This window comes from Adiantum capillus-veneris, chromosome 13 (genome assembly GCF_014529385.1).
Source record: "Adiantum capillus-veneris isolate H3 chromosome 13, ASM1452938v2, whole genome shotgun sequence".
Lineage (NCBI taxonomy): Eukaryota > Viridiplantae > Streptophyta > Polypodiopsida > Polypodiales > Pteridaceae > Adiantum > Adiantum capillus-veneris.
Window position 1 is genome coordinate 77,401,734 of NC_140943.1, and position 72,089 is coordinate 77,473,822.

General features: G+C 41.3%; 1 protein-coding gene and 1 pseudogene across 5 annotated transcripts; both read right to left on the bottom strand.

Annotated features, from left to right (window-relative positions):
* Window positions 1-3,619: 3,619 nt before the first annotated feature.
* On the bottom strand, window positions 3,620-6,842 carry LOC147444296 (mitochondrial adenine nucleotide transporter ADNT1-like; annotated as a pseudogene).
* A 30,598-nt stretch (window positions 6,843-37,440) lies between these two features.
* Window positions 37,441-44,724, bottom strand: LOC147444297 (uncharacterized). 5 transcript variants are annotated; one of them, XR_015190037.1, is made up of 3 exons: window positions 43,583-44,697; window positions 42,892-42,995; window positions 42,319-42,784 (listed from the first exon to the last, which is right to left on the bottom strand). XR_015190037.1 is itself a non-coding variant. In XM_086526968.1 (2 exons), exons 1-2 carry the CDS (start codon window positions 44,418-44,420, stop codon window positions 37,516-37,518), a joined length of 900 nt encoding a protein of 299 aa, XP_086383094.1. In that variant the 5' UTR covers window positions 44,421-44,698; the 3' UTR covers window positions 37,441-37,515. The 5 variants fall into 5 exon arrangements, 4 of the variants coding, with proteins under 4 accessions (XP_086383094.1, XP_086383095.1, XP_086383093.1 ...); XM_086526968.1 differs by lacking the exons at window positions 42,319-42,784; window positions 42,892-42,995 and adding an exon at window positions 37,441-37,577 and having other exon boundaries at window positions 43,583-44,698; XM_086526969.1 differs by having other exon boundaries at window positions 42,319-42,995.
* Between the last annotated feature and the right edge of the window lie 27,365 nt (window positions 44,725-72,089).

Below are 72,089 nucleotides of genomic sequence, written 5' to 3' on the forward strand. Positions count from 1 at the left end.
ATGGATTCTTTGTTCCTTTGATCACAAGGAAAATGCAATGCCATGGAGAATCTAAAGCTCAAGATCATTATGAAACCATGGTTATGTGTAGCCCAACTACAACTAAAAGCGTGTGTGGTTTTTCATGTACATGATATTGACATGTTTTCTTGTGGTTTTGTGTGATTTTATTAGATGCGATTTTTAGTTGTAAGTCATCTCTTGAGTCTTGTAACCATGTTCTTGTTGTCATACACTACAAGAATTTTGAGTGTCTCTAAACTCCAAATCATCCCAAATATATGAATATCTTAGACCCAAAGTATGTAATCTTAGCTCAAACAGAGCAATGCTATTGGGTGTTCCTTACAATCTACTAGAGATTTCATGAACATTGTTGTTTGTTTCTTAGTTGAGTGAACTTTAGGTGTGGTGTGTGTGAACTTAATTATGAGTGTGCACACATCTATATACTACCAATTATGTGGGAATATACAAAACCAAGCACACACTAATTGAGAACAATGATCTCTAACAATTTCTAACCTCTCGAGTCTCCTATTTAACTTGACACCCAATTATTGTCACAATAATAAGATCTCTCACAATGCAATGTCTATTCTAGAATTGACACCCAATTTTTGATAAAAATGAAACCTATCACAATGCAATATTTGCTCTAAACTTGACACCCAACATTGACAACAATGCAACCTCACACAATGCAGCCTCTCCTCTAGAAATTGACACCTAATTGTGTGAGGTTGCATTGACAACAATGCAACCTCTCCTCTAGAAATTGACACCTAATTGTTGACAACAATGCAACCTACCAGATTGTAACCTAGTACAATTTTGACAACGATACAACCTAGCACAATGCAACCACCACTCAAGCACCGATGTCACAAAGAATTGTCCCAAAATAATGCATTTTTCCCAAAATTCCTAAACACATCTTTTTTCTAATTTGCTAACAATAAACAAAGCTAACATCACTAAGTTCAAACTCGAGAAAACAGCCAAGCATTGGGGGAGATGTAAAGAATGAGGATGCAAGAGAGCTACACAAGACAAGCACAAAGCACACAAAGATGGAAAGCTTCTTCTTCTTCTTCACAGAAAAGAGAGTACAAAATGACTAAGTGCTAAAGCTGAAAAGTAGCACATATGTACATGTGGTCACTAAGTGTGAACTCGCTAGAAGCGTACTAGGCTAGCACTATAAGTGTAGTCCAGTTGTAGAATCACTGGCAGAGATCCTCCATGTCGGTCACCTAACGCGCCAGTGAGTAAATGCCGTAAGCGGCCAAGACCCGTAGTGGATGCCAGCTCAAGGTGTAGAGCTCGACATCTCAACAGGAGAGACCATTTCAAAGAAAACAATGTTGATTCTAATGCTGCAACTTGGGATTATCTTAAAACCCAACTCAAGAAGAACTATCAGAACAAAGTATATCATTCAAACCGTATAAATGAGTTTCTTGGTTGTACTCAAGGAACCAAAGATCTGGAATCATACTATCAACATTTCTTAACTCTTATCAAGTATGCTCCAGCAAGGATGACTCAAGAGGCCAAGGTAGCTCGATTTGTGTCAGTGTTACATAATCCTATGAAGACTAGACTCCAGAGTCTTCATTTTACCAATTTTATAGATGTCCTTGATACAAGCAAACCCATTGAAATAGAGTTATCCACTACCGAAAAGAGGAAACCAGAATCTGCTCCTGTTCGTGAAATCAAAAGGCCTCGTTTTGAGGAGGAACAAAGGTTTGGAAATCCACATCAAAGAAGAGAGAACTTATTACGTATGAAGGTCAAACATGATCATTTGTGCTACACTTGTCTTGATCATTGTCATCAGTCCAGGGGTTGTCCATTTAACAATTCAAGCTTCACAAGATTGGTGAACAATTATGAACGTAGAAACTTCTATCAGAATCAAAATTTTGGAGATTTTAGACCTAGACCATCTACAATTCAGAGGAACTTCAATCAGAAGAACTTTAACCAAATTCAGAGAAAACCTCAAAACCAAGGGAGCTTTAGACCATGCAATCCACCTTTTGTTCAAAATGGACCACCCAATAACAACAATGGAAATGTTAACTGTCAACCTCGTCCAGGAGGAGGAGGAAATCAAAGACCTCAAGAAAGACCTCAAGTTAACAAAGCTCAAGGGACTAGAGGTGAAGGAATCAGGCAAACATCTATGTTCATGTTGCAATTGAACATCAGGGAGTGAATGAATAATTTTTAGTAATTCAAATCCCAGTGGAGTATCAAGGTAACCATTTTACCTTATTGATTGATTTAGAGAGTACAGATTCTTTCATATCTCCTAAGTGCATCAAAAATCTCATTTTGACTGAACACCCTAATACAGACCTTATAGTTGAATTAGCTATAGATAGGAAGGATACATATTCTACTTTAGTGAGTAGCTTGAATTTTGTTTTGCATGGTCACAATACGTTTTCAAAGACTTACCCATAGGAATCTATGATGGAATCCTAGGAATGGATTGGCTTAAAGCCAATGATGCTCATACACATTGTAAAGATGCTCAATTGACTTTCAGAAATGACCAAAACTCTAGGGTTACAGTTACTGGGAAACGGGAAAAGCCAAAGCTCAGAGTAGTGAGATTTACCAAACTTATGAAGAGTCATAAGAAAAATGAAAGGATCTACGTGTAGTAAAGCTTAACCCTAAGGAGAAGAAAATAGATTCACCTGAACCCAATTGGATAACATAACTTGATGATGTATTTTTTGAAGAACATTCATAGCTACCGCCCAAGCGTGCTATCAATCATGCAGTACAACTTACTCCAGGAGCTCAACCAGTTGTCCCGTAGACCATACAAAATGTCAGTACCTGAATTTGTGGAACTCAAGCAGCAACTAACTCAACTTCTTGAACAAGGCTTCATTCGACCCAGGGTTTCTCCATGGAGTACCTTTGTTCTCTTTAATCGGAACAAGGATGGTACTCTACGTCTTTGTAGAGGAATCTCAAATCTCGAGCGAGATTTTCCGAGCAATCCCTAAAACGAGCAAGACTGGCCGAGACACAATATACAAAACAAAATCCAAACATGATTTTTTAGGTGACTTCAAGCACAACAAAAGAAAACTAAAATAAGATCACACCTAATTTATATGGTAAAATGACCACAAATATTTGACAGAAAAAACCCCTTGAACAAGGGTTTGGTAGAATGTTTCCTTTGATGGGCTAGAACAATTGGAACCCATACAATGGCATGTTGATATTCCTCTTCTTGGAACTAGTTTGTAGAGCCAGCAAAAGGAGACCTCTGGAGAGGTTCCGCTGCTAAATTGCACTTCTCTCTCTCTCTCTCTCTCTCTCTCTCTCTCTCTCTCTCTCTCTCTCTCTCTCTCTCTCTCTCTCTCTCTCTCTCTCTCTCTCTCTCTCTCTCTCTCTCTCGTTTTGATATGAAAGCACAAGACTAGCACACACCTAGACTTATCATTTAAATTTCCCTTTCTTTAAAAAATTAGAGACTCTTACAAATCAGTACTACGGCCTATGTGATTTCAAATCATTTGTCCATTTACAATCTCTTCTACCTTATTGCTATTGCACATTGCAAATTCACTTAATCTAATATTCAAAAATCGACTCCAAGAAGATCCTTCATCACCTTGTATGTCACAAATGCCAAAGCAATAGAAGGAACAACCTTGACAGAATTGGGAATCACGTCTTTGTACAAGGCTTCAAAGCCTTCATTGCGAACAGTCTTCTGAAAAGCATCAATCATCTCACTGTATTGAACTAGTGCTTTTATCTGACCATCCGCAGTGAGATGACAGAGGAGGAATCCTTCCATCCCACCATTTGCATCCTCCTCCGTACCACATTAAGTGGATATTCCACGGTCTAGCCTATTGTACCTGCTGCTGTTCCACATCCAAGTTTTTTAAGGATGCTCAAATCAACATTCTCTTATGGCCTGCTTGCTATGTTCCTCTTCACCAGCCAATCTTTGAGTGATTCATATACCGCAAAATTCAAACCCACGTATGGGATCACACCAATAACAGATGGGAACGAGCCTTTGTAGACCGCTAGTGGTCCTTCCTCTTTCAATATTATCGTTAACACTACATGAAACATTCCTTGATACCAGATTGGTGAATCCTCTGCCTGCACTATAAGCCTACCCCGAACCATGTCCATAGGATACGTGGCATACATTGCAATAATTTAGGCACATGCACCAGCTCCAGGTCTTAGTAATGGTGTAAGCTCAGCATCCTCTTGCCCAGTCCCCCTCCTGTAGAACCACACGACTGTACTTGAAGCCTGTTCATAACTGTAAAACTTCACAGCAGAGTTAGGAATTATTCAAGCACATTTTGTTCCATTCCCTTTGAAAAATCCAGCTAAGCCTTCAATTGACCAAAATGTACTTCAAGCCTTGCACTGTTCCATTATATTTAAGCTTCAGTGGATTTGGAACTTAAAGAAGAATCTTCAATCGTTCAAGTGGAGCCACAACGCTACGTGCCAGCCACACCTCCAACAATGAGAGAATCTCAAACAACCAGTGCTTTATCTCCAACTAGAGCCTTGACTTTAGCAGTTGCAAGTTTTGCTTCTTCAGCAAGAGTTGTAAGTGTGGAGGCAGCCGATTCTTCCCCACAAGCATAAAGAGGAGATCTCTGGCAAAAGGCTACCCCATGAGAGGCAACCTCCACTTCCACACTACTATGACGCCGTGCATGCTCCTTCTGTATCTTGGAAGTTGTGGCCTCTGTCTAAGAAACCATGGAGAACTAGGGCAAATCAAAAGTCCTGGAAGCTAATGGAGGCAAGTCGAGTCATGAAAGGGAAGGAGAGGAAGAGCCACCTGGGTGGGACAAGCGAGCTAACAAAAAGGGCAAAGGTGCCTTCGGCTGGAAGCCGTTGCCACACTTGCTTTTGCAATGAGGGGCATGTAGGCAGTAGGATGGATGGTGGTTGCCGGTGATTTAGGGCACAACAGAGCTCTCAGCCTCTCTCTCTCTCTCTCTCTCTCTCTCTCTCTCTCTCTCTCTCTCTCTCTCTCTCTCTCTCTCTCTCTCTCTCTCTCTCTCTCTCTGTGTGTGTGTGTGTGTGTGTGTGTGTGTGTGTGTGTGTGTGTGTGTGTGTGTGTGTGTGTGTGTGTGTGTGTGTGTGTGTGTGTGGATGGGTTCAGACGAGGGTGGCGGAAGCCCTCCCTACACTTTTGTGCCTCTGCCCTCTTTGTTCACATGATGCGGCAACAAAAATAGAACACATGATTTTCAGAATCCCTTCATCGAATTAGCAATGGCACATCGGGAAAACTACTGGTTCTACGTCCCGGGGGATTCACCATGGAAAACTTACCGCACCACGTAAGTGCAAGGGAGGGGGTTTTTAAACAAGTTACATAAGCGTATAAGCTAGGGGTAGGCCCCCAATAGTTTATCTCCCAAGCTTAAAAATAAAGGAGGGGGTATCATATTTAGGGGGGGGGGGGGGGGGGGGGGGGGGGGGGGGGGGGGGGGGGGGGGGGGGGGGGGGGGGGGGAGGGGGGAGAAGTGAAAAAAGGGAAAATGAGAGGAAGTTTTTGTGTTTCACAATCATGGCTTCCCAAAAAAGTTTGCCCTTGAATTTGTGAGTCAATAGCTGCAAAGATACATGCAAGAACTAACACTCATTTGTATCAATTGCTTGTTTTGTAATTTTAGTTCATTTGTTGAGGGATGAAAGCTATAGAGAGTTTGTATAGATGCAAATTTACAAGGAGAACCTAACACAACTTTATAACCATATTTTTGAAGTAATTTAGATAAGTCAGAATTGGACGAGTAGCTATAGTACAGGTTTAACGCGCACATAGTTTGAAAGTCAAACTAAGACACATTGAGGGTACATCTAGTTATCAATAGAAGTGGTTCCATAGTATGTTTCTAGTCACTATGCTACGCGCTCTTTGACTAGTTTTACTTAGTTATATCATGTGAGACCTAAATTTTATATGTAAGATAGGGGTATGATAGTTTTCTGCATTGATTGTCGTATAAGCGTAGGAAGGGGGGTCACATTCCCTAATATGAGTCGTATATAGGGGTTTTATCAAAGTTGTTCGCTCGCAGGTGGCATCTCCTTTTGTATATAGAGTGAATCCCCCGGGTTCTACGTGCATGGGACAAAGTTCAAGCGCACATCCGCATCTCACGCTGACAATTTGGGTGGAAGTGTTGTTCTTCCGAGGGGGAGGGGGGGGGGGGGGTCTTGCCCAAGTTTTTGGTAGGCCTAGAAGGCGCCTTCACTTTTTACTCCTATCCGTGACGGCCACATCACGAGGACGCCCCTTCAAAATATTATGAGGTCCGGAAGGTGCCTTCATTTTTCACTCTTATCCATGACGGCCACATCACGAGGACGCCCCTTCTAAATATTATGCCGCCGTCCCGTCTGAACCTAGCCTCTTCTCTCTCTCTCTCTCTCTCTCTCTCTCTCTCTCTCTCTCTCTCTCTCTCTCTCTCTCTCTCTCTCTCTCTCTCTCTCTCTCTCTCTCTCTCTCTCTCTCTCTCTCTCTCTCTCTCTCTCTCTCTCTCTCTCTCTCTCTCAAAGAGCGCGCGCCGGCGTGCGCTCTTTCAGAGTCTCTTTTTGACTGTGTGTGTATGTGTGTGTGTGTGTGAGAGAGAGAGAGAGAGGAGAGAAGGATTGCACGTCTCGCAAGGCGATTTGCTCCAGCTAGTAGAAAACACAGCAGTGATGGAGTCATCTTTGGAAGCTTCAAGTACAAGTACCTTCTCATCGGTGGCTGCAGTGGGCTCATGCTCCTTCACACCCAGCCTCACCGTTCCATTGTGCATGCAGCATTACGGCTTTGCGTGCGCGCTGCCGAGGGCGAGGCCGCCACTGACCCTCCCGCTGAAAAGACTGCTGACCGCCTTGTGGATCCAAGGTAAAGATTTTGAGGCTTGAATCCTGGAGTGGGAACGGTTGTTGCTGTGGATCAGGCTCCAGGAGTTCGATATCCCGTGGTTGAACGATTTGAGAAAGTGGACTATGCCGGTGTGTCTACGAACAACTATGCCTTGGATGAGATTTGTGCTGTGTAGGGAGTGCAGACGCACTACCATTCCCTAGTGTAGATCTTCCTGCAACTGTAACCTTCCAGGTGTTGTAATTATATTTTGAGGCTAAGTCATGATGTCTCTTCTTCACAAAAAAAGAAAAAAGAGAAGTGAGGGTTTTTTTGTTGATGCTATTAGGCTATTGGCAATGCAGACGACAAAGGGCAAAGAAATAGAACGAGTAAACGTCAAATTAGCGGACATGAGGGTAGAAAAGCTTAATATGATGATTATAATTTTCAAGTAATTAAGCTAGCGACTTTAGTGCTTGCGCTTTTAGCAGAGTGTGTGAGGGGATTAGTGGCAAACAACTCAATAACGTGGGAAAGGTATTGGGGAATTTTTCCACTAGTGCAACTCATGGTCTGTTGAGTCGTTGGCTTCAACGAAGAATATAATGTCCAGGGTAGTTGGTTAATGTGTAGCTCTAAGGAAATTCAGTAGCAATGTAGTGGTAGAGCTTAGGATCGATCACACCGAATCTTATGATGGTTATCCTCAAGTAATTAAGCCAGTGACTTTAGTGCAACTAGCTGCTTGCGCTTTTAGCAGAGTGTGTGAGGGGATTAGTGGCAGACAGCTCAATGTCGAGGGAAAGGCATTGGGGAATATTTCCACTAGTGCAAGTCATGGTCTGTTGAGCCGTTGGCTTCAACGCAGAATAGGATGTCCACAGTAGTTGGTTAACGTGTAGCTCCAAGGAAATGCAGCAGCATTGCAGCGGTAGAGGTTAGCATCAATCACACCGAAGCTTATGATGGTTATCCTCAAGTAATTAAGCCAGTGACTTAAGTGCAGAATATTGACACTAGTGCAAGTCATGGTCTGATGAGACTTTGGCTTCAGTCACACTCCTCGTCCAACTCTGTTGATAACCTATTTGAAAATTTGATGAGGCAAGCATTTCAAAACGATCTGCACACAAACAAAAAAATCTCTCATGACCAATTCAACGTAGAATATGGTGTCTACAAGAGTTGGTTAATGTGACATAGCTCCAAGGAGATGTAGCAGCATTGCAGCGGAAGTCAAGTAGTAAATCATGGAGGTGCAATTAGGAAGCGAGATCTAATTGGCCATCCAATATTGGGAAGAAGCAGGAGGCATGAGCAGTAGCTTGCACTACTATGATATGATTCCTGCAGCCGCCAATATTTCAGCTGAGTACAAGTAGTAGTACTAGCACTAGCGTACAACATTCGAAGAGCATAATAATTCGTTGCTTATTAGATATGATGTTGATCAGTGCACTACAAAATTGCAAAAACCTCTCTTCTAAAAGATCTTCTCGCAAACAATTGGCCACAGAGCGTATGATAAGGCCTATGATAGAATTGAATGGGAGTTCATACTTCAAAGTCTATATGATATGGGTTTGGAGAGATTCTTTTTCACATTTTTTTGGGAATGCATCAGCTAGAATTTTAGTTAATGGTACTCTTACAGATGTTATTCCATTGCATAATGTTATTCCATTGCATAAATCCATAAGACAAGGATGCACACTTTCTCCTTTGTTGTATGCTATCTCATCTGATGCCTTGGATAATTGGCTTGTTAAAGATGTTAGGCAGTAGGGCAAACTCACTGCCATAGATGTATCTGGCTCTATGAAGCAAATGTGCCTCCAAAAACTTGTTGATCATACCAATGCAATTGTGAGGAATGATGTACATGCAATGGAGAATTATAAGGCTTGTCTCACTATCTTGCAAGTGGCTCGATTATTAACCATGCTAAAAGTGTGGTTTGATGGGGCTTTTTGCTTTGTCTAAGCCAATTTTCACTAGGCATTGGGGGAAAAAACATGCCCATGCTGCCTTTTGATTGGTGTTTTAGGTCGAGCCATTATCTGATAGTTTATAGTTTAGCTTATTTTTTATGTGTCATATCTGTACAACAAGCTAGTCATCAACATTGATGGAGTCATGCTGTAAATATCCACTTTCCAGACCAAAACTGAAATAGTTAATAGGAGTTTTGGTTATGACTTGAAAAGTACTGGTGTTCTAAGGATCCTCTATCCTCTTGACTAAAAAAGAGAGAGAGTGAGAGGATATTGCGAGGAAGTGTTTACCAAATCCTTTTGTAGGAACCAATGGGAAAAAGAACATTGAATATCTTAACAAAAAAAAATTGGATTTTTACCGAGTTTTACACTAAAATCCTCCAAATTTAGCCATGCCACCCTCAAAACTAGCCTGGAATTTTCAATTTTGGCCCTTAAAAATACACTTAAAGCCTGGTTTTTAATGAAGTTTTTGCCAATGATAGTGATATTGTTTCTCATTTTAGAGACAGAGAGAGAGAGAGAGAGAGAGAGAGAGAGAGAGAGAGAGAGAGAGAGAGAGAGAGAGAGAGAGAGAGAGAGAAGGAGAGAGAAATCTAAGCATCTTCTCTCACTTAGCATTGTTCTTTCTGATGGATACCACCTTATCTCGAGCAGACGCAAGCTCAAAACAGACTAAATTTGCTGCAAACAAATTAGTATGCAAAGTCACTGCACAGCGACCTTGCCTCTTGTTGAAACTATCGTTCCAGATTTGAAGAAGGCTCTAGCACCACCTTTTGTTGATGATAAAATTTACTATATTGCGTACAAACACTTGCTCGGGTTTGTCTTTGCTCAAAAAAACTCGCTCGGTGCGTGGTAAGACTCGTCTTTGTATTGATTATCGTGGATTGAACCAGGTAACGGTCCTGTAATGGTCAAGAATAAGTATGCAATACCAAGGATTGATGTGTTGCTTTGACCATTACATAGAGCTTCTATCTTCACAAAAATTGATCTTAAATCAGGGTATTACCAAATCCAGATCAAGGAGGAGGACATACCAAAGAAAGGATTTAATACTTATTTTGGACATTATGAATTTACAATTATGCCTTTTAGGCTTACCAATGCTCCTGTGACTTTTAATCATCTCATGATTGATGTGTTTCAAGAGCATCTTGATTATTTTTTTCTTGTCTTCTTTGATGATATCTTGTTTTACTTAAGAAACAAAGAAGAACATGAACAACATGTGTGGCGAGTACTTGAACTTCTCCGTCAAAATCAGCTTTATGCTAAACGTAGCAAATGCACCTTCTTCACTGACAAGGTGGAATATTTGGGGTTTATTGTATCCAAGGATGGTGTTTCTACTGATCCAAGTAAGATCAAAACAGTTATAGCTTGGCCTACAGCGAAATCAGTACAAGAAGTACGTGACTTTCTTAGTTTAACAAGATGGTATCATACATTTATTCAAGGCTACACTAATATTACATCTCCCTTGACTAATACACTTAAGAAGGCTAAAGTGTTTACTTGGAATGAACGTGCTCAAGCTAGTTTTGAGAAACTCAAAGATGATTTAGTAAATGCTCCAATACTACAGCTTCCACACTTCTCAAAGACATTCAGTGTGCTCACTGATGCAAGTGGACAAGCAATTGGTGGCATTCTGTCTCAAGAAGGAAACCAGTAGCTTATAATTCTCGTAAGTTACGTATACATGAGTTAAATTATCTTACACATGACTTGGAATTAGTGGCTGTTGTGCATGCTCTTAAAGTATGGCAACATTATCTTCTTAGAAGGAGATTTGAATTACATACCAACCATAAAAGCCTGAGGTGGATCTACACCCAACTTGACCTTAATATATGGCAAAGAAGATGGATGAAGTTGTTATGCAAATATGATTTTGGAATCAAATATAAACCTGGAAAGGAGAATCATGTGGCCGATGCCTTAAGCGGAAACAGTATTGTAGCGGTCTCACGGCCTCCATTACTTATTTAATTGACCTTATTTAAGAAGGTATGCCTTAGGACCCGTATTACATAAAAATCTAGTACTTGATGAACTTAAATAATTGCACAAAGAAGCAAGAGAGGAAAATCAAAGGCTTCCACATTAAAGGAGATGACCTTTACTTTAGTAATCGTCTTTGTATTCCAAACCATTGACTAATACACTTAAGGAGGCTAAAGTGTTTAATTGGGATGAGCATGCTCAAACTAGTTTTGAGAAACTTAAAGAAGATTTGGTGAATGCTCCAATACTACAGCTTTTAGACTTCTCAAATACATTCACTATGCTCACCGATGCAAGTGGACAAGCAATAGGGAGGCCTCCATAGTGAGTTCCAAGTTGTATACATGATGATTAGATGAGCCTAGATACCTGTAGCATGTTTATGCATCTTTTGACCGGCCGTCCAATTTTTAAAAAATCCCTTTGTATAGTCAATTCACAACATGTGAAAGTGTATTCATGGGAGAGCTCATTCATGTGAGAGTGAGAGGTGAGTGTGGAGAAGGAGAAGAGGAGTGGCTATGGAGCTTGGAGCTTCAACACACACTTGTAGCCATCATTGAATGCAATTCAAGCTAAGTTCTCTCTACATGCTCTTGTCTTCCAACTAGATCATGTGTGTTAATGATGCATGATTAGTGCTAATCTTCTCTTCTCTCTCTAGGTTCCCTCTTGTTTGAGCATTCTTGTTTCACATGTGTGCTAGATTGGATTGTGTTTGTATGTGGATTTCATACATTACTCCAATTAGACTTCCATTTGCATGCTCAATGTGTGATAAGAGTGTGTATGCTTGTGATTAGAGTGAGAGTAGTGTCATTGTCTACATGATTAGAGAGTTAGAGTGTATATAGAGTGTGCCTGTGTAGATATGGCTCTTTCGGCTTTCCCTCTTTGCCTCTCTTACTTTCCCCCTCTCCCTTGAGTGCTCATTTTATTACACCAGGTGAATCCACACCTCCATGCTCCAATCCACCAGATTGACATTATGTTGGTGAGTTGTGCGTTATGCTACGACCGCCAACAATTGGTGCCATTGCCGAGGATCGAGCGCCTAAGTTAGAGGATCACCCGTGTGATGGTTTGTGTTCTAACTTCCATTAGGATTTGGTGTTGGTTGTACGAATGGCGATATGGTTTGTTTTGGATATCTTGCAAACTAATTTTCTATTTCTCGTCTTTGTACACACTAATTCGCTAATTTCACACATTAATTTTGCATTTTTTTCCTCTTTGTACACACTAATTTCACACTAACCCGCTAACAATTGGAGTGTTCTACATGTGTGTGCGCCTAATTAGAGGCTTGGTAATAACTCCTATGAAACAAAATTGCCAAAATTTCATGAAGATTGAGTGATTTTCAGTGTGTCATTAAGGGAGTTTTTGCTAATTATCCCCTCCAATTACTCACTAATTGCATGTGCATTTAATGTTACACATTGATAATTCTTTCATTGAATGTGTGCTCACTGATATTATACATTTAATTTTGTTGAAATGGTGTGTGTGTGTGTGTGTGTGTGTGTGTGTGTGTGTGTAGGTGAAAGCGATTTTGGGAGCACATGCACACACACACACACACACACACACACGATGGAATCGTCACTTGGAGTGGAAATTTGACATGATACTTGACAAAAATGTGAGTGTTTTAACCTGCTTAATTTTTTATTTAGGTGCAGATTTTAATTGAAAATAAGACACAAAAAAATTGGTTCAATTTTTTGTGTATAGGGATGCGCCTATGTGTAGGCAAAGTGCACAAAATTGAGTGCAATTGTGTGGCAATGTTGATGAAAATTGATTGATTTGAAGTGATCAGATGTTTATGATTTTCTAAATGATTATGATAAATGGTTTTAATCATTCAACTTGCACCAAAAAGCTGTCAAACTTGTGCTAGAAATTGTGTGTAAAAGCTTGTTAAGTGATGGTGTTAATTGAGTATATTTACACACTAGAAATTTGATTTGGAAGGTTGAATTGATGTGAAAAATTGAATGATTCAAAGGCTGATTTGATGGTGTATTTGCTCAATGTGCAGAATTTTTTCTAATTACATCATTATAATTACACTAATTTTTGGGTCAAAATTGAATGAAAAAAGGGTCCAAAACGAGTCAATTTTGATAAGCAGTTGATTATTGATTGGTTGGATGATGTGATTACATTAAAAATTGAGTTGATTGTGCTGCATAATTTTCAAAAATGTTTTGGTAATGGTTTGGCTATTCTTTTATCTTTCTTTTGTCAATTTATTGCTTAAAATTACTTTTTTGCACTATTTTCTATTTTCTTAAAAAATTTTGAAAACACACACACCCACCCCCCACAACACTCCACCACTCCCTCTCTCTTTTCCCATTTTATTGTGCATTTTTTACCTTTTTTTTTATTTTTCCACCTATTTTTGTTATTTTTTCACTTTAAATTTAATTTGACCTTTTTTCTTTTGATTTTTTTTTATTTTCTTTTGTTAAAAAGTCAATAAAAAAGCCCCCAAAAAGCATTTTCAAATCCAAAAATTAAAAACAATATATACAAAAGAAAAAAAACGCAAAAAAAAATGGAACACAAAAAAGGAACAAAAAGAAAGAAACAAAAAAAACCATTAGAAACAAGCACACACACTTACACACCAAACTCTCACCCACACACCCGTGCACACACACTACACACACACACATAGATCACATTCACAGCTCCCCTACCCACGAGTTCGCTCACATAACGCGTGCACACACACACAAACACACATTCACAACCCCCCATGTGCATGCACGCTAGCGCCTCCAGGACTGGGCCCAATCTCTCTCCTTTCTTCTTCCTTGCCGAGTCCCCTTGCATGCCACTGTGCAGCAGGTTTGTTTTTCTTTCCTTTTAAACCTTTGGCATTCACTTTTTTTTTCATAATCCTTTCATTTCATTTCATGATGTGCAGGTTCAGAGGGGGTGGATGTCTTGCAGTTCCACTTCCATGATGGGAAAAAGACCAGAAACATGCAAATAAAGTCTATTTGAAATCTACATGATTATTGATGAGTGATCAGGGCTTGATAACAAACTAATTTTATGCTAAATGTATGCCAGATGTAGCTTTAAAGGGCCAAAAATTGTCTTGTTAATGCTAAGAGAAAGTATGTTTGAAGTGCGCACAAATGGAAGGTTATGGAATAAAACTGCTCCTGTCTTTACGACTCCTCAATTGAAGCTACTGTGTATAAGTTATGGCAGTTTGAAGGTTGAGTAGATTGCAGATTTGTACCCGATTGGACAATTGTAGATGAAGGTTCAAGGCTGGAGTGAATGCATGGGCTTGAAGTGCTCATCTTGTGGAGCGTGTTGATGTTTTTAGATAGACAATCGGAGCTTTGATTGCAAATATTTTTCCCATTAAAGTTTCACCAGGGGCCAATTCCGTATCACTTTGATCACCTTGGTCAGTGTGCATCTGGGAGTTTTTGGGCTTCAATCAGATACTGGAGTATGGTGCACTTAATAGATCAATAAATGCTCAAGGAGCATCTTGCCCAAAATGTCATCTCTTGCAGTGCACTGATAATTGGGTATGCGGGTATCGTGCTCAAGATATATGCATAATGTAGTGATATGGCAATGCCCAATATGGCAGTGGAAAGAAGCAGCAAGATTTGATTTTCTTAGAAATTCTTCGGTTGTCATGTATGTCAAATGTGGTGCCCTTATGAGAGCACATAAAGTTAATGAGCTTTTGGTTTAAATGTCATTTATTGGAGATTGTTGATATGAGGAATTGCCCAACATGTCTGTGGCTTAAGAGGATGCGAATCAAGGGCCTCTCTCAAAATGCAATCACCTATACTTGCATCTTGAGGGCATGTGGCACTATTCAAGACATTGATATGGGAAACAAAACTCATGATGATATTGTTAGTAGGGGCTGCTAGAAATGAGGTTTGTGCAAGACAATGCTCTAGCCGACGTATATGCTCATTACGGTGCCTCTACGAGCCCAAAGGGGTGGCCGCCCATAAAAATAATGGCCATGCTTGCCTATTGGAAGTGGCCGCCCCAAAGGTGTTTAAGTGTATAAAAGGAAAAAGAAAAGAGGGAGGTTAGGCATGTAGGCAGGAAGAAGGGATTGTGCAAGGGAAAGATGAAGATGTAGAGGCCATTGTGCTTCTCGGATGAGCACAAGCAAGAAGCAAAAAATGGCGAGCTCTCCATGGTGCCTCTATTTGGTCCAAGCCACGCATGATTTGATGGAGCTCGTCAAACCTGCTTGCCACGTCGTCAAATGGGTTCCCATGCCACGTCAACGACGGTGTGCCACCGCTAAAAGGAAGAAGGGGAGATTTGCATGAAGAAGAGAAGAAGAGGAGAACGTGTGAGGGAAAGAGATACCATAGGGTTGTACGGAAAAATGCAAAGAGGAAGTTCAAGGCGAAGATGTAACGAGGGTGAAATCAAGGAGAGATGGAGGAGGGAGAAGAGCTTGAGGAAATATCTCTCTCTCTCTCTCTCTCTCTCTCTCTCTCTCTCTCTCTCTCTCTCTCTCTCTCTCTCTCTCTCTCTCTCTCTCTCTCTCTCTGAATTTCAAGGTAAATTTCAAGGGCAACATAAGAGGGCTTGAAGCTAACGGGGTGGTGGAGTGTGACAGAGACAGCTTCGCCACCATCTTTATCATCATCAAGGGCAAGGACAAGACTAAGAGAAGAGCTTTGAAAGTTCTTGTTAGCAAAGAATGGAAGAGATTTGGAAAGGTTAAGGGCAATTAAAGCAAGAAAAGAGCGACAATGAGGAGATTTCCATCACCGTCATCTATTTAAGTTGTTAATCATTTTGATAAGTCTTGGAGCCGTTAACGGCCTGTTTAATCTTGTATAGGGTTCCTAAACTCTTCCTTTTTAGTTTTTTCAAATGATGGTGATGTTAACAGCCACCTTGGCTAATGATTAAGTTGTACTTAAGACAGTACTCAAATTAATGTTGATTACGATAATTGAGGAGCTTTCAGTGTCTGTTGATCTTCTCTCTCACCTTTTCCTTACAGCCATAGACCCCATGCCTTCTCGGCTTGGCTTTTGAACTCAATATCCCCCGACATTGTTTATGATGGAGCTACACATATGTTGATATGTGGACGTCCCTATTTTTGTACTCCGAGTAGTAGATTTGAGCCTATAGTAGACTTGAAGACCATACATGTAAGGGCCTTCTCCTGGCCCTTACGCAAGGCCAACACATCTAAGCCACCGACTTGATAGATGAAAAAGAAAAAGAAAATAATAGAAAGAAAAAATATTCGAGAAAATTCGGGCTCAATTTAAGCACTAACATGGACATAACCAGTGCATAGGAAATTAGCTTTTCATTTTGAGAAAATTAGCATATAGGAAAAGATAAGATAAGAAAAAAGAAAAAGAAGAAAAGAGAAGATAAGGGTAAGGTGAGTAAGTAACTTGTTAAGAAAGTTTTGATACGTAAGATAAGTTATCAAGATAAAGAAGCTAAGCTATCAAGATAAGTGAAAACACTTATCAAAAATGTACATAAAAAGAGGGCTTCTCTTTTCATTTTTCACTTCTCTCCTTCATTTTTCTCAAGGTGCAAACTTGAGAGTAAACTTGAGAAAGCCATAGCCAAACCTGATTCACCATTAGGAAAAGTTTGGACTCAAAAATGGGCCTTGTAAGATTTGTTGATATGGCATAGCTTTCAAAAAGTGGGGATCGGTAAATTTTTTGCAAATAAGATCCAAACTTTTCGGAGGTTGGATATTTATAATCTACTCTTCAAATGCTATCTATTGATATATAGCATGCATGTATCGGACATTGCCTTCATGTAGATCTAGAAAAAGGTGATTTTAGATTACCGTAACGGTAACAAAACTTGGCTGATTGAAAAAAAATGGCATAACTTTCATAGAAGTCATACAAACTTTTCGGACCTTGGCTCTTTAGCATCCATTTTTCAAGAACTTTCCAATGATAGGTCATATCATGGGGTTCTAAGCAATATTTAGAGGGGTCTACCGGGTTGCTTTCTTTTGTACAACTTTGATGATGTGGCACTCTTAAAAGGCCCAAAAATGAGTTCAAAATTTTTCTAATGCACACACCTCCTACACACACACACACACACATCTCTCCAAGAGAATCCATGGCCAAAACCCTAATCAAGCTTGTCGAAACTTGATCTTCTTCTTCACACTACACTCTCTCTATCCTCTCTCCTAATTCTCAAGCTTTCCATAGCTTGAATTCCTTTTGCCTCTTACCATTCTCTTATTCCAAGTAGCCAAATTGGGGTTCTTCAAGCAAAGTGAAGATCCGACTACATCCAAAGGATGGAGAAGACTAGGCCATACACACATTAGTAATGTTTTCTTGTTCTTTTTATGCTCTTGCACTTGCTTGAAAGTGATTTACTTTCATGCTTCCATAAATTTATGCTCAAGCTCTCATTTTTCCATAAGCAAACCTTTTGCTTGGGAAGAAGAACTAACTACTTATTAATTTTGTTGTTTCCCTCTAGTTATGGTTCATTATTACTAATCATAACTAACCATGTTGCTAACAACTAACCCCGATGTTATTTCAAGTTCCGTTCTCTAGATTACCAGACTAATGTGACATAGAGAAAGTAGAAAGCACTCTTTTTAACCATAGGTGACTGGAGATCATACTAAAATAGCATGCATGTGGGATGATGATTAATATCTATGCGTATCCTTAAACCTCTCCACCTTTTTCTATTTTTAAGATGCACGAGATAATTGCCACATAATCACGGGCAATTAAGTATTGAAAATTTTTGGAATTAACCACTCTATTCAAAGTGGCATTATAATTTACTCTAAAAAAAGAATGATCTTATGAAAGGTTCCCATGTTTTTCTTTAAATTTAAGAAATAGGATTTTTCTTCTTTCAAGAGAAAAAGAGCATGTGTGTAAGATTTTTCTAGTGATATCCCAGGGAGTCCACTATGTAAAAATTACAAATAGCACGTACAAACAAGAGGTATTTAAATAACTCCCTTATTTGTATATTTTCAATCATTATATGTACCCCTTCTGTATGCATTTTTGTAAAAAACTAGCCCTGTGTATGAAAGTTTTCACTTTCTCAATTAAAAAAACCTTTATGTAAGTATGTTTTTTTGTAAATGTACCTAATTATAAATCCCTTATTTTGTTCACACGTGCTATCTAACATATTTCCTAGTGGACGCCCCGGGAGTGATACCAATAAAGTTAATATTAATTCTCTCAAAGAAAGTCAATTTTTGAAGGATAGTTCGATCTTAATCAAAGGAGTTTTTCCTTGGAAGTGTAAGTTCCCTTCCAATTAAGATATCCCCCTCTCTTATCAATTGGAAAGTCGCAAAAAGCATAAGCCTCTTCTAGCTACATAATTAATCCTCTCCACGGTAGCAAAGGTATGCCTAAATCCCTTCTTAAAGAAGAATTTATTAATCATTCATACACATATTACATGAGAATTTTTCACTACACTAGCATGTCCACGCTTAGGAACTTCTCAATTTTTTCACTCTTACATTACCATACATGGAAGGGTTTCACTCTTACATAAGCACTTAAAGGAAGTTTCTTGATTATTTGTCTCAAAATTGCAAGTTGGTGCATTCCAAAGTTTTGTGTTTACCACACATAGATCATACCAAATAAAAACTCATTGAAGAAAGCATATGCATTGTTCATTTCAAGTTCTTTCAAGTTGGTTTTGCAAATTCGAAGGGGGCATTAAGGGGATTGCTTCACGGATATCGTGACCGTGTTGCTTGAACATAAAACTCCCATCGCTTCCATGGAGATGCCCCATGGATGTCAAATAATGCAAGGGGACCAAAATGGGATTCGTCAAAGTCGGGGTTAACTTGAAACTTACGTCGAGACAAAATCTTAAACTCCCGAGAGACTTGTTGTAGTTCTTAAAATCTTGTTTGAGTAAAGATTAGAATGAATTATGAACAAAGGCATTATATATCAAGAAGCTTAATCTAAATTTAAACTAGGACAAAAAAGTTTACCGAAAAGATTTGATGTGGATAGCCCTAGCATAACATAGGAGATTTAAGTGTGAACTTTGTCTTACATGTTTGGAAAAGGACGACGCAAGTGTTTACCTGTGGGATGCAATGCGTGATGGTCTTTTTTGGCTAGGACTGATAATTGTTGGTCAATGTTTTACGCTCGGGTTCATTCATTGCCCTAGAAATGGGATTGAATGGGAGTGAGTCCTGATCAGGTGATAGAGACCCATGGATGCGTTTGGAAATTTTCCTAGTCTGGGTAGGCTTGATACCGACGGGAAAATGGAGGAAGGAAAAATGGATCCATGAAAGGATTAGGATAAGGGAGGAGGATGTGAATTTGATTAAGAAACTCTATTAATAGTTTTGGTAAAAAGGAACCTTGGAAAGGCTAGGAACCTAAATGGGCTATTCCGTAATTGTCCTCAACAGCGGGACCTTTTCTCTGCTTCTTGGATTATTGATTTTAAAACAAGAATCTAGAATATAATATTTTTTTGTAAGCCTTTTCCATATAAGATAAAGAAAAATAAGAATTGAGAATTGTATCCATGTGCCACCTCCACACTTGGCGAAGGAGATAGGATACCCGAATCCTAGGACGAGGATAGGGATATGCATGAAGGAGTATATGTGATTGCTTGAAAGATAACTAGAGAATTTTACTAATACTAAAGAAAAAAGGAAGTAAAATGTTCTAAAAAGGAAAAAGGTGGGAACGACCTGATAAATTCACACTTACAAGGTATGCAACAGTTTGCATGCTGCTTGAAATGTATTCTTGGTTCGACATATTTTGGAATATTTTTTTCTAGTATCATAGTACTACCTTGGGAAGGTGCATTTGTCAAACGGTTTGGTGGGTGGGTGGATCTGGAGGGTTAATTTGTTGGCCAAAAAGTTGAACGCAATTTTAAGTTGTCCATTAAGTTAAGTCAAAACTGGGGAAAGGGATCACGATCTACGGAGTGGGGATCAAACTTGGGAACGAGGGTTTTCAATAGCTATTAAATACACTCACCTTAGCGGAACACTCTAATGGTTGTGTAGTCAGCCATAACCAAGAAAAAAGGGTCAGTGACCTTGAACCAAGGGTGAACTAGAGAACTCCCACTAGTTGACCCTGGAAGGTGGAGTTCGAATGACTTTGATTGAAAATTTGGACCAGTAAGCAATGGTTCTTCGGGCCTAAGGGATCCATATGAGAGAAAGTGAATGTTATCACCCCCTTGAGTTGGCATCAAAGAGCAGGATCAGTCTTGTCTTAGTGTCGGTCTCAAGCGAGAGGGATTTCGGAGATCACGGTGTATCCATTTGGAAATGGTACAGCCGGTGATCCCTGGCATGGTCCTTATAAGTGGTATCGAAGCTTAGTTTCTATCATTGTCTAAACAAAGATTTTCAATATGAACTTTTGTAGGAAGAGAGTGAGGTATTGACAAAAATGACATGGGAATATTAAGAAGAGAAATTTTTCCACTTTGTCTAAGGATAAATGGAGATAGAAACTGTAGAAAAGAATGAAAAGAAAAAAGAGGACATGATAAAGAACTTGTGTACCTCATCTTTCCTACCAAAGAGAGAATTGGAAATCTACAAAGATAGGAGACCCGGTACAATATAGCTTGAATATTGCCTTGGGTCCAATGACTATAAATTTTGGATAAACTTTGTTTAGAAATGGTGATAGAAAAATTGGGAGTAGGTCCCAAGTACTATTGTTGAAACAAATTGGTATTGTATTTTGACTCACAAGTCATTTTGTTAATCCTAGTCTATAATATTATATTTTGGATTACTATGAGAACCCTAGAGATGTAAGGGCACTCCTCTCAAAAGCATGAAATGGGTGAACTTAGCATTTACAGAATGCTAAAGAGGTGTATCTATTGATCCTTAACTATTTCCCAAATGTAAATTTTGGATGAGATAAAGAGAATCCACCTTTTGAAATGTTTGAGTTTTTATAAATCTACCCTTGAGTATTTGTGAACCTATCACTAAGAGAAAGTAGTTTTGTTTGCCACAGCCATAAAATATGCCACATAAACTCCCAAGAGATAGAGCTGCTTGGGAGTCGCTTGTAGCTAACACTTCAAATTTGGTTCTTTCTGATACAGAAGCACCACCAGCACCTCAAGTGGTCCTTGTACCAAATCAGGTGTCGCTTGCTACAATACTCGTAGAAGATTTTGGACATGACAAGGATCTAAAGGCCTTGCTCAAATCTGTGCAACCACGTTCATTTTAAAGCACGGGTAATGATGTTCCTACCCTACTAGAAGAATGGATAATTCAGATGGATGACTACTTTTCTCCTGCCAGCTACAATACAATTGCTAGGGAATAATGGGGAGAGCTAAGTTAGAATGACCAACAAAAACATGGTGGAAGCTCAACTGCCAATCTCGCCAAGTAGTAGAGGTGACTCAAAGCTGGGAGGAGTTAAAGCATCGTCTCAAGGAGAGATATCTTCCCCTAGACTATTCCACCACTAAGATGAATGAGTTTCTTTCTTGAAAGCTGGGGAATAGATCTGTTGAAACTTACTATGAGGAATTTGTCCGACTTTTATTATATGCTCCTCTCATGACAGAGGAACAAAAGCTAAGTTGCTTCATCCTTGGGCTTGGAGAAGATTTGGCTCCTGAAGTAGAATCCCTTCGACCTGCCTCACTTGGAAACGCTCTAATTTGAGCCAAGTCAAAGCGTAAGAGCCTAAATTTTCAGAGAGGCACTACAACCAAGGAAACGATAATTTCATTTCTACCCCGGTCAACCCTATCAACCAAAGTACTATTTATACCAAAGCTTGTTGTTCAACCCCAATCAACATTATACTTTGTTCATGTGAATGCTCTTCCAGTCACTCAGAGTGGAAGGGAAATCCAGTGCTATGAGTGCCTAGAATTTGGTCATACGAAGGCCCAGTGGCCTAAAGGAAATGACCCTAGTAATTCAAACCTCCTTGTTAACCTTCAGAATCCACGGTTTCAAGGGGAACGATTCAAAAACCTTGGAGCAAGAGGAAGAAATCCAATCCAAGCAAGAACCCCCCCTACCACTCATTTTCGTTCTCAAATGCCAACCGTCAATCCACCTAGATCAGCAACAATAAACTTTGTCTTAGTAAAGTATGAGATCGATGAACAAGCCAATGTCTATGCTGCATTGAATGCTAGTGATTGGAATCAGCAATCTCCCATTCTCGAGGCTAAGGAAGAGTACAAGGACCTAGGGAAAATTTTAGACATGAAGGAGCCAAAGCTGCTACATAGAGAGTGGTTAGGAGATTTTTGGTACAATGGGAGGACTATCTCACTAAAGATACTGACTCGACGGACTAGGAATGCCTTACTTCTCATTTTTCTCATCTTTTTGATGAGAACTTTCCTCTTTTTGTGCTCAAAATGGGCCCCACTAGCCCATGTAATTACCACGACAAGCTCTATCTTACTAAATGTTTGTATCACCCAAGCAATGTAACTTGACAGTTTTGCTACATAATAACAAGATTAGTGTTATCCTTTGTAACTAACCTAGCTACAATTGTATTCCTCTCAAGGGATTCTACAAAATACTAGACATAGGAAGCTAAGAACAAATTTAATTGTATTTGTCAGAGAAATCAGAGAAAGAAGGATTTAAGACAAGAACCAAGATCTTAATAAATGACAAACTTGTGATGAAGATGGATTTTTACAAGTCAATAAGCCCATCAATCACATGATCACAAAAGCAACTATCACAAGCGGGACGCATATTAGGCCTTTCAACAATAGGAAGAATTTGCTGTGAAATTTATGCACTGATCTCTTGAGTATGAGGTGAGAAGTTAAAGGGCCCTCTAAGAGGTAAACCAAAGTGAGGGTAAAGATGTATCTTTTGATGAGAAAGAAATTGTGCAAGCAAATAGACTCACTCAAAGAACCCACAATACATTGATCTCATCAAGCAGTAGTTCTCCTTGTACATACTACATGGCCCAGTACAGTAGCTTAGCTTAACATTACCTACATTCAATGGGCCTCCCATCAATTGTCGCTTAGACAATCCTTCAATTATCTTTTAAAGATGAAGCGCACATGAGTTACAAATACAAAAGTCATCAGTAGGGGGTACCCACTGGGAAAATTTGGGAAAAAGACAAAATCTTCATTGATGTTGGGCGAAGGCCGTGCAAGCAAAAGGCAAAAGAGGGGGGGACAAAGGCAAGGGTGGGAGGGATGTTGTGCAAGCAGGAGGCGAAGTCGGGGAGGGTGTCATTGTGGAGTCGCTGGGGGCGGGATATTTCACGCAAGCAGGAGGCCATGAGAAATGGACGGTGACAAAATATTCTTTTCTTCTAAAACAAAATGTACATTTGTAAAAGATCGATGTGCGGGCTTATATGGTGTAGAATAGTCAAGGTAAGACTTTCTTCTACTATGCCCAAGATCGAATCACCCTTTTGGAGGTTGAAGGCCCTTCACTTGGCAAGGGTGATTCATACAATTCCTAGGAGGAATCTAGGAAACTAACGAATATAAATAAAGAGACGCCGGGTGGGAGAAGTATGTCTGGTACAATTTTGATTTTCCAAAGAGTGGTTTATTTTTAAAGAGATGAGGAGTGAGCTTGAGGGCTTGCAAGCACACATGTATACACCAAGAAATCACACATCCCAAAACTGGAGGTTGATATTATCCTCTCCTTCGTCATTATTCAAACTGATGGGATCCGTTTATAAAATAAAGTGTATCTATACATATATAGTGGGGGGAGGGATTCCGGCTCCCTCCTCGGTCACGTGTCGCAAGGACCTTCGTCCGGTGGTGTTCTCTACAGTGCCGGCACCACAAGGGGACATTGCATTTAAGAGAGAGGAGAGACGTCCTGGCCCAAAGAGAGAGAGACTAGGCGGCCGTCGAGCACTGGTAGGGCTAGAAAGATAGATTTTCCCTAACCGAAGAAAATAAAGGCAAACTTGAAAGAGGTCGTTGAGAAGCAGCAATCAGAGCTTGAGTAGGAGACTGTCGAGTAGCTCGATGCGAGCTTTTAGGATAGGTGATGTCTCTGTCAAGTAAAGGCATGTGCAGAGCATCGAAGTTTGCTTTTGTCAAGCATTCTCTCTCTCTCTCTCTCTCTCTCTCTCTCTCTCTCTCTCTCTCTCTCTCTCTCTCTCTCTCTCTCTCTCTCTCTCTCTCTCACACACACACACACACACACACACACGCACTATGCATGCATCACACACAAACCTGGTGGTAGGCTACAGGCGCTCTCCCTCCCAGCTTGGCAACCTATTCAAGCGGCAATTAATTATTGGGAAGATTACCAAAATACCCTCTCATTTGTGGAAATTCCCAAAATACCCCTCAGATTTCAAAAAATTCCCAAAATACCCATGGTTGTGAGAGTAAATTTCTCCAAACATAGAAATGTTAGGAGCTTTTCAAAAGAAAACTGATCATCTATCATACAAGATGCTAAAACTAGAACTTGAGTTGGTTTTGTAGGCGGTGGAGATGGATTGCTTCCTTATTTATAAACATAATTGCCTTCTTTTGCAAGGTATTTTGTGACAAATCACATGCTAAGCACTCAAAAACGGATCTCAATTGTCAAAAAGGAAAAGATTAGAAAATCTTGAACAATCCAATAGAAATAGATACAAGGGTATTTTGGGAATTTCCACAAATTAGAGGAGTATTTTGGTGATTTTTCCTTGATTATTTTTTTGGATGACACACAAACACATCCTACTTAAATATACTTAGGCCTCTCTCTCTCTCTCTCTCTCTCTCTCTCTCTCTCTCTCTCTCTCTCTCTCTCTCTCTCTCTCTCTCTCTCTCTCTCTCTCTCAAGAGTGTGTGTGTGTGTGTAGCTGTTAAATCTTAGATAATAAGACATAATTGAATTTTTACATTCAAAAGACTGCTGGCAATGGAACAAGGAATAGATATGTACAAAAACAACTCAGTATTAGAATCATTTAAGTACAATGTTTGTAGGAAAGAGATCCCCTTTCAGTATGCAGAAAGTAAAAGAACTTCCCAAGTCATTAGTGAGTGATTCATCCAGAGTAGGGTAGCTTGCCAAAATAAAAAAACCTTCCAAGATAAAATAGAGTCCTTACCTGCATCCATCCAAACAAGACAACAATTCAGTTAGCCTTGGATGTGTTTTACAGGTATCAATGGACCATATCAGTTGTTATCCATGTCCATCTTACAAACTTTTTTTAAATTTACAAGCTTTAGTGATATATGATTACAAAAAATGTTCTTCTATTTCTCTTCTTCTTAAATCCAAGTTACCAAAAAGCGTTATTCTGATTAGAAGGGCACCACCCCTTCTAATCCAAGTGTCATAGTCCCCTATCAATAAATCCTTCAAGATTTAATGAAACTCATCCGAAGCTGAAGAAAACTTTTATTCTAGTTTAAAATAAGTTAGTTTATATTTGTTTAGGTCAAATAGACTTAAAATGTTCATCATGGAATATGAAATTTAAAATATCTTATAGTGTATATAACTATTATCAGTCAATCATTAAGGCAAGGAGCCCTTTTGAAGTAACCAAAATAACCGAACAGTAGTTCCATATTCGTATTCAGCCGTCCAGTCAAGCATCCGAAAACCATAGAGCCAGTATCAATTTTTACACAAGAAGTCACCCTATATCATATTATCCTCATGCCAATCTAAGGGATACATACTACGCAGTTAAATGCAGTCGAGAAAACAATCTCAAAAAGTATACTTACCTTTCATAGGAAAAGGTTCTTTAACAAGAAAAGATGGGATATGTTACAAAGAAACAGGTCTTGGAACAAAATAATTACACTGCTCGCGAATGCGACAGAGGAAATAGACCTCTTTATTTAAACATTATGGTACAGCAATCTCATGCAGGCGGGCCTACCAACCCCGCATATAATGCGCATAAAACCCCATCAGTATTCTTTGTTTTCCGGGGGCTTATTATTTCTTTTACCCCCCATTTGGAAATTGATTCGCGAGGCCACCATAGTATGGTGTATTACCGCCGATATGGTACGTGGCCTTTGGGAGTTGACATACTCCGCCATTTCTTCGGTTAAGCCCGCACAAAATTGTTGCTTTTGCTCTCCAAAATCCAACTTTTTGAAGACAGTGGCTTTGAGTTGTAGGTCCCAAAACTTGTCTACATATTTGTGGATGGATTCATTGGGAGAGAGCTTTAAGCTTCGCCATTCGGTGAGTACTTTGTCTTTGGCATCGGTGGCCAAAAACTGCTTCATAATGGAAGCTCTTAAAGCCTTCCATGTTCGCGGAGCTTCACCGTTGGCTCGTAGGCTAGACCACCATTGTCTGGCGGACTTTTGAAAGTGCATAGCTACATGGCGTAGCTTAGAGGACTCCGTGAAGCCCTCATCTCCAAACGCCGCATCGAATTGCTGGATAAAGGCCAAAACTTTGTCTGTAGCACCGAAGGTGCCATCATAGGTAAGGAAAGAGATGCTCTTCCCTCCCTCTTTGAATTTCTTCAGCTTGGACGACCTCTTCCATGCGGCATAGGATTTCCTATGGCCTCTTCTTTTTGATGGTTCAAAAGTTCCACCATCACTTTCTTCAGAAGATGAAGAATTTGAAGAAGGTGGAGAAGAGGGTGACCTCTTTCTCGCCTTTTTCTTGTCTTGATCTTTGTCGTCTTCACCATAGCTTTCATAAGAGGAAGAGGATAAAGAAGATGGAGAAGAGGGTGTCCTCTTTCTCGCCTTTTTCTTCTCTTGCTTTTTATCATCCCTCTTTGAATTATGGCGTGGAGAAGAGTGTGATGGTCTTCTCCGCTTTGGTGGTGATGGAGAGCGTTTAGCCCGCCGTCTTCGTGGAGCCATCTCCGCCGAGGTGGCGGGAGACTCGCTTCTTTCTCGTTCCTTCGGTGGAGGCTCTTGATTTCTCCTTTGGGAAGGAGATGCATCATCAAGAAGTAAGTTCTTGAGCCCTTCATATGGATTCTCTTCTTCTTCCCGAATCGGAGAGAGACCTCTTTTGGTAGTCTCACAAGGAGGCTTCCTAGGTGTTCTCTCGTCATGGTGATGAGCTTGGAGAATCCCGTGAGCACGGAGCTGCCGTTGTACTTCACTTTGGAGAGATGGATTGCCCATGGCTTGTTGAAGCCTAGAAACAAGATAATTAACAAGCATTGAAGCATCATTAGTAGCTTGCTCATGAGCAAAATCAAAGTTATCAACATTAATTTCACTCTCTTTACTATTGTCAGCCATTCTAACAACTTTTAGGTGTACTTTGGCACTTCAAGCCCTAGTTGCTACTCCTCTTTACCCCTTTAGAAAAAGCACTCAAGCTACTGTACCCGCGGCTCGAATACCATTAATTGCAAGGAATAGAAGAGAGGGTCTTTCGACACCAAAACAGCACCGGCTCCTGTCAAGCTTCTAATAGCTCAATAGTGGTTAAGCCGTAGGCAAGCCCCGTAGGACTCCACTATTAAGACCATAGCTCTCGACGGTGATGCCCCGTTAACTGCACAAAGGCAGGCGCACTGCAAGGCTGAAAAATCCCTATTCTACTTACTCACAGGCAATTAATAATACCAACCATTTGTAGCTAGCTTGAGGACCTCCCTTCTTGAGCAAGAAAAGAGAAACCTTGAGCTCTGATACCAATGTAACATTTAATGGCCTAAAATCTTATGTGTAGCAGAAATTAGCATGAACATAGTGGGCATTTCATTAGAATAGATTCCTAATGAGAATTACAAGAGTGCTTGGGTGGAGAGAGCAACAAAAAGCATAACACCTAGTTAGATAGCATCGACAATACTTTCAAAAGAGAGAGCAATTAAGCTATTGACAACAGTTGAGGACCGGATTTGCATGGAGCCGGTCCCCCCTCCAAAAGGCTTTGTATTATGGTTTCTCCCATCAAGAGAGACATTGTACAATACAATTCTTTGTGTTCCTTCAAGACTAGCTAGTGCAATGAAGATGGAAGCTTCATACACCAAGCAAAACACTTAATCAAACACAACTTGAATTATCCCCGTTCTCAGACCCAAGACCTCACACACCTTCGAAGATGGTGAGAGCTAGCAGGGTATGAGAGTAGATTGAGAGGAAAAAGAAGTATCTTACGAGAAAGAAGTACATCTCCTCACATAATCACTCTTATTAGCATAGCTTAGCTTAGTAATTAGCTTGGTAGAGAAGATGAGCATGCATTGAAGCTTGGCTCTTGGTTGGATTTGCATCCACATGCCAAGAGAGTGTTGATGTAGGCTTCTATCTCACAAGCTTGGAGTAGGTGATGAGCTCTCCATTAAAGCTTGGGAGGAGATAGAGTATTTTCCCTTCACACATGGTCAAGTGTGAGAGTGTGTGTGTCAATGCCAAGCAAAAATCAGCCCCCCCTCTCTCTTGGGCGAGCCCTAGCTGCTAAGTTAGTCTGCCTTTTGCCTCATTGGACCTCCCCAGGTCAAGCCAATAGGGATTAAGCAGCATAAGTGATAGCCTTCTGACATGTGTCCCCCTTTCCCCTTTTGTGAGAGCTTTAGGTAATTAAATAATTAAACTAAACTCTCATTGGACCCCTTTGCCTCCTGGCCAATAGGAATCAGGCAAGCCATGGGGCTCCTGAATGCTCATTGGACCCCTTGGGAGACTGCCCAATAGTCTTCTAGGACACTTAATTCTTATTGGTTTCTTTTATTAAACGTTTTTAAATTAATTAAACTAGATTTACTCTAGCTTAATTCTCATTGGTCCACATCAAGGGTCTTCCAATAGGAATTGGGTACACCTTGTGGGCATCTGGCCTAGGGAGCTGACATGTGTCCCTCATTCCCTTTGTGTAAAGGGAGCCTGTGTGTGTGTGTGTGGCTTTCTCTCTCATCCCCTAGCTTTGGGGCTCGCCCCCTCCCATGTAGGGATATGCAAAGACTTTTTAGGGCACACACTAAGCATCCAATTTTCCCTAGGGTTGACCTTTGGACACAACCTTTGAATTTTGGAACCTTAGCATTTTGGAAGTCTTAATGGGCTGAACCTTAGGGTCTTTTTGGCCCATTGTTTCACATAGTTCTTTTGCAGATGGCCCCCCCTTTGGATCCCTATTTTCCCTCCTTTGGATCCCTACTGTGGCCGGTCTGCTAACTTAACCAATATTCTAGCTTTTTCTCCCTTGGCACTTCCCCACATTAAATGATCAGTTTAATATGAGAAAATCATTTAGGAGAATTAGATATTGATTATTATGACATTACCTCTCTCTTGAAATCATAGTCGTCCTCGACTATGGTGTAGAGAAGATAAAGCATATGCATGAGTCCTTTTCTTAGCGGGTAGAGGATCCCTATGTTACCCTACGATATCATTCCATAATGGATGACTAGTCCATTTGGCGCTTGAGAGCCTGAGGCTGCCGCAAGCATGTCTGCACATTAGTCCTATCAGTCTTCCATAATAGAGTGACAAGCTCTACTTGGTGTTTGGGAGACGTTGTCTCCGCAAACTTGATCTAAGCATGCATACTACTTCATTTTTGTGCACAAATAAAGAAAAAGGGAGTCTTATAAGACAAAAATTTTTGTTCATTTTTAACATTTTGTACATTTGCTTACTCTTGGGAAGCATTGTAAGCATTGACAAGGTTTAGGTTATCCTTTAATTGTATGCCTTGCATCCATCTAGCATCTTCAAAAGGATAATTCTTAAACTTAATAAGATATCGTCTGATAGTCTTACCGCCTCTTAATACCTTGTCTTCATGTCGGAGAATGGACTCGGGCTGCAGCACCTCCTCGTGGTCCTCGATCTCCGGTGGGTCTTCAATAGTTGGTTCTTGAGGTGGCTCTCCTTTGTAAGGCTTTAAGAGGCTCACATGAAAAGCATTGTGTATGAGCCAATGATTGGGCAACTTAAGTTGATAGGCCATCTCATTGATTGGCCTAAGAATCTGGAAGGGACCATAGTATCTTTTTGCTAGTTTAGCATAGTACTTTTGGTGGCCCGTAGGATTCTTGCCCGTAGTGTGCCTTAATCGAGCCTTGGGAAATTTTAACAAGACCCAATCGTTTTCTTTAAAGGCTTGGGCTCTTCTGTGCTTGTCAGCAGCAGCCTTTTGCCTTTGCTGTGAGATAGAGATAGCATCCTTAATCTTTTGGAAAGATTCTTGTAGGTCTCGGCTATACTCATCTGCAGCGAAGATCTTCCCATGTACCTTAAGTAGCAAGGGACTTTTTGATCTTCCCTCAATTACCTCGAAAGGTGCTTTTCTTGTAGAAGTATGTACAGTGTTATTGTAAGCATACTCTACTAAGGGTAAGTACTTCTCCCATTGGGATCTTTGATCTACTTCCGTTACATAGGCTTTTAGTAGATCGAGAATAGTTAGGTTAGCTATTTCACTTTGGCCATCAGTTTGTGGATGATAGGCCGAAGAGAAGTTTAGCCTTGTTCCTAAATTCTCAAAGAGACCCTTCCAGGAATTACTGGTCATTCTAGGATCTCTATCCGACACTATGGACATTGGCAAGCCATGGTACTTGAAAATTTGTGAAATGAAGAGGGTTGCCATTTGATGGGCTTTGATAGTCTTTTTGACAGGTATAAAATGAGCTTGTTTACTGAACCTGTCTACTATCGTCCATATTCCCGTATTCCCATGGATAGACTTAGGCAATCCAAAGATAAAATCCATGGATATGCTCTCCCTCGGTGAATTAGGGATTGGCAAGGGTTGAAGTAATCCAAGTTGCTTCCCTCTATCAAATTTTGTCTTTTGACATACCACACATTTGGAAACATACTCATGTATGTTCACTTTCATGGTAGGCCAATAGAAATATGTTTCAATTCCCTTTAGGGTAGACTGAATCCCTCTATGCCCCGCATATGGGGGAGCATGAGATTCATACATTACTTTCTCACGTAGTGAGTTAATAACGCATAGTCTATTGCCATAGAGAAGATAACCATCTTGTAAAGTAAATGGTTCTTCTTTCTTCCCTAATGCAAGGGCTGAAATCACATCTCTAAAATCGGGATCAATAGCATACTCATCTATCATTAAAGATAGATCATTGTGAGTTGCTATGGAAACCGCATTCACTCTCGGTCGTCTTGAGAGTGCATCGGCTACTTGATTATGCTTGCCAGCAATGTGAGCAATATGAAAATGAAATTGCGAAAGGAAATTTGCCCACCTCATTTGTTTGTCGGAGAGCTTGGTCTGCGTCATGAAGTACTTAAGACTTTGGTGATCCGTTCGCAGAATGAAAGGAGTCCCCAATAAATAGTGCTTCCATGAGTCTAAGGCATGTAGAACTGCAAGGAGTTCTTTTTCGTATATGCCTAGAGCTTGCTCAACAGGGTCGAGCCTTCGACTCTCATAGCCTATGGCGTGCCCTTCTTGGAGCAAAACAGCCCCAAGGCAATCACCACAAGCATCACATTGGACCTCAAATGGTTTTGAGAGATCCGGTAGTGTAAGCACAGGTTGAGAGATAAGCTTTTCTTTAAGCTTTTCGAAAGCATTGTTCTCCTTAGCAGACCACGTATACCTAACATTTTTCTTTGTTAGGTCATGTAATGGTCCCGCAATTTGTGAGAACTTTTCTATGAAGCGTCTATAGTATGCACACATACCTATAAAGCTTCTTAGTTCATGAAGATTCCTTGGTTTAGGCCATCCTTTTATTACCTCTAACTTGGATGGATCCATTTGGATTCCACTTGAGAGATAATGTGACCTAAATATTGAATCTCTTGCAAGAAAAATTCACTTTTCTTTCGATTAACATAAAGTTTATTCTCTCTTAAAACTTGAAATATTACCTGGAGGTGTTGCTTGTGTTCCTCTAATGAATTAGAGTAGATGATAATATCATCAAAGAACACTCCAGTGAAGGTTCGATGAGGTCTGAACAGCTTCTCCATCAAGCGGTTAAATGTGGCTGGTGCATTAGTCAAGCCAAAAGGCATGACAATGTATTTGTAAAGACCAAATGTAGTACGAAATGCGGTCTTTACAATGTCTTGATCAACTATCCTTATTTGATGATAGCCACTTTTTAGGTCAATCCTACTGAAGTAGGTCGATCCTTGTAGCTTATCAAATAGGTCTTCTACCCGTGGAATGGGAAACCTATTCTTGATAGTGATCCTATTTAGTGCTCTATAGTCGACACACATACGATATGTGCCGTCTTTCTTTTGCACTAATAGCACAGGTGAGCAAAATGGAGATGAGCTAGGCCTAACCATGCCCTTCTCAATTAACTCATGCACTTGCCGCATAATCTCCTCTTGTTGAGCTTGAGAAACTCTATAAGGAGGTTTGTTAGGCGGTGAACTTCCTGGAAGAAGTTCAATTGCATGGTCGTCATTACCTCGTTTAGGAGGTAGCTCAGAAGGGATGTCGTCAATAAAGACATCTTGAAACCCCTTGAGAAAATTGGATAACTCTAATTCCTTTTGGTTGCTTTTATTTTCTTTTGCTAAAGCATTAGGTTCATTTTGAGAATCTTTAACAAAAATCATGTACACGGAAATAGAGCTCTTTATTGACTTGTTGAAAGCTGGTGTATGTACAATGGGGATGGTGTTACCCATCTCCCTAGCATCTATATACATGTCCTTTTCCCTGAACTTAAAGGAGATTCTCCTTTCAGGAAATTTAACATGGGCAGCCAGACGGTCAAACCATGGTGCCCCTAGGATTACATCCTCATGCTTGAGAGGAGAGATAAAGAAGTCCTCTTTGTCCACATAGCCTTGGACATGAAGCCTCAATTTCCCGATTAAGGGAGTGACTGAAGCTTCTTGCCCCTTGAAGGCACTATCTGCGGGTAGGATATCTCCCATCTCGTAGGATTGTATGCCTAGCTTGGTGGCTAACTCCATAGATATAAAATTGTGAGTAGAACCAGGGTCAAAGAGAATAAAAGCATCATGTTCTCTTACCTTTCCCCAAGCATGGCATAGAGGAGATCCTTTGTGGTGAGTTTGGTGAATCTCCTCCTCTTGGATTTCAACCAAAGAAGCTCTAGGAGGATCTTGGCGGTTGTTCTTTTGGGGACAAGCGCGGTACGCATGCCCTTGTTCGCCGCACTTGAAACACCGGTTATCTTTACGATAACGCTCAAGCTCTTCAGGAGAGAGTTTATTCTTTCCTTTGTAAACTCCCTTCTCTTTAGCTTTGTTGGAATTGCCCTTAGGAGACTTTTGGACATTGTCCTTCCCCTTAGGCTCATTGGAACCTTTGTTTTCCGGGGGCTTATTATTTCTTTTACCCCCCGTTTGGAAATTGATTCGCGAGGCCACCATAGTATGGTGTATTACCGCCGATATGGTACGTGGCCTTTGGGAGTTGACATACTCCGCCATTTCTTCGGTTAAGCCCGCACAAAATTGTTGCTTTTGCTCTCCAAAATCCAACTTTTTGAAGACAGTGGCTTTGAGTTGTAGGTCCCAAAACTTGTCTACATATTTGTGGATGGATTCATTGGGAGAGAGCTTTAAGCTTCGCCATTCGGTGAGTACTTTGTCTTTGGCATCGGTGGCCAAAAACTGCTTCATAATGGAAGCTCTTAAAGCCTTCCATGTTCGCGGAGCTTCACCGTTGGCTCGTAGGCTAGACCACCATTGTCTGGCGGACTTTTGAAAGTGCATAGCTACATGGCGTAGCTTAGAGGACTCCGTGAAGCCCTCATCTCCAAACGCCGCATCGAATTGCTGGATAAAGGCCAAAACTTTGTCTGTAGCACCGAAGGTGCCATCATAGGTAAGGAAAGAGATGCTCTTCCCTCCCTCTTTGAATTTCTTCAGCTTGGACGACCTCTTCCATGCGGCATAGGATTTCCTATGGCCTCTTTTTTTTTATGGTTCAAAAGTTCCACCATCACTTTCTTCAGAAGATGAAGAATTTGAAGAAGGTGGAGAAGAGGGTGACCTCTTTCTCGCCTTTTTCTTGTCTTGATCTTTGTCGTCTTCACCATAGCTTTCATAAGAGGAAGAGGATAAAGAAGATGGAGAAGAGGGTGTCCTCTTTCTCGCCTTTTTCTTCTCTTGCTTTTTATCATCCCTCTTTGAATTATGGCGTGGAGAAGAGTGTGATGGTCTTCTCCGCTTTGGTGGTGATGGAGAGCGTTTAGCCCGCCGTCTTCGTGGAGCCATCTCCGCCGAGGTGGCGGGAGACTCGCTTCTTTCTCGTTCCTTCGGTGGAGGCTCTTGATTTCTCCTTTGGGAAGGAGATGCATCATCAAGAAGTAAGTTCTTGAGCCCTTCATATGGATTCTCTTCTTCTTCCCGAATCGGAGAGAGACCTCTTTTGGTAGTCTCACAAGGAGGCTTCCTAGGTGTTCTCTCGTCATGGTGATGAGCTTGGAGAATCCCGTGAGCACGGAGCTGCCGTTGTACTTCACTTTGGAGAGATGGATTGCCCATGGCTTGTTGAAGCCTAGAAACAAGATAATTAACAAGCATTGAAGCATCATTAGTAGCTTGCTCATGAGCAAAATCAAAGTTATCAACATTAATTTCACTCTCTTTACTATTGTCAGCCATTCTAACAACTTTTAGGTGTACTTTGGCACTTCAAGCCCTAGTTGCTACTCCTCTTTACCCCTTTAGAAAAAGCACTCAAGCTACTGTACCCGCGGCTCGAATACCATTAATTGCAAGGAATAGAAGAGAGGGTCTTTCGACACCAAAACAGCATCGGCTCCTGTCAAGCTTCTAATAGCTCAATAGTGGTTAAGCCGTAGGCAAGCCCCGTAGGAATCCACTATTAAGACCATAGCTCTCGACGGTGATGCCCCGTTAACTGCACAAAGGCAGGCGCACTGCAAGGCTGAAAAATCCCTATTCTACTTACTCACAGGCAATTAATAATACCAACCATTTGTAGCTAGCTTGAGGACCTCCCTTCTTGAGCAAGAAAAGAGAAACCTTGAGCTCTGATACCAATGTAACATTTAATGGCCTAAAATCTTATGTGTAGCGGAAATTAGCATGAACATAGTGGGCATTTCATTAGAATAGATTCCTAATGAGAATTACAAGAGTGCTTGGGTGGAGAGAGCAACAAAAAGCATAACACCTAGTTAGATAGCATCGACAATACTTTCAAAAGAGAGAGCAATTAAGCTATTGACAACAGTTGAGGACCGGATTTGCATGGAGCCGGTCCCCCCTCCAAAAGGCTTTGTATTATGGTTTCTCCCATCAAGAGAGACATTGTACAATACAATTCTTTGTGTTCCTTCAAGACTAGCTAGTGCAATGAAGATGGAAGCTTCATACACCAAGCAAAACACTTAATCAAACACAACTTGAATTATCCCCGTTCTCAGACCCAAGACCTCACACACCTTCGAAGATGGTGAGAGCTAGCAGGGTATGAGAGTAGATTGAGAGGAAAAAGAAGTATCTTACGAGAAAGAAGTACATCTCCTCACATAATCACTCTTATTAGCATAGCTTAGCTTAGTAATTAGCTTGGTAGAGAAGATGAGCATGCATTGAAGCTTGGCTCTTGGTTGGATTTGCATCCACATGCCAAGAGAGTGTTGATGTAGGCTTCTATCTCACAAGCTTGGAGTAGGTGATGAGCTCTCCATTAAAGCTTGGGAGGAGATAGAGTATTTTCCCTTCACACATGGTCAAGTGTGAGAGTGTGTGTGTCAATGCCAAGCAAAAATCAGCCCCCCCTCTCTCTTGGGCGAGCCCTAGCTGCTAAGTTAGTCTGCCTTTTGCCTCATTGGACCTCCCCAGGTCAAGCCAATAGGGATTAAGCAGCATAAGTGATAGCCTTCTGACATGTGTCCCCCTTTCCCCTTTTGTGAGAGCTTTAGGTAATTAAATAATTAAACTAAACTCTCATTGGACCCCTTTGCCTCCTGGCCAATAGGAATCAGGCAAGCCATGGGGCTCCTGAATGCTCATTGGACCCCTTGGGAGACTGCCCAATAGTCTTCTAGGACACTTAATTCTTATTGGTTTCTTTTATTAAACGTTTTTAAATTAATTAAACTAGATTTACTCTAGCTTAATTCTCATTGGTCCACATCAAGGGTCTTCCAATAGGAATTGGGTACACCTTGTGGGCATCTGGCCTAGGGAGCTGACATGTGTCCCTCATTCCCTTTGTGTAAAGGGAGCCTGTGTGTGTGTGTGTGGCTTTCTCTCTCATCCCCTAGCTTTGGGGCTCGCCCCCTCCCATGTAGGGATATGCAAAGACTTTTTAGGGCACACACTAAGCATCCAATTTTCCCTAGGGTTGACCTTTGGACACAACCTTTGAATTTTGGAACCTAAGCATTTTGGAAGTCTTAATGGGCTGAACCTTAGGGTCTTTTTGGCCCATTGTTTCACATAGTTCTTTTGCAGATGGCCCCCCCTTTGGATCCCTATTTTCCCTCCTTTGGATCCCTACTGTGGCCGGTCTGCTAACTTAACCAATATTCTAGCTTTTTCTCCCTTGGCACTTCCCCACATTAAATGATCAGTTTAATATGAGAAAATCATTTAGGAGAATTAGATATTGATTATTATGACACACCAGCTGTACACAGTGCGAAATCCGACAATCCTCAACATTTCTAAAAAGCCCATTATGAACAGATGCAGAATATGCCTAAGGTAGAACAACCTTCCCTATGCTAAAACATTTAATGTTAAATTTATGATGTCAAAAGAAAGCATACAGTGCAAAAATCCAATAAAGCCAATAACAAAGTAAGCTAGGGTAGAGAGAAACTTGAGTCACCTGCGTGGTGAGCTCCATAGCTCTTTTTTGTGAAGCAGGTAGTAAGACTTCTCAAAAAAACACACCAGAAGTACACTGGCTAAGTGAGGGGCAGAGATGCGCCCTCACCTGTTTATATAGCAAGAGGAGGATGGTCTGCACGTCCTTTGTGTTGGGATCATGAGTGAGTCAGGCCACACTCCCTTGTGAGTGTGTGGTTGCACAAAACGGCACGCAGATACCCATGAATGGGGTGATCCAAAGCCAGGGAGGAGAGGCCTTCACGGCGTAATGAGGGAAGAGACCATTAATCACGCTCGGCTCTCCAGGGGGTTATGAATACTATATTTTACTCAAGGGCTAGGCCCCATGGTTATACCAATCAATGGCATATTTTGAGTGTTTATCACTAAAGTGACCCAGTAAGATCCGGGCTAGATCCAAGTGGTGGTGGGGGGGGGGAGAAAAATGGAAGGGTGTGTGGGGGTTTGTTTTATATAACCATAAGAGTATAACTGTGTGTGTGTGTGTGTGTGTGTGTGTGTGTGTGTGTGTGTGTGTGTGTGTGTGTGTGTGTGTGTGTGTGTGTGTGTGTGTGTGTGTGTGTGTGTGTGTGTGTGTGTGTGTGTGTGTGTGGCTGTATTAAATCTTACTTAATAAGACATAATTGAACTTTTACATTCAAAAGACAACTGGCCAAGGATCAATGAACTGATTTGTACGAAAATAACTCAGTATCAAAATTATCTAAGTACAAAGATTGTGAGAAAGAGATCCTCTTTCAATGTGGTTTGGTAGTAAAAAAACTTCCCCGTTTTTCAATGGATATTTCATAACAGAAGTGCTGCTTGCCAAAGAAAAGAAACCCTCCAAGATAAGATAGAGTCCTTACCTGCATCCATCCAAACAAGACAACAATTCAGTTAGCCTTGGATGTGTTTTACAGGTATTAATGGACTATATCAGTTGTTATCCATGTCCATCTTTACAGAATTTAATTACTTTAGACAAGCTAGGTTATAGAGATTTTAAAAAAAAAACAGTGAGGTCTACTTGTTTAAGCCATAGCTTGGTAGCTATGCTTGAGCTCATAGAAACAGCCATATACTTACTAGTCAATAAAGTTTTGTAAAAACTCCATTCTTATCACGTGAGACCACATTTCTCGAGTCATATCTCGGTATTTATGCCAAGTTTTGAGAGTACCAACCATATACTTACCTTCAATTTCCCAAGCTTTCTCCATAGCTAGGTAGCTATGCTTAAAAATAACAGTAGCAACTATTCTCTTTCCAAAAAGAGTATCAAAAAAACCTATTCAAGTGGAGCTTTTATGTTTATGAGAAAGAGGTCAAATTTTTCTGCAATGTTGAGAGTAATCCCCACATTCTTACCTTCAAAAAACTTCGAGTTTCTCATTAAGCCCTTAGTATTCCATTCAGTTCGACAGTATTCAGCTCTATTTTAGCCAAGATACTTTTAAGTGTAGCGTCTTTTTATCAGTTCCTTTCCACATGCTAAAAAAACCATATTCTTTCCTTCATAAAGAGCGGAATATCCAAAGATTGGTAGTTCCCCTAAAAAAACCCCAGGGTTATGCCAAGCAAGAGGTCATCCTTCCTCACATTGTGAATCCATACACAGTACCCCATGTTTTGAATGATACAAAGCTAAGATTAGCTTTTTTAAAAAAACCAGTTTTAACGTCAAAAGATTAGTTAAGCCACAAGTTTGAGATAACTCGCAACAGCTTGAGAAAAAAGCCAGAAAAAAACCAGTTTTTTTTAAAAAACAGCGACATAACCAGTCCATCATGCTAGTTTTTTTTCCAGAGCCAAGTGACCATTAGGTTCACACTCAAATGCTGCTTCTATTCATATATTTGGAAAGAACCAATTTTTCCGTCAGTTGAAACAGATGTTTAAGAACGTCCATGAAGCCAAGCCAACCAATATACTCCCAACCATATACACCTGTACATGCCAACATACTGCCCCATATCTACCTAATAATTTTATGCAGAGGTGAAGTCTTTCCATGGTTTTTTTAGAGCCATTTCATCATACTGTGGCAAGCCTCGACTTCTATGACAAGTTTTTCTCTTCAAAAAAAACCGAAAACAGAAAATACCTCCCTTCATTTCCTATGCATAAGTGATTCCAAGGTCATCAATAATGCCTAGGCCTATCAGAAAAAACAAGTAGATAGGAGCTTGGTGATAAAAAAATTTATATGCAGTAACGAAAAAATTGTCCAAGGTTCCGCAGCAGAACAACCACTATCCATCAAAGTATGCCTTAGTTAGTACATCCAGTCATTTCCCTTGATCTGTCCAAGAGATGCCAGCCCATCTAAATATGTCCCACCCTAATTGAGGGAAAAAGAGTAGGTAGCACTACCCATATGCTGCTACAATCTTTCTTTAGGGGAAAAAACGTTTTAGTCAGAGAGAAAAAAACCAAAGACACCTATTCTGCAGTCATTTAAACGATTGCCAAAGCCTTTGAGAGCTTTATGTAGTATTTAGCAACCATATGCTATGCTAGAACATCTCCAGAACCACAGTCGGTCAAGGGATAATAACCATTAAGCTTGATCAGGCCTCATGTTACAAAAAAAACAGCAGTCGGTTTCTGGCGAAAAAGAAGACAGTTTAGGAAGACTTATAATACATGTGGTGACTGAGTAGCAAGCTCCATTGCTTTTGGTATTTCAAGCGGAAATAACACAGAAAGGGTTTACCCAATATACACACTGAATCTCAAGCTAAGTGAGGGCTAAGGAGTGCCCTCACCTTTATAGGTTTGGTATGCACGCTTTCCTGAGTGTCTGAAGTGAAGAGAGTAGAGCCGCCCCATGCTGTGAGAGCGCCTCGTCCGTCAGATGCCATTACTGCCAGGGGAGAAAGCTCACCTTTACACGGTCCGAGGATGGAAGGAGCCGCCTTCCTTCTGTTATGATAGTTTTGAAGATTTTTTTACGAGCTCCTTGCCCAATACCCAAGTCGGTGGCACAATGCTAGTAATGTAGGCCCTACTTTGCCAATAGGGGGGGAGAGGGGGGGGGGGAGATATATAAGACTCCATAATGTTCACCCATAGTGTGTGTGTGTGTGTGTGTGTGTGTGTGTGTGTGTGTGTGTGTGTGTGTGTGTGTGTGTGTGTGTGTGTGTGTGTGTGTGTGTGTGTGTGTGTGGTGAAAGGCAAGAAGCGAAAGAAGCAAGCAGTTAGGGTATAGCTAGAGCAGAACATCAAACGGGGCTAGCACCCAGCTAATCAAGAATGCATTCCAGTGTTGCAGAGGGGAAAGAAGTAAGGGCTACAAAGGCAATGCAAGAGAAGCACAAGAGCAAGGAACGGGAGGGGTAGGTACAATTGGGGGGTTTAGGGTGTGAACAAGGTTCAGAGTAGATAGGATAGAGGTGGAGGTTGCAGGGGCACATGAGAAGCACAAGAGAAAGGGGACAATTGGGGGGTTTATGGTGTGAACAAGATTCAGAGCGAGGCGGAGAAGTGCACGAGCAGCAAAAAGGAAGAGCAAGTAGGGTCAAGATGAGTTAGGGTTGTCCGATAGTGGAGGGAGCTAAAAGATTCAGAGCAGAGAAGACAGAGGCAGAGGTTGTAGAGGCAAAGTAGGAGAAGTGCACGAGTAGCAAAGAGGAAGAGCATGTAGGATCAAGATGAGTTAGGGCTACTGAGGAGGGTCTAATAGTGGAGGGGGCTACAGACACATACCTTTGTAAAGGAACCGGCTCCTTCTTCTTGGCGGGATAGAAGGTCATCAATTTCAACCCCTCTACAACCAGCATGCCATGGTTGCTTTTTGCTCTTTTGCCTACATGAGCAACCAATGGTGGCGCTATAGATGGTGACGCTACAGTAATGCATGTGAACCCCCAACTATCATAATGAGCACAAGTCTAAATGGACTAAGGGGACAGGTACAATAGGGGGGTTTAGGGTGCGAACAAGGTTCAGAGCAGAGAGGACAGAGGTGGAGGTTCCAGCCTTGCAAGGACGTAGGAGAAGCACAAGAGCAGGGGGACGGGAGGGGCAGGTACAATTGGGAGGTTTAAGGTGTGAACAAGATTCAGATTAGAGAGGACAGAGGCGGAGGTTGCAGAGGCAAAGTAGGAGAATTGCACGAGCAACAAAAAGGAAGGGCAGGTAGGGTCTGGATGAGTTAGGGTTGTTGAGGAGGGTCCGACAATGGAGGGGGCTACAAATGCGGACCTTTGTAAAGGAATCGGTTCATTCTTCTTGACGGGATAGAAGGTCATCGTGCTCAACCCCTCTACAACCAACATGCCCACAATATTGCAAGGACGAGTATCTGTGTCCATTTCCAAAGGACATATCACATGCCTGCTTGGGTGTGATCCAACATAGAGCATGAAGCAAGGAGGAATTCTAGCCCCTCCCTCCACCACGTGTTGCAAGAAACTTCATCTAGCGATGTTCCTTGCAGCCCTAATGACACATGCAGAGAGAGAGAGAGAGAGAGAGAGAGAGAGAGAGAGAGAGAGAGAGAGAGAGAGAGAGGTCGCCGAAGACAACCGGCCATACTAGTAAGTATAATTGTCCAAGTGAAATTACTACTGCGTGAGGTTGTAGTCTGTAGATAAGCGCTCTCACTCTCGGTATGTAGATTGTGTCAATGAAGTCTAGTTGTAGTATCAACAATGATCTAATGATAAATGTAGGCAAGAAGTCATTGATGACAACCATGCACTCAATTTTGTCTCAACATGAAACACATGAGTTATAGAGCGTTGGAAAGTTATTTGTGCATTGGCAAGATCTAACGACTTCACAATAAAAAACACCCTTGGTGTTATGAAAAAAAAGTCTCTCTTTCATCCTCTGCATTATCATTGTTAAAAAATATATTTACTCTAATGACCTACCATTTCATTGAGTAAGTCATATTCGAAAAAGTAGGAAATTAATCTCTCTTTGTTGGAGTGTTCAAGGGCTTGTAATTTACACATACCTTCCATTTACCATTAGTCTTTGTGATTATTACCATAGGAGACACCCATTCCAAAAATTATGAAACTTGCATTAAATAGCTCTCACCTCATGCAATCTTGCAACTCACAATCTAAACTAGCATAATATGGCGGAAGGGCTAGCCCTTTACAGGTGTCAAAACCTACGACATGAAGGCTAAACTCCAGAACAGAGAGAAGCCCATGTGCACGTGATAAAGAGGGAGAGAGAGAGAGAGAGGCCGCCAAAGGTGGCTGGCCGTACTAGTGTCCTCTAAGATGTTGGCGAAAATTGGGAAGGGGTATAGCAAGAATCTGGCAAAAGCAGAAGGTATATTGACAATTTAATTAAAATTGGAAGGCAGCCAATGAAGGAGCTTCACATGCTTTGCACTACGCTTGTCTCAGGCCTCTCCCCTGCAGATATCAAAGTCCTTCATCCCTTCCTACCAAATCTCAAATGCACTTTCATTCATAACCTCTTCAATATACGAATCACGCACATCGCCTCTCTCTCTGAAGGATATGAAACTTGGAAGATTTTTTCAGCACCGAACAGCATGTAATCGCAGGCCAAACCTCATAGTTTGTCGAAGCAAATAATGAATGTAAAGCAGGGCTTGTAGACACAATACACAGACAATACTAGATAATGTGAATTCTATCCATAGCATCTTCAGGAATGTGGCTAGGAAGTTACATGGGGGGTGAAACAAAACTAAGGTCAACATCATCCCTATGGTGGCAAGTTCTGCACACCGCGAAATAATTAAAAAATTACTACAAAGACATCTAACAGATTATGACTAGGAGAGAAACTATCCACATTCTATGTTGTACGCAGGCGATGAAGCATCTTTTGCAGTGATTGGTTAATATGGTAATAAGAACTAAACATGGTTAATATGGTAATGGGAACTAAACATGCCTACTTTCATTGAGAGCATTTGGTGCACATATGAATGGATTAACATGGGTGCAATTCCCCTTTCCAAAAAAAAAAAACATGTGGGCCTTTACAGCTGCTTGTCAGCAGCAAAGTCTCGCATTGCATGCCACCGCTTGCGCCCAATGCCTCAGTCTGTCTTTCACATCTTTTGGGTCATCACCTGCATGCATGCACACAAGATTATATTTGCAACATTAAGATCACATCCTGAAACCTCAAACATTAAATGCAGAACATCACTGTCAGCATTCGACAAAGGATGACAACATTGTCATTCGTGCCCTCAATCATTAAATGCTGAGATCGCTGTCCACCCCATCATGCATAGCATCTGACGAAGGTTGACAACATCAGTCGTTTGTGCCCGAGCACTATATCAATAAAAGCATTTACAAAGAAACAACCGACATATATCAGTCTGCATACTGAGTTTTTGTCATAGCTTCAGAGATACAGAAACCTAGCATTCAGAAATTTGCCCGCCCACCCCCCCAAAACACAAAAAAGAAACCAATACGGCAGAAAGATTGCTTACTGAAAAACATCGTATTCTTATAAGCAAGTCACTTCTCCCCAAAAAGAAGGCTTTAATTCCTTGTTCCGACCAGACCGGATGCTAATAATTCTTGCCAACTAGCATTTCTCAGCATAGGAAACACGCTAAGAGTTTATATTGATACTTATCTTCTGATAACTTCAATCCATAATATTATGCAGACATGGCTGGCAGACCAAGCAGAGCACTTCAATACACATATGCACATCAAACGGCTGTGACAAACTGTCATTGACCTGAAGTATACATTTTACTTAAACTCCCCAGCTTCCTTTCATTTGCAGTATTCAATGGCAGGCTAATTTGACAGTAGATAATCAAACCTAACATGAGAAAGATACCTACTCATCCTACAAGCAGACAGCCAAAAAGAACCAATAGCTGAGGAAATGCCGACACTACCTGGGCTGGCCACCCTCCATGAAGCGGTAGGTGAGGGCAAGGAGCACTGAGTAGGCGATTGCCTCACAGGGGAGTTAAGTATCGGTGATTCTTGAAGGCTTTGAGCTACTGCACAGTAAACTTCAAGAGCAGGAAGCGTTTCACAAAGGTCCGGAATCGCGCTTTGATCAAATCGGAAGCCAAGGTCGATGCAGCCCTGAAGCTCCTCAAAATCATCATCTGTGAGGCTCCGCGTACCGGACCTTCTCGGCTCATGGCAGAGGCCTTGTACATTTGCTTCAGCTTGCTTTTCACAGTCCGAAGAGCTTTGCCCGAGAAATGTTCTCTCTTTGGAGCTGGCCAATTCTTCACTCAGCATAAGCCCCCTCTTCCTCTCCCATGCTTCTGCAAGTAAGCTCTCTCTCACTGATCGAGAGCTCTTCTTCCCCCTTAGGGTCCGTTGCAGGGTCGGTTTGGCATCAGGCGATGCAGCTCCAAAGCGACGGGTGGAGCTCCGTTCATCGTAGGAAGAGAAAAGGGCACATTCCGGGCGGGAATCGGAATGGGGCCGCATTTGGTGGACATGGCCGGAGATGCGCAGAGCATTGAGATCATCTTCATGGTGATGATGCTGCACAGGTTTATGGAATGAGCTTGGCCTAGCTGGTCTTCTGGAATAATAGGCAAAGGGGCCTTGATGCCACTCATCGTCGTTGAGGTCTTCGCCCTCTGCAAACAAGCATTCTTCTTCATTGAAAGATTCTGTGTCATCGCCATCCTCTGAGCTTCGTCTTGTGGCCTCCTCTGCACGGCCAGCTTTACTCATGGAAGGAGAGGAGAAGGCAAAGTTGGTCACCATGACTCACAAGCTTACAAATGGGCTGCTGAGAAGCAATGAAGAGGAGTCCATAGCCGGCATTCTGAATTTGAAGTGAAGAAGAATTAGAGCAATTACCGCCAAGTGCAGAGAGAGAGAGAGAGAGAGAGAGAGAGAAACGGAAAGATCACCCAATGAATTTGAAGATGTGGGCGATTATCATGCACTCTGCACGTACAGGACAGAGCTTCCAAAATAGCAAAGCAAGAGGGGCTTGCCGGAGCACCCACTTCCCGAGTCCCCTCCTTCTTCTTCGACCCAAAATATACATCCCCAATGCGTTGGGGGGTGTCCAAAATCCTCCCCTTGAGAGTCCTTGGGTTCACACGTTCCGACCCTTCTCTTTCTAATTTCTTTTTGGCCGGCCCATAGGGCAAAGGCTATAGCTATGTATACTCTTTTTGCTAGGCTAGCAAAATATAGTGCCTTGTTTTTTAGCAATTTTTTGTCCTTTTATTTGCATAAAAATAGTGTTGCCAATCTTCTGATATCGAGATCATCAAAGTCCAAGGTCGGGGCCCAGGTAATCTCAGTCGTGCATTTACTACACTTTCCTGGATAGAATTCAGAGGGTGTTCGTTGGATGCACGCCATCTCAACATATGGAATGTCAGGGGACACCATCATCCTGCGCATCAATGATTGCTTGGCGAGTCATCATTCGAAATCAACATCCATCATATCCAATGAAAGCATGCCAACTCAACACTGGGAATTCAAATCACGAGCATGTGTCATCTAGGCACCACTGTTGCATAGTCCCCTCGTGTCTGTGGCATGCCTTTGATTGCCAAGAATGGTCTCTTAGTGACCATTCTCCTAATCGATGCTCCCGGCCTCCGGCTGATTACGGGGAATGGTCGCTAAGCAACCATTCCCTAGGGCATCATTTCTACACACTCTTCTCTTGCAAAAAAATCAAAGTCTTCAAGTGCTTGAAAAAAAACCCTATGTTTTGTGTAATCCCACCTACAAATTCGTAAATTTACCTCTAAATTTTAAATTTGATTGTGAGAAGACCTACAAAATTTAGGGAGATTTAGTGTACCTACAAATATAGTCAATTTACCTCTATAATTTTCCATGTGTAGGTTTTCTAAGTTTTTAGACGAGATTTTATTTCAAGCAATGAAGTCTACTCACAAAAATTTGGAAAATGACATATTGGTGGCTATAGAGGGTGAAGGTGCCGCGGGAAGCGTGTGCGAGTGCAAGTACGAGAGCAGAGAGAGAGAGAGAGACCTGCTTTGGGTGGAGCGCACAGCAACGTTATCCTGTTGTAGCTCCTTATTCTATTGTATTAAAGAATAAGTGTATGTAATGGTTAAGTTAGTAGATGGGTTAGTAGTAAGTGGGATGTCTGACCGGTTGGCCTGAATCCCAACAAACTCCCACTTGAAGGCCAACGCAACCCGAGTGACTTGGTATGTACAACCGTGAAGCAATCTAGTGGCTTCAACCTATACCCATCAACTTAGTGCAATGTGTAAACCGCTCCAAAGCTAAGCCTTTCGTCAAAGCATCTGCTTGGTTGTCGTCAGTGTGTACCTTGACCAAATCAATGAGCTATTTGGCCAAGAAATCTCTCGCGAGATGATACCTGACTTCAATGTGTTTCGAATTGGAGTGAAACGTGGGATTCCTTGCCAATGCAAGAGCACTCTGACTATCACAATATATCACTGGAGTCTCATCAATGCCAAGATTTCTGACTAAGCGAGATAACCATATAGCCTCTTTACTTGCATCCGACAATGCAACGTACTCTGCTTCCGTAGTGGAAGATGACATACAATCTTGAAGACATGACCTCCAAGATATTGTTGCTCCAGCAAATATGAAGACATAGCCAGATGTCGATCTCCTATTGTCGACACAACCCGCATAGTCCTCATCCGCATAACCCACGATAGATGCATCACTTTTCTCGAAGCGTAAACACATGTCGATCGTACCTTTGAGGTACCTAAGAATGTGCTTCTCTGCTTCCCAATGCTTGCTGCTAGGATTTTCCATATACTGCCTCACCACTCCCACTGCAAAAGCAATGTTTGGTCTTGTGGCCACCATAGCATACATGAGACTGCCCACTGTCGAAGAATATGGTACCTTAGCCATTTCAGCTCGCTCAACATCAGATTTTTGGGTGCATCTTCCTTGCTGAGTTTCAAGATTGCCTGCATTGGGGTACTCAATGCTTTCCCCCCTTGCATATTGAAATGCTGCAAAACTTTCTCAATGTATGTTTCGTGAGATAACTCAAGAATACGACGTTTGCGATCTCTTTTGATTCACATGCCAAGAAAGTGTGTAGCATCCCCCAAATCTTTCATTGCAAAATTATTGCTAAGTGTTTTCTTCAAGTTGGCAATTTCCGCAATGGATTTCCCAGCTATAAGCATGTCATCAACGTACAAAACTAGAATGATCATCGAGCCATCATCTAGCTTTCTTGTGTACAAGCAGTGATCCTCTTCGCTCCTTTTATATCCTTGAGACCTCATACATGTATCAAAATTTATGATACCACTGCAGTGAACCCTGCTTTAAGCCATAAAGTGCCTTTTTGAGCGTACATACTAGCTCCTCGTGAGATGTGTTCTCCTGAACAAACCCTTCAAGCTGCTGCATGTAAACATCCTCATCAAGATTCCCATGAAGAAATGTTGTCTTCACATCCATTTGGACAAGTTCCATGTCCTCAATCGCTACAAGACCAAGTACGGTTCTAAGCGTTGTCATCTTAACCACAGGCAAGAAGATTTCATCAAAATCGGCTCCCTTTTGCTGTTTGAACCCTTTGGCTACAAGTCTAGCCTTGTACTTTGGATTTGGATCACCTGAGGTAAATTTATTCTTGTAAACCCATTTGCAAGGTAAAGCTTTCGCATCATTTGGCAGTTCTACCAAGTCCCAAGTGTCATTAGCCAGAATCTAGTTATACTCATATATCCATAGCCTGCTCTCACTTCACTACATCATCCGTCATCATGGCTTCTTGGTAGCAGCTTGGCTCACCGCAATCGGTCAACATGATGTAATCAAGGCCTGGCTCGAAACGCGCAGGTGGACGAGAGACTCTAGTAGATCGTCTCACTCCTTGACCATTGCTATCCGCTCCCTCTGGAGCATTGCTAGTGGAAGGTACAACACTAGCCCTGAGTTGATTTCACTCTCTCTAAGGCAACATCCTCAAAAGTGACTCTCCGAACCTCTATTTCCTTGATAGGTTGTTTATGCATCTTTGACTCATTGAAGATCACATCTAAACTACGGATGACACGACAAGATTCCGGGTGCCAGAGACGATATCCTATCTCTCCATCTGCACCATATCCAATGAAAATACATTTGTGTGACTTTGGCTCTAACTTCTGTCAAAGTTGTTTAGGCACGTGAGCATAAGCTTCACAACCAAAAACATGTAGATGGTCATAGTGGAGCTTATGTTTAGACCATAACTCTTATGGAATCTCATAATTCAATGGCGTACTAGGCGAACGATTTATAATCTGCATTGCGGTCAAGACGGCTTCTGCCCAAAAGCCTTGTGTGAGATTTTCCCTAGAAAGCATGGCTGTGACTCTTTCTTGAATCATACGATTCATGCACTCAGCAACTCCATTCTGAGCTAGTGTGTATGGTGCAGTAAACTACCTTTTAATCCCCCTTTTAGCACAGAAATTGTCAAACTCCTTAGAGACATACTCTCCACCGTTGTCAGTCCGCAACCTCTTGAGTTTCTTGCCAGACTGATTCTCAATGAGTGCCAAAAATTTCTGGAACACAAGAAGAACTTGATCCTTATGTTTCAAAGGATATGCCCACACCTTTCGAGTAGAGTCATCTATGAATGCCACAAAATAGTTGCCCCCCCCTAGAAGTTTGGTTGACATAGGGCCACAAACATCACTACGTACTAAATCTAGAGGTTCAGCTCGCTTTTGACCCAATGGTAAGTGCACGGACCTAGTCTGTTTGCCATATATACAGTGCTCACAAACAGGAAAGTCAACATAAGACAAGACAGGTAAGTAGCCAAAACGAGTCAGAGTTCTCGTTCCTTTTTGGCTAATATGACCTAGCCGGCAATGCCACAACTCAGTAGATGGAAGCTCGGCTATAGATATGTAATCATGACCAACATCTGACACATGCATGGAATACAAGGTACCATGCTTCTGACCTCTGAGTACAACAAGATTACCTTTGCGTACTATCCACGAACCATTGCCAAATGTGGTGTTGTAGCCCAAATCATCAAGCTCTTAGTCAACTTGGGCACATGTCTGACATTACATAAAGTAAAGTGTGTGCCATTACTTAGATGCAATTTGATGTTTCCGACACCCTCAATGTCTAGTTCATAAGTATCACCAAGTATCACTTTGCCACAAGAGTGAGAATAAGTAGAGAACCACTCTCTATGTGGTGTCACATGGAAACTCGCACCAGAATCTACTATCCAATTCTATGCATACTGTGCATCTTCTGTAACAAGAGCCTCGACATGTAGATCTGTTGTGAAGATCAATACGTCAGAGGTAAGTGTCATAACAACCGCTAAAAGAGTCTCTACAATAGGAGCATTTGAAGACTCTAGCACATTGATCTCCTCTAACTTTACTTTGCCCTTGTTTGAATCATCAGATTTAGAAGTTTCACCGGATTGTTTATCCTTCTTGCTTTGCTGCCATTTTCTGCAATCCTTCTTCACATGCCCTTTTTTATGGCAGTGATAGCACTCAACATTACGCATAGAAACCCGAGACTTACTGCGTGAGCCTCCACGTTCCTTGCTTTTGGCACGACGTGCGACCCCTCTGTCTATCACTAGCAACATACGCATCACCATCCTTCTTGCCTTCGAGAGATTTCCCACGAATCTCCTCGGTAAACAGACTCCCAAAGATGTCATTGTACACTAGACTGGTACCAAGTGTTGAGTTGTTAATCGCAGTACATAACGTATCCCAAGACGAGGGTAAACTGCATAGCAAGAATATACATTTGATTTCCTCATTGAAGACCAAACCTTGAATGGTCAACTGAGTGAAAATGATATTGAACTCATCAATGTAAGCAAAAATAGTGCCCTCTTTCTTCATACGAAGGTCAAACAGCTTCTTCATCAAGAAAACCTTATTAGTGGCACTTTTGTTCTCAAAAGTGGAACACAACTTATCCCATACATCTCTAGTAGTCCTTTCTCCAACTATAGTAAAGTACATAGATTCGGCCAAATGCAAACGGAGGGTAGATTTGGCCTTAGCATCAAGTTTCTCCCACTCAACATCTGTATACTTGCCCTTTGGGTGCTCCATGATAGGATCCAGCTGTCCTTTTTGTATAAGAACATCTTGAATCTACTCTTTCCAAATAGCAAAATTTGTCCCATCAAATTTCCGGATATTGTAAGTATCCTTTTCACCACTAGATGACATGGCTGCAAGCTAAAGATAATATGGCGATAAACACTGGTAATTTTTAGAAAAATTCAACAGAGTTTCCCCAGAAAAACTGATAGAATCTCAATCCAAAACTTTACAAAAGATCAGTAACGCATCAAAAGTAATGCTCTCCGAGCATAAGACAGGTGCATCAACCACTAACTGTCACTAACTGTGCATAAAAAGTCAAAAAAGCTAACCCAAGACTGCCAACACGGCGTCAAATGCATCTAGGCCTCTCTATACATGTCCTATGGTGAGGCCATGAAAAAGGGGTACTCTAGTAACCTGTATCACCGAAAGGATCTCAACATTCGAGAATCCACGAACTCAAGAAAATCTCACGCTATCGACCCTCACAAAAGGTTATGCAGATAAGAAACTAGCCTAGTCTCAAAAAGGGCCTCCGAACCGAGTCTCAGAAACGGTCGGGACTGCCAAAAACAAGTCAAATCCGCTCCACAAAAGGTACATATGGCAGTTTTCGTAACTCAACATACATCCACTGTCAACAATACTACAAGGTGCAGTATACGCGCTCAAACAAGCGCCAAACAAAATGTGCAAGTAGTAAACAAATCCCTGCGGGGAGTAAAACCGCTCTCAAAAGATCTCAAGCACTATCAAAAGTGCCAAAACAATGCATATCCGCATCAAGTACTCCCACTGAAATCTGTGCTGATGCAAAACACTGCAGCCTGTAAGAAACCTAGATGTCCTATATGTATGCAAGAACCTGTGAGGAGATGGATGCTTGAAAAACCCGAGACAATGTTGATGCCGAAAAGTGCTCCTAATCAGCCCATAAACACCGTCTCAATAGCACATAATAGCCATAAAATGGCTATACACCATCCCAAAATAGTCTCTGAACAACCTACACTTGTGTCTTGAACCTGTACCTCTAGCAAAAGTGGAGTTTAAAAATACAATTCCTAAAGCGTAGCTCGGATGAAGCTTTCGACTCCACGAACAGCTTCGAAAGGGGGGTAAAACCTCAGGACGCCTACTGTAAACACTCTCGAAATGCTGAATTTGCCAAAGCCAAAATCGAAAACTTGTTTGCACTTTTGAAAGTGCACGCACGCGGACGTGAAAACGACAAGCACAAACCTTGCTTTGATACTAGTTGAAGGTGCCACGGGAAGCGTATGCGAGTGCAAGTACCAGAGTAGAGAGACCTTCTTTGGGTGGACCGCACAGCAACATTATCCTGTTGCAGCTCCTTATTCTGTTGTATTAAAGACTAAGTGTATATAATGGTTAAGTTAGTAGATGGGTTAGTAGTAAGTGGGATGTCCGGCTAGTTGGCCTGAATCCCAACAGAAGGACTTCCCATGGGCCCTCCAAAATTCCCCCTAAAACCATCATTGATTAGGTTTGGTGTTCTCGTCAACTTGTGACAACAACAACCACCGAAGTGAAATGCATCACTAGTGTAGAGGGTGGTTGAACCACCCTCCAAAAAAGCCTCCCATGCATGGAATTGGCTATTGCCCATGAAGAGTTGATTGCAAGGTCTCCACATGACCATGACTTGTTAGTTGGCTCATTCCTCGGCAATGCAACATTGGACAAAACGCAACTAGATAGTTAGCTCTTGTGAGAATTTATGGGAATGCATCAGTGGTGTTATCTAAAGTAGAGGGCCTCCACGTTATCAAGATGCATGAAGACCCTCTCTACACGGGTCTATGCACCCCTTAATGACCAAAAGAATGCTCTAATGCATCACTTCATCAGTTGCATTCTTTTACAAAATTAAATTGGAAAGGAAAGGGGGGTGGGTGTCTGGCCTCATGTATATATGACATGACAAAAGAAGGAGGGATCGCCAACAAAGAGGCCTTGTCCACAGATCTCAAGTTGGGATATGTTTGACAAAAGAGGGGGTTCCTGTTTTACCTTTCGTCTGAGACTCAAACCAATCACCTATGCACAGGCATGCAGCTTCCCGATCCAATTGCTCCATGTGTGTGTGCTATGACTGGGAAGTGAGTAGCTTTGTACATATGCAAGAGTAGTGGCCACATCATCCAGCAGTGGAGTTTCTTCTGCGCTTCCCTGTCGTTGACTCCCTCTCCTTGTCTTGTGCCATATATAAATGAGGGGTGCTTGGGAGCATGGGTAGTGGGAGGGGCTCTGTGTGTGTGTGTGTGTGTGTGTGTGTGTGTGTGTGTGTGTGTGTGTGTGTGTGTGTGTTGCTAGATTTTTAAGGATGAGGCAAGCTAGCAAGTGGCCTCATGGGACAGAGAAGCTTCATAATAACAGAGGAACCATCGAGTTTCATTTGTGGCTCTTGTCTACACAACATGAGAGTGGGAAGGGAGACAAAGAGGGCTTACCATAGTGCCATCTTTGCACCTTATATGTTGTTTCCCATAGAAGCTCCTCCTTGATCCTTGACTCCCTAACTCTCTACATTGGCATAGAAGAGGCATCAACGCTCAAGGGGGGTCACCTCAAAATGTGTAAGTGTAGCATGTGAGTTCAAAAGAAATATTTTTCAAGGAGTTATAACATTATGTTACTTGAGGGCTTAAAAATAGAATTTTGAAAAAAAGTTAAAGGTTTATGAAGAAAAAGAGGGTCGTTTAATATCAAGTGTGTCAGGGAAATGGTACCACCAGGGTGCACAACCCTAGGCTAAGCATGCAGTTCAGGGGTGTCTAGGCCAAGGGCTATATGGAGAGAGGTTGGGTAGAGAAGAGCATGCCTTAGTTCCCATTGGTTTTTTAGTGGTTATCAAAGTACTTCCGAGTCTTATGGAGAAGGGAAGGTCGTGGAGACTTTGCATGATTTTATGCATGAGCTCTTGAAAAGTCTTCATGACATTCCCTTCTCCACAAAACTTAGAACTACTTTGATACCAGTGAAAGACTCATGCAAACTAAGACATGCTCTTCTCCACCCAACCTCTCTCTATATAACCCTGTCCTAGAGACCTTTGAACTACATGTTTAGCCTAGGGTCATGCCCCTTCGGTCCTACCATTCCCTCACATTTCGTGGAGACTTTGCATGTGTTTGCATGTCATGAGCATGGCATGCATGCCCTCTTGGGAAGCTAAGGGAGGTCGAGTCTGCATGATTTGAGGAGGAAGATCGTTCCAAGCAAGAGGAAGGTCATGATTTGGCCTAAACTATTTGCCAAGCTCGTGGCACCAAATCTAGTTGTTGGGCCATGGACATGAAGGTACACTTTGGTCATGAATGGCCTCAACACTCCATGGAATTCAATTCTTCATTACACAGAGAGGCCAATTTGCTATCATGGATAGAGCTTCATTGTTTTTTTGCACTTATAGAATATTGGCATCCTATTTAGGGCACCATCCCTAACTTTTGTGGGCACCCTATTTTGGGCATTCTCCCTAGCTTTAGTGGGCTATTCCTTGACATGGACTACATGCACAATTATGGGGATGGTGTACGAGCATGCACACGGACCATGCAAGGGCAATACAGGGCGATGGCCTTGGAGCCCAAGTGGCAATAAGAGCTTCTTTGGAGCTGGGAGTTCCCATCATGGCATGGTAACCAAGGTAACTAGGGGCAAAGAAGACGAGCTTTTGATTCAAAGTCATGGAAACCAAGGGCAAGGAATTTGAGCTTGGACCCGGGGGGGGGGGGTCCCTATATAAAAAGATCTTGTATAGCACGTGCATTCAAAAGGTATTCATAAAACCCCCTATTCTACATTTTTTGAGGTATATAGATACCCTTATGTACTACTTTTCTCAATAAGAAGACCCCTTATGTACCAAATTTTTTAGTTTTTCAATATAAAACGCCCTTTTGTATGTATATTCTTTGTAATTTCATAAGAGAAACGAACCCCTTTTGTTGAACTCATCTGCTATTCTACATATTTTTGAGTGAACCCCCCAAGAGCTTGGAACTCTCTTTTGGGTGATGCCACAAGCTACATAAAGGATTACATCCCCCCCTATTAGCCGATGTACTGAGGTTTGCTAGAAGAGGTGATGGCTCGGCATGAGCATGACTAGTAATTATAATTCTTTTGGATTGCTAATATAATCCACTCACTATTGTGAGTTTTGAAAAAAGAAAAAAGAATTACACCCCCCCAAACTTTTAAATTTTGTAGAGTTCTAAAAAGTTCAAGCACAGAATGTATCAATCGCTTGTGTATAGCAAAGTTTAGATCTCTTGAGAGTTTTTGAGGTGTGTAAAGTTTACACGCTACAAACCACAATCGATCATGCCGATTAAATTTACTGATGCTAACGGTTTATCAAGGCATTTAATGAGCTCTTATGCAAGACACTCAAAATGAAAAGGTTTAATGTTCTTTGTCGAAGCCGACAAAAGTATTGTACAATCATTGGATTCTTTTAAGAACCTCATTTTGCGATGGTTATAGGCCTGGGGGGAGGGGGGGGGGGGGGGGGGGGGGAGGCAAGTCAACAAGGCGGCATCCACAAAATTCCACAAGCATGGTATGCATATTTTTTCAAATTCCATTTTTTATCTGTTCAAATTATGTAGCATCAATTTTTTTGATGGAGCAAGGTTCTTATTACCTCAACTACAAGGTACATTGAAAATTATGCATTCTCTTTGCAATTTTGAGTTTACAGTAGTATGCTTTTAGTATGGCTCTCATGGCTTGGCCCTTGAGAGTTTTATCATGCATGGCATGTAACAACTTGCACTATTCACAAAGATTCATTCATTAAGAGTGATGATTATTATTTTTTGCAACGCAGACAAGCATGACTTAGCAGCTAAGAAACATATTCGTGTGATAACATGGATCTTCTCAAAGAGACTCAAAGCAGACCGTCTCTTGGCTCCCTTATGGATCTATGGACTTGCAATCCCAGATTCATGATTGAGTTATGTTATCAGTCATATCTCTTATGTATAAGCAAGATATTTGGGGAAAGCATCATCTTACTAGTGTTGGTTGGGGTATTGAGAATCTTCCTCTGTTTAATATGGGAGGATATGATTGTTTAAACGATCCAATTGTGAATAAGATTCCAACTTAAGAGGATCTACTCTTTAGTCTATAGAACCGATTATGTCTATAGAAGAAGCATTTCCTATCTACTACCTAGCTTGTGAATGAGTAGTCACTTAATAAGTGAGGATGGTTCCTTGATTGACCCATCACACTTTCTTTCAAGGAAAGAAGTTCTAAATTTTCAAGTGGTAGAATTTAAGTTCATTATTGTATGGACATGGGTCCTATGGGCAAGGCCACCGGCACTGTCGGATAGTGTGTATGCTAAGGGGAGGCTATAAGATAGCGTGGTTGGGTGGAGACTAGCACACATATTACCACCACCCTTTCAATGGTATCCAAGCTATTTTTGGAGAAGGGGAAAAGCGGGTTGCATGTGCATGCGACGCGCTTCTTCTCTCCCACGTTCCGCGGACAATGATGTCTCCGCTGTGTAGCAAAAAGAAGACAGGCATGTTTTCCTGTGCGTGCATTGGACAGTGTGTACGCTAGGGGGAGGCTATAAGATATCATGGTTGGGTGGAGACTAGCACACGCATTACCACCACCCTTTCATTGATATCCGAGCTATTTTTGAAGAAGGGGAAAAGCGGGTTGCATGTACATGCTACGCACTGCTTCTCTCCCACATTCCGCAGACATCGACGTCTCCACTGTGCAGCAAAAAGAAGGCAGACACGTATTCCTATGCGCGCCCAGACAGACAATGACAGCCGACCGCGGCCGCCCCATCTATGCCCTCCATAGCGCACGACCAAGGTGAGCGACCTGTTGGGGTGGTAAAGCCCAATGTGCCGCGCCTAAGTGTTGGGCGGCCGGAGACTACCGGGAACTAGCACTGACCATTCATTCTACATAAAAGAATAAGGACTCATAACCCTAACACTATTGTGTTTGGAGCCCACCCAAACCTGTGTCTCCTCTCTTCTCCATTGCTGCACACACACACACACACACACACACACACACACACACACACACACACACACACACACACACACACGCTCTCGCACGCGCTCTTCAACTGGTATTAGAGCTCAGGGATTGGGAGCACCATTGAAGCTCAACGGAAAGGCAAGCGGAGAAGCAACGGAAATTGCAGCACGTTATTTGCAAATCTATTTTGGCCTACCAAAACGTCTTCATTTAAGCCGATTCCCCATTCTCCCGGGGGATTCACTCTATATACAAAAGGAGACGCCACCTGTGAGAGCGGACAACTTTCATAAAACCCCTATATACGACTCATATTTGGGAATATGACCCCCCTTTCTACGCTTATACGACAGTCAATGAGAAAAACTATCATACCCCTAACTTACATATAAAATTTAGGTTTTGCATTATCTAACTTAGTAAAACTAGTCAAAGAGTGAGCACCATAGTGACTGGCAACATGCCAAAGAACCGCTTGTGTTGATAACTAAATAGATGATTTGATGTACTCAATCAACACAAAAATACTACCCTATGCTGCCTTGCACTCGATGGTTCCCAAAATTCATCCCAGTTCTAGTGCACGGGCTTAATATGTTCAAACTTATCCTACAATACCCTGCAACCTGTGACCATCGTTGTAAGCAACCTGAGTCAAGTTTTTCACAACTTACCGTATCCAACTAGCAAAATTGAAGCATGAAAATGAACATCCAACAATGTAACAATCTACCCACAACCTATAAAGTTTTCTTGCCTTTCACCCCATGAGTCTGTAACCTTCTTGACTTTTTTTTTGTCAAGATCGATGCATGAATTGCATTGACCCACCAAAACATGAAAAATTGATCACCTTGATAGAATGTTGATGCATAATTTGCTAACCAAAAATTGTTTCAAATTTTATATTGATCCAAGTACACAGTTAGCATGTAAGCGGTTTGCACCTCCCCACATATGCGATAAACACACTCAGAGAGACCACATTGTCACAACCATGTTGAACATATCTTGCAAGCAACACACTTCAATAGTCACATCATTTTTCTTTATAAGAGTGAGCCACAATCGGCCATACACATCAACCAAATCACCACAAAGCACATGTTTCTCCAATAGGCCTCAAGCACTGTCCTAATGTTGAGTTCACTAATAAATTTAAACCTAAAGCATGTTCATAGTTTGCAAATGGTGTGCTTCAAAAAACAACAATTTAACAAAATGTTTAACTACTTTTCCTTTGTTCACAATCAAAACAAATCAATTATATTTTGCTTTTGTTCAAATAGACCACAGGTACAATCAAAAGATAATTAAAGGACTTTTTTTCTTTGTTGAGAGTGTCAGGTTTAGTATAAACGTCGCACCATATTTTTCTAGCAATCGCTGTGACAAACAATCTCATCAAGGAGTCTCTCACCCATAGTAATGTCTGTCACAATGCAAGCTTCAAGTTACGTAATCACATAAGCTACATGATCACATATGATACAAACAACTCAAACCTTCCTTACCATAGACATGTTCACCACATCTTGCTAGCAACATACTCCAAGACAAAATAAAATGTCGATGCACAAAGCCATAAGCCTTAAAGAAAATGTTGATGCACAAAGCCACAAGCCTATGGTCATACCCTTCTATCAACTCGCTTAAAGACACCAAGTCCAATGCCTAAGCCATATTGGCCAAATGTTGCTAATCATCAAAACACCGAATCGTCAAAACGCAACAAAACTTTGTAGCCAAAACTCTTGCACCTGCATCATATTGAAATTAACCATAAGATGAAAACTAATGTTAATTAAGAAGTTACGGTTGATGTTATATTAATAAGTTTTGGAATTTACAAAAAGACATAATTATGAAAAAGGACATGAAGAAAAAACCTATACCTCAAAAATCAAACTTGCATATTATCCACCTCCATTTATCCTACAAAAGCAAACTCAAACATGTCAGGATGACTTTGAGCATATAATAGAATTTAGCTAAAAATAGCTATACACACAATATCAAATTACCTTTCACATTCTTCAAATAATCATTAAAGATCTTATAATCATTAGCATCAAGAACATATTTTTTGTTGTGACATCATAATCCAAGTGCGCTTTAGCAATTATGGAATCCAAAGATACCGCTTGATTGTCCACTAATCATATGTGTAGCTTCTTCTACCCTTGGCCACTTGATACCATGATAGATGAACCTCCACATTAGGAGGGCAATCTAGAAGATCAAAAGGACCACGAGTCTCTTTGAAACTACCTTCCAGCTTCCTTCTCATGCTCACGACTCTTCCCAAGTACCATGTCCCTTTGCTCGCTCCTTGACTAGTACTTGCAAGTCGACCTCTGTTTTTCTCCTTTGCACTGTCTTCCATTGCTGTCTTCTCAAACAAAACAACACAATCTGATCCAATTACAAGACATGTGCGCCTATCTAATTGAGTTTTCTTTTCCAATGAGAAAAGAACTTCTGTTTTTACCCTTGTGAGCCTATCCTTTGACAATGTAGGATTTCCATTTAGTTGGCTTACAAGAGTGCTTTTGCATATGGTTTTTGAATCAATCGAAACAAGAGATGAAATTTCTCTCACTCCACCTTCCTCTTCATCAATGAGGCAATCCAATGTATGGCGAAGTTCGCTTTCAGCCATGATAATGTTCTCATCCTCGACATGCCCATCAATTTGAGTGACTTGAGTGACTGAGTCCTCTTCATTCTCGTTGTCGACATCAACAACACTAAAAAGATAAAAGAGATCACGCTCTGCCCATGCATCATTACACCAATCTTTATGTTGCATACCAAGTGTTGAGCATAACATCTTTGCTTCCAATAACCCCTCCTTTAGAGCGCTAATCATATGTCCATCACTTTGCACACTACTATAATCACCGAGATTAGCCAATGACACACCTGCTAAACGATTCATCTGAAACCAGATATTCTCTTGCTTTGCATGAGCCACAGGAAAATCAAGAGACGAACTTGCTTGCATTTCAGCAATCCTATTTAGAGAACCTGCACTACTCAACAAATCATAACCATCATAACATCTCTCATTTCTTATCATGCCTCCCACCTTGCTGAATAAGTTCTCACAAGAATCTGACCCTGTGGAAGAAAGAGGAACCCGCAAGTGGCCATAATGATTCCTAAAAGCCTTTATCAATAGGACAACAAAATGGCAAGACAGTTGAATGTCCAAAAAGGTTTCTCTACTTATAAAATTTTGCTTCAAAGAGTATGCTTCATGATTGGTAATCCACATGCGCCATAGTCTGATCACAATGGAAGATTATGTAAGTATTTAAGCATGAGAGTTACTCCTTGATACTATGTAAGTATTTAAGCATGCGAGTTACTCCTTGATACTATTTAAATCTCTAACATGTGAAAATAAAAGGGTACAAAATAAGACTAACGATGCAGGTACCTGAAAAAGAAAGATACTTTCCCAGCTTCTTTGATCCGATCAAATAAGTTGAGAGAAGGAGATAAAAAGATATCAATGTATGATGCAACTATCGATAGGTACATCTCCGTACCAAGTGTTCGCTCTTGACGAATATTGGATTGGGTCCGCAACAAGTGTAAGCAATTTTGAACATTACGGCTTGCTATTCTTTGTGCAGACCTCCAATTTTGGCGATCTTTTCTTTCAATGTCACCTTGTTGAAGGCCATGCTCCTCAACCTTGAAAGTTTGGTATACAAGAGCTACATGATTTAAAGTAGCCAAGTCTTGGCCAAGGACTAATCTTCTAGATGCATTATCAAGAGTATTAATCAATTTCTTTCCATTATGAATGAAATACGAATCATCCAAACCAGAAATAGATCCATCAATCTCAACAGAAGCTGTGAAAGGCCAAGGTTGCCATGACATTGAGAATCTATTGCCTAGAGATGATGTATAATCCTCTAGCATAAGCTTTCTTCTCCTTGAGTCTCCATCGGAGGCATGTCCAATTAAAGGACCCACAATGCTTCTCACATATTTATTCCAATAGAGAGATATTTCCATCCATTGCTCTCTGATAAACAAAGAATCAAACTTGTTGCATGTCAATTGAACTAAAACAACCAACTTTGGCAAGCAATCAATCAAGGGATTTGCTACTCTTGCATAATGTGCAATCACATTATTTGAAAAGAGTCAATAATCATGTTGTAATCCTCCTCTCCATTTCCAACAAGTACCACACAGTTTGGATTGCAAACATGGTTTTCCTTTTTGCCACAAAATCCGAGTAGATGATCACCTCGTGCTACCCAACGAACCATTCTTTTGATAACAGTTTCACCTTCAACAATAATTATTCATACAAAGTCCATTTTTTTCATGTGAGAAGTGTAAATTTCATCCAAATGCTTGAATATATCATCTCTTAAGCCTATTTGATAATAAAGCGCTTTTCGAATAGCTCGCATGGTGGTTGACAAATTTGGACCTTCAAGATTCAAAGAAAGAAAATTATGCAACCGGGTACCTCCCAAAATCTTTATAGCTTCAAAGAGATTCTTTGTTGTCTCTGAGTACCGCTTTCCTGCATTTTCTCTTGCCATGTTTTGAGAAATGTCCGTGAGAAAGTTCCATAAGGCCTCTTTTCCTTCAAAAAGGCCATACTTATGAGCATTGACTATGTCATGGCAAAACTTCTTCACATCTCCTCTTTTCATTGCTTCAAATGTGCTTTCTCGAAGACTTCGAACCTTAACACTTAAGGCTGCAACTCTTGTTTTGGTGAACCAAACCTGCCTTTTAAGTTTCCTAACTATCTTTCCTTTGGCTCTTGCAATCTGCAAAATTTTTGATTGGGTCATGAAGTCCAATCTTCTTCCATCGCCGGTCCCACGAGAGCCTCTATCTTCCAATGCTTTTTCTTCTCGATACAAGGCATGCGAAAGTCTTGCTCTTTGGGGATTGTAGTACACTTTGTACATTGAAAGTTTTCAAAGGGAACCCCTTGAAGATTTACTCGCTTGCACTCTTTATGACGAAATGTCCCTTGGATACACACAAGTGCTTCTCCAAACACGAATGTGGCCATCGTAGTTGGCTCACAATCCCAACATGCACCTCCTTTGTAGTCATCTAAGAAAGGTTTCAAATCAAACATCTTGTCTTCAACTTTATAAGTGTCTTGCCAAAATCCCCAACAAAGAGTGGGTAGCAAATAATTTTCTGCATGTTGTGCATAGACACATTAAGTATACAATCCTCCTCCTTCATTCAAACATGAAAAGAAACATATAAAGATAGATACCTAATGCATTTTGTGACACATTCGTGTTGCTCTCATTGCAAGGCTCTGCAATGAGATTAAAAAACACACTTGAAATGTTAAACACACTAGTCATTTTGCATGTAAAAAGAAAAAGATTTTTTACTCACCTGGATTAGCATTGCGTTTGAAGAAACCATGTAGGTTCCTTTGCCTCTTATCTTCAACCAACGCTTTGCTTGGATGGACCACCTTTGCTATCTTTTCATCCATACCTCCATTAGCCGCTTTGATATGAAGCTTGGACTTCACATGTTCAATCACACATTGGCCGATCGATCCAGTCTTTGGAAACAAAGGTATCCATTTCTTGTCCAAACTACATTCCACAAAGATTTTTGACAAATTTTCATACTCTCCAAGAGTGTCGGGAACAACACTAAAGATGGGAACATTGTCCCTTTCAAAGGTGGAAACTTCAAGCAGGGCTTCATCCACCTTCTCCTTATTTTTAGACTTAATGTCCACTTTTGAGAGGTCCGCCCTTTCATTGTCGTGCTTCTGCTTCTCACCAACTACAAGACGGCACCGATGAGCCATTGTATTGATATGCAAGTGTAGAAAGTTAGAAATTGTATCATGCCCTCCTTGCCCGTATGGATTTTCACATTCAACACACCAAAGTTGAAACATAGCTTTCCCATCCTTATCTTTTGACATCAACTCAAATCTATCATGGCGCTCCATGGCTTTAAGTTTCTCTTTAGCGACATTGACTTCTCCTTCCCACTTTCTAACCTCCCGTGTAGTAGCTAAAGTGCTCTTTAGCATCTTGTGCGAGGTGATAGCCACATCTTCACACATAGGACTATCCGTGGAGCCAACACTAGGTATTTGGTAATGTATATGAGGATCATTGCTAGAGCTCAAGGGAGGTGGATCATTGCATAAACCTATGGAATCCACTCGTGGACGCTTGCATGCATTACTTTTTGCTTTTTCCCGAATTGTCACCTCCACTTCAATTTCCCACCTCTCCTCTTGTGATGGTCCTAAAGGAAGCATTTTGGATCCTCCCAAAAATACAAAGTCATCACAAAAGATCTTGTCACAAGCAATTTCTGCTCTCAAGTCTTTGTAGTACCTCCAAACTTTAGAAGGACAAAGCCTAAGGTTGTATCTTGGTCTAAACCCTCATTCAAATGTACGACAATCTCTTGTTTTGCCATGGGTAGATCGAACTATCCTTGAGGTATATATCTAAACAAACAAAACAAAACAAACAAATAAACAAGTTACTAATTTTGAAAATTTACAGTAAATTTTTTAACAAAAGTTCAAGAGTACCCTAAACCCTAAAAATTCATTGTGGCTTCATATTATCACAGAGAGAAAGGGAGAGGACTATCGCATGGTGCAAACATGAAGGGAACGTGAGAGAGAAAATGGTTGTGTTGCTCTATCATCCATGTCTTGCATAATTTCAAAATACGCGCACATTAACTAATTCCTTAAGCTAATACTGTGTGTGCGAAGCCCTTCTTGAGGAGGCAATCGACAGTGAGAGTGCTTCATTGCATTTTCGACTGTGTGATACCATCCAAGTAGCCTGTAGATCAATACCTTGCATTTAAAAAAAAAGGGTGTCCCAGCTTTCAACCAACTTGGCCACACATCAGATCTCTTCCGAGTCACGTGGCTCACTACTAGCCAATTTATTGACGACATCAATCATGAGCAGCTTTTGTGGTAGCACCTCAATTTTTTGCATAACCAACGATGCCCTACATACCTCTGCCACTGTGAACATTGGATGAAAGCACCCCTACCGAAATGAAATAGCGCTACAATTTTTGCAACTTTCGAAAATGAATAAGCTCTCATATTGCGACAGAGAAGACAGACTCAGTCTCTCTCGCATGCATCCCAGTTTGCATATGGGTTAGAGCCTTCATATTGTACCTATCCAAAGCATTTTCACCTTCACCATGGATTTGGGGTGGGGGTGGGGCGGGGGAGAGAGAGAGAGAGAGAGAGAGAGAGAGAGTTTTAGAAACTCAGTGGTTGAGTGGGCAAGAAAGCAATGATGAACCAACATGTTGGAGAAGAATGCCATGTAATATAGTCGTGTTTTACGATGAAAAACGTAGATGCATAAGACCATCATGATAGAAATCGATGAAGATACTTCTTGGCTTCCCTAAAGGAATGATGTGAAGAATCTCTTAACAGTGAATCAAGTGCAAGGGCTCCCACTAGATACTTCCAATATGTTAGCTATGATAGAAGGCTCCTTATTGAGAACATCCTTAGAATAAGCCTTCTACTTTTATCAAGGGATAAATGGCACATACGATGCAAAAAACAATCTCTTAGGATGATGGAGATCAAAATCCTGAACAAGTGTTAGAAGTAGGTCTAAGGTGCCTCATCCGTAGTCTTAACTCTATATGTAAGAACAGGACTAATGCTTGCATGTTCTATGATCCACAAAAAATAGGGATATGATGGCTAGTCTAGAGATCTCTTAGAGTATACCAAATTGCACCATAAATTCATGTTGGAAAACCTATAAGAAGACAATGAGACAATTGGGTAGACATGTGCTCTTGGCTCTGTTGCTATATTGGAATGTGTTAGCCAATGCTAGCATAGTACTAAACAAAGGGTACCAAAACTAAAAGATCTACCCTTGTAAATGGCAAGCACCATTCCATCAAAGATAAGGTATGACTCCTAGATCCACTTCCTCCAAAATCAAGTGTTTCACATCTCATAATGTACTTAAATTACCCATTTTATTGCAAGCAATTTGATGTAGATGGATGAGCCACTATGAAGAAACGCCATAACAATAGTAGCAAAACAAACTTATTTTGAGTGATTAGGCTATATAAGAAGATTCAAGATAGTATAAGAAACTTGATGAGGGTTAGTTTTACTAAGGTTGACCGTCTTTCAAAAAAACAAATGTACGTGGTGCTTGAGGAATGTCATCCGAATATAGTTTTTTGCTTGCTTGTGTATTATATGCCTACAAGAACTTAAACATGTGTCATTTTGTTTAAATCAAAGGTTAAACAACAATATTTCATTAAGCCCAAGTCCATGCGCTTGACCAAGTCGAGAATCAATATGTAACTTTCGAATCTACCAGGGCGTTACATACATAGATATATTTTGCAAAACAATGCCCAAGTTCATGCGCTTGACCAAGTCGAGCATGTCACTATAACTTTTACATCTACCAGGGCTTTACATACATAGATATATTTTGCAAAACAAAACCCAAATACATAGATATATTTTGCAAAACAATGCCCAACTCCATGCGCTTGACCAAGTTTGTATCTATCAGGGCTTTTCATAAGGACAAAGTCGTTTTTCTTGAATGAGACGGATTATCATACTCATTCTATAGCGCATCAATGATAAAGGCATGTTTCCACCTCCATAGTGGGTTACTTTGTGATATTGGATTAAGCCTAACTTCTCTTTTGCCAACACTAATTTTAGATTTCCATCCCAATCAACCAAATCATCAAGAACGATCTTTTGTATATTCCAAACTTTTTTTCCCTTAGGAAATAAGTTGTATCTTATTTCTGGGCATAATGTTGTTATCTCCGAGCATTGTAGAAGATCCAAACTATATTGTGATGCTAGATTTTCCCGAACTTCATGAGAAAATGTTTGTAAGAAGAAAGCTCGTTCTTCATCTTCTTTAAGCTAAGTGGGCAGGTGATTTTGAAGAAACAATTTGTAAATCTTTCTTTCCTTATGTATATCCAAACTAAGTCAAAATTTCTTCATAGAATCCTTAATATACATAAAACATGTTGCAAAAGATCCACTTCATGCTTCAAGCCAAATTAATAAACAAGAAAGAAAGAAAAAAAAAAATCACTAAGGGTGCAAATTCCTAAAGTGAACACATGCAAACTTCAACGTGTATAGCTGCCTACACTGCAATGAAATCACCGCAAGAGATAAAGCATCACATGAAAAACCACTTGACCTTCAAAGGGCTCTACTTGAGCACATTAACTAGAACAAATATGGGTAACTCCTCTCATTTTGTCACTTGTACAATCCAAGAGCACATAAACTACCACAAAGACTACATGTAGAAAACTTTTTCCAATAGTACAATTTACAAGCTATGAAAACTTAAAAAATGAAGCCAAATCCTGAGTGAGGTGCGAGCCCTCACCTCTTGTATGCAACGTTTTGCGAGAAGCTGTCAACATCTTCCTGGCCGAGACCGCGTTTAGATTTGTGGATAGATATTCCAAGTGTGTGAGTACCTACGTAACCAAAAAAACACGATTTTATGATCTCATATACAGTAAGTTCTTCTCAAATTGCATAAACCTCATCTTAAATAACATAAAACACACACACAATTCTCTCAATGCACCATCCTAGCATACATTTTTCCTTAGACCAATACTCTCTCTCCTTCAGCGAGACCTTTAAACCTTTTATATTAGCGATGGCAACAAAGTTTGCCAGCGACTCTCTCTCTCTCTCTCTCTCTCTCTCTCTCTCTCTCTCTCTCTCTCTCTCTCTCTCTCTCTCTCTCTCTCTCTCAAATCATTGGTTCCTACAATGGATCCGGCAACCAGACGAGCTGAGAAATGCCTCCGATCAACTCATTTGATAGCAAATGCTACATAATAGTTAGCAAGCAATGGATTGTATGTTAGTCGTTCCGGTCACCTCCTAGTCGATCACACACAGCCTTTTCTACCTCCAAGGAAGGCTATGCTTCGAATAGCAGCCTTCCGCCCGTCACATCGGGTGATCCTTTCTAGTGTGGCTGCAGCCTCGCTCCTATGTAGGGAAATAGGACTAAAAAATTAAGCTCCACTTAGGGGCCGACCACAAAACATATTTGCCTCATTTCTTTGATCAACTTATTGTGCTTATCGAAACCCACATGCATGAAACCATAAAATAATGCACATGAAAGTGGGAGATCCACACCAAAGCTGCAAAAACTTTACAAATGTGTGCCCATGAGCATGTTATCTAGAGCATCACCGAGTCCGACGAGAAGCCGGAGGCAAAACAAGGGAAGCCATGTGTGATTTGCAAGGCTGTGTGAATGCAATTGCTACAAAGGGATTAAGCTTTTGAAAACAGCCTTTATAAGGAACTCAAAAAGCATGTCGTTAGTTAATGAGACAGGGAGATAGAGAGACCGAGATCAGACTAGAGATGGCGCAGGTGACGTTTCTCTGTTGCCGCCGGCTCTCCTGCTCTGAAAAGCATGTTGTTGACGGCCAGTATGACATTTCTCTATTGCCGTAGGCTCTCCTGCTCTGAAAAGCATGTTGTTGACGGCCAGTATGACGTTTCTTTGTTGCCGTAGGCTCTTCTGCTCTGAAAATCTCTCATCCATTCGGCTCTTGGAGATCAACGAATCTAATGCATGCAGTTGCCTAATCCCTTGCCTGTACACGAGAAGAGCAACTTTTGTTTGCATGAATGTGCTGCTTGGGCTCAGCTAGGCGATCATGCAGTGATTTGGACAGAGTATAGAGTGAATTGAAGGGACATTGGGCGGAAGAACATAGCAAGGCAAATACACCTCTCAATCCAGCACAGTGGCGGCGGCCTCTCGCAGTCTATTAAATTCACCTGCGCACTCAGTTTCGTCCTCACCAGTAGAGCCCAATGTTTTTCTTGATGCTGATGATCATACAAAGCTGAAAGATGAGGATCTTTGGCGAATGGATGTGAATGAAAATTGGAGCACATACTCTCTTGAGCCGTTACATCGGCATAGGCTACCGCATGCTTATGAGCTTGGTGCTAAGCATACTCAAATTTCAACTTATTTTCAGCCTCTTCCACAGTAGCCCTCTCGAATGGGAACTCAAAATTAATTTGTTTTAAAAGCTTTGCAACCAGCATTACTATGCTTCTAGACATTTTTACATTAGTCCCAGAAAAAGAGAGGAAAAGCAGAGACATACACTGATGAGCTACTGTCCCCCTTCAACTTCTAGCCGGTGCAAGCAGATAATGATGCTTCCTTCTTTGTTTTGAACCCTGCTGCTCCCTTAGCTGTTGCAGTCCCCCTTCAACTTCTAGCCGGTGCAAGCAGATAATGATGCTTCCTTCTTTGTTTTGAACCCTGCTGCTCCCTCAGCTGTTGCAGTCAGTCAAGTGTGTCTCTCTCTTCGTCGCTCTGTTTCCCTCCCTCTCTTTCTTGAGCAGGCTTGTGGCTTCAGCCTGTGTGTGTGTGTGTGTGTGTGTGTGTGTGTGTGTGTGTGTATCTCCCACCTCCCTCCCTCTCTCTCTTGAGCTTCACAATGCGGGCAGTGGACTCAATCAGGCGCCATTTCTTCCCTATTCAATTTTCATGCAACTTTGGATTATGAGATGTTAGCCCTGTGTCACACACGGACGCAATCTTGACAATAAGTCCTCGATGACTACCTCAGCCTACTCGAAGAGCACCTTCTCATAAACCTTTTAAAGGCGCCTTTTCAAGGACCTCTTAAAAATTGGAGGCGCGTACTAGTCCCATAGGGGGTATCGACTGGTTTTTATTCATAAAACATGCGGAGTATTTAAAGATGTGGCAAATGACGATAGGACCTGCGAACTCGCACTCTGCAAGGACGCTCGTTGTCGGGACAAGAGTCACCAAGTGTTGGGAGAGGTGATGAGGGGTGCATGTCCAACATACGATGAATAGTGCAAATGATTTTTTTAAAGACTATAAGCAAGTCTGCGAGCATCGTACGGGACTACGTTGCTGGTGTACAACAATAATCTCCATTTGTGCAACTGAGTGGGTGGAAGAGTTCGAAACCGCACTGGATGCTTTTGATTGTGATGTTGGACAGTTGCACATGCAACGTCAAGCTAGTAGGTGGGAAGAACGAATCTCTTGGAATCTGAAGGCGAAATGAATAAACGTGAAAGCCTGCTAGTAGGGAAGTAGTAGAGAGCCTCCCATAGCCATGCTCCATCTCGGTAATAGCGCAACAACTTACTAGGAGTGTTCACTGTGCGCAAATTACAGTTCTCAAAATAGGCCTATAAAGCATGGAAAAACTTGTTGCAGTCAATCAAGCTACAAGAGGTCGATTTAAAGGGTGGTTCAACCTCCCTCTAGCCCAACAGCGAATCAAATTTGGGAGGCAGTTTCGGCAGGCGTATGGGGGTTTCAGTTTTTGTGAGACGCCTTCTGAGCGGCACCATTGGCGGGACTATGGGCAGGCGCTCTAAGATGCCTATCACAAAACATGCGCACATGTTTAATTGAGAGCAAGCCTACTTGCTTAGAGCATGTGTTTCTAACTATACATGAAATATCTATAGAAAAACTCAAATAATCCACTACATGGGCTTTACGTGTATAATAATCCAAGTTACTACAATTGTCAATGTGAGCAATAATCAAAACTAAGTATTTGTGAGATTTAACAAGACTAGCCCACGTTGAGGTTTACATTGAACAAAGCCTCTTCATCTTTGAGAAACTAGAAAGATAACAAGGCTGAATAGCCCAGATTTGATTTTGAGATCAAGCTGAATTTTACCAAGCTTCAATCACGTTTAGAATGGAGCCAATACAACCAAATTAGCTTCACTTATGCATATTTACGGGTTTCAAAAATCGAGAATGCTTGAAAACTTAATGGTATAATTCAAAAAGTTGGAGTTTTGCAGTTCAAAACTAGTGCTTGCATTGCAGGTCTTGAGATCAGGGGGGCGATCGGGCTTTGTCGAACACAATTCGGGCTTAGATTGGACAAGTTATGGGCATTTGGGTATATGGTCTCTAGACAGGATTTGTGTATGTTTGAGACGAGGGTTTTTCTCAGAGTCTTGCTTAGGCACACGGGTTTTGAGTCTTTGGACCTCTCTAGCAAAGCCTTTGGAAGTTTTGGAAATTCGGCTTCCAGCCTTTGTACACTATACGAGCATCGAAAATGAGGACATTGGCGGCACTTACTTGGAAATTGGGCACCAATATGGGATTTTTGCCACAAATAGGGCACCGAATAATAGGTTTGATGAAGTAATTGGGCTTTGGGTCCAATGAATGACCGTCCATCATATGACTAGCAGACATTATGCAGACATGATCAAGAGTAGTGATTATTTGGGCCTTCGAGGCCTTTAGCTCATGAATTAGGCCATCCATTGGGTAAAAATAGAGAGGGCAATGTGAAGAGGGGAGAGGAAATCAAAGAGCATGGCGAGCAGGTAGGGCCGGGAATTGGGTACAAAGCTTGATGATCTCATGCTGCTGGCCTCTACAGGGCCTGGATGACTTCAGCCATTGAGCGGGAGTTGATGAGCAACCTAGTGCCCCACAACTCAATACTAGTATCAACCAATTTGATGCTCTGCTCAAGCTTGGTGTGCCACATCAACAGGAAAAGACTCCCACGCTATTATCACGCGACGTGACAACAACAAGAGGGAGTTCATAAAGTGCCTAAAAATAGTAAAAAAGGGGGCTATTATTGGGAGAAAAGAGAGGAGATGAGTAGAGAGAAGGAAAAAATAAATGGGGGGATTGCTATCGGCAGATGAAGGATGGGTGGACTCTCGGGAAGCTCTCTCATCTTGAGGGTTGAAGAACCGACTTTGTTTTGGTGTGTGCTTTTTCCGTGCTTTGGGGGTTCCCTCCCCATTCCCTCTCTCTCTCTCTTAGAGAGGAGAAGAAGAAGAATTGAAATTTCATTCACTCTTGTTAGTATTGGGGTGCTCTCTCTTGATCTCAGCAGGAGGGCTGTGGGTTACTTAGGATCTTTTGGGATGGCTTTGGGGGGAATGTTCTTACTCTTGTGGGAGGAGTGGAAGGACTTGCTTGGTTCTCGACCTATGGGAGCTCTCTTGCTCTTGGCATAGCATAAGCAAAGGGAAGAATTAATTTTTTCTTTTGCTGGCTCTCTCTCTCTCTCTCTCTCTCTCTCTCGATCTCAGCAGGAGGGCTGTGGGTTACTTAGGATCTTTTGGGATGGCTTTGGGGGGAATGTTCTTACTCTTGTGGGAGGAGTGGAAGGACTTGCTTGGTTCTTGACCTATGGGAGCTCTCTTGCTCTTGGCATAGCATAAGCAAAGGGAAGAATTAATTTTTTCTTTTGCTGGCTCTCTCTCGAAGCTCACTCTTGGGAATTGAAAGAGGTAAGGAGGCTTGCTTGTGTTCAATGAGAGGAGCTTGGAATAATTATTATTCGTGTGTAGGGGATCTCTTATGTAACCAAGGCATGGAGAAGAGTTTGAGTAGTTCTAGGTCCCGCTATAACTTCAAAACCAATACACATTATTGCTCAAAAACATGGTTATAAAGTTGTGTTGGCTCCTCTGTATAAATTGGCATCTATAGAAGCTCTTTGTAGCCCTCATCCCTCAACAAATGAACTATACTCACAAAACAAGCAATTGATACAAAGCAGGGTTAGTTTGTGCATGTATCTTTGTAGCTATTGACTCACAAGTTTGAGGGTAGACTCTTTTGGAAAGACATTCCCCCTTTTCTCAATTCTTTCCCTATCCCTTCTCCCCCCCCCCCCCCCCCCCCCCCCCCCCCCCCCCCCCCCCCCCCTCCAAAATAAATATGATACCCCCTCTCTTATTTCTAAGCTTGGGAGATAAATTATTGGGAGCCTACCCCTAACTTATACGCTTATGTAACCTGTAAAAAAACCCCCCTCCCCTGCACTTACGTGGTATGGTAAGTTTTTTATGGTGAATCCCCCGGGCCCATTATTTTGTCTGGTTTTTTGTTGTCTTCAACTTTGCAGAAGAAATTTTTCTCAAAATCTTCACCGATGTTGAGATACGTCACTTAGACTACTTGTAGGTCGTGAAGTAGAAGCTGCAGATTTTTACAGATCTGTTATGATATGTAAAAACATCTTATTCCAAGTCCATCCTCGCCATCCCCCAACCGTTTTTGCATGGTCTACAACTTTGCAGAAGGAAATTTCTACAGATTTTGCACAATTTGAGAGATATTCAGTTCAAACAGCAGGGTGGTCTACCCTCATCGATTCTTCTGTGTTAAGGTTTTCGTCGCAGACTCTTTCTGTAATGTCTGTCACATGCATATTTGATGTAAGGTCTTGAGGGTCTATTATATCAGATAAAGTGGCACTGTAGGGGTTATGGAAAAGGGTTTCTGTGGTTGATGTAAGATCTTATGCGGTTTACGTTGTGAGCGGGATGAAAACACACACAGCGCCTCTATAACAACCCGAAACACACTCTTGGAATGATACACACACACACACTATGGGGCACCACTCGGCTTACACAACACACCTGACCGAGACAGGGAACACACCTCTGGAGTGAGAGGAGAGAGACTATCCACTTGCCCACTCTACACAGACACACACACACACCCAAAAAACTTAGCTCAAAAGAGGAGAATTTCTGATGTTTAGATACAAATGAGCTTGGGCCAACACCAATGGGGCAAATAGCTCACACAATATGGGTAAAATAAGCCAGATACAATCACAAACTGGAGCAAAAGCTTCTCTCATAGGAGAAACTTACACAACAAAAACAGCAGAAAAAGAGTGAGAAATTTGGCAAAATGGACAGCGCCATCGCGTTCGGAACGGCCCAAAACCCCATTCTACAATGTCAAAGTGCTCAAATCCGACCTCGGATGAGCAGTTTATGGCCAAAACAGGCTCCAAAAACCCCAAAAACACAGTTGCGGCTGTTCCTCCTCTCTTCTCCACATTTTTTCTGGTCTTCTCTCTGTTTTTTCAGTTCCCACACTTATATTTTTTATTTGGGCACCCTTGGCCTTTTAGATGACCTCAAACGGACCCTGAATAGGCCAAAAACTGACCTCGCAGTGCATAGTTGTCACCCTGCTGCATCCATGCGCACACTTGGCACTCAAATTTTTCCAATAATGCATCCCGCCACAACGTGAAGTGGCCCCAAAAAGTGGTCCTAATGATGACCTTTCTGCATAACTCTCATAAGAAAACACCACTTTGTGTCCGTATTCTTCCACGTGCAAATATTGACCCCGTTCGG

Bases quoted from the DNA above. Each gene is read 5' to 3' on its own strand.
- LOC147444297 (XM_086526966.1), bottom strand. From the start codon at position 44,420: ATGGTGACCAACTTTGCCTTCTCCTCTCCTTCCATGAGTAAAGCTGGC.